The 70,398-nt window shown below is 53.7% G+C and overlaps 1 protein-coding gene, 1 long non-coding RNA gene and 1 pseudogene across 2 annotated transcripts; 2 read left to right on the top strand and 1 right to left on the bottom strand.

Moving 5' to 3' along the window:
• The first annotated feature begins 22,452 nt into the window (after positions 1-22,452).
• Positions 22,453-23,094, top strand: LOC128835678 (transmembrane protein 217-like). Its single transcript, XM_054025266.1, has one exon. It carries the CDS (start codon positions 22,453-22,455, stop codon positions 23,092-23,094), a length of 642 nt encoding a protein of 213 aa, XP_053881241.1.
• A 4,664-nt stretch (positions 23,095-27,758) lies between these two features.
• On the bottom strand, positions 27,759-50,902 carry LOC128835426 (serine/threonine-protein kinase pim-1-like; annotated as a pseudogene).
• Positions 46,781-48,780, top strand: LOC128835427 (uncharacterized). Its single transcript, XR_008444652.1, has 3 exons — positions 46,781-47,141; positions 47,802-47,858; positions 48,694-48,780. It is a non-coding gene; the product is annotated as an uncharacterized LOC128835427 (long non-coding RNA).
• Positions 50,903-70,398: the final 19,496 nt, after the last annotated feature.

The raw sequence follows: 70,398 nt of genomic DNA, 5'->3' as shown, positions 1-70,398 counted from the left end.
GCTTACTGACTCGCTCAGACCTCAGCGAAAAGAATATCCCCATTGTTATTGCTGCTTGCTGTGCGCTCCACAATATCTGTGAGAGTAAGGGGGAGACCTTTATGGCGGGGTGGGAGGTTGAGGCAACTCGCCTGGCCGCTGATTACGCGCAGCCAGACACCAGGGCGGTTAGAGGAGCACAGCAGGGCGCGGTGCGCATCAGAGAAGCTTTGAAAACGAGTTTTGTGACTGGCCAGGCTACTGTGTGAAACTTCTGTTTGTTTCTCCTTGATGAACCCTCCAACCCCCCCCCCCGACCCGGTTCACTCTACTTCCCTGTAAACCAACCACCCCACCCCACCCTCCCCTCCCCTCCCGCTTGCAGAGGCAATAAAGTCATTGTTTTTTCACATTCATGCATTCTTTATTAGTTCCTTACAGAGGTAGGGGGATAATTGCCAAGGTAGCTGGGATGGGTGGGGGAGGAGGGATGGAAAAGGACACACTGCATTTTAAAACTTTAACTCTTATTGAAGGCCAGCCTTCTGATGCTTGGGCGATCATCTGGGGTGGAGTGACTGGGTGGACGGAGGCCCCCCCACCGTGTTCTTGGGCGTCTGGGTGAGGAGGCTATGGAACTTGGGGAGGAGGGCTGTTGGTTACACAGGGGCTGTAGCGGCGGTCTCTGCTCCTGCTGCCTTTCCTGCAACTCAACCATACGCTCGAGCATATCACTTTGATGCTCCAGCAGACGGAGAATTGCCTCTTGCCGTCTGTCTGCAAGCTGACGCCACCTATCGTCTTCAGCCCGCCACCTCTCCTCTCGTTCATGTTGGGCTTTTCTCATCTCCGACATTGACTGCCTCCACGCATTCTGCTGTGCTCTATCAGCCTGGGCGGACATCTGCAGCTCCGTGAACATCTCGTCCCTCGTCTTACGTTTTCTCTTTCTAATGTTCACGAGCCTCTGCGAAGGAGAAACATTTGCAGCTGGTGGAGGAGAAGGGAGAGGTGGTTAAAAAAGACACATTTTAGGGAACAATGGGTACACTCTTTCATTACAAGGTCGCATAGTTCGGCTTGCAGGCAGCCATCGTAGGCCACAGTGTTTTGGCTTTTTTAACCTTCTTAACATGCGGGAAAGGTTGCAAACAGCAGCGCATTTCCCATATCAAGGATGAATTGGGTTGTCCATTTAAAATGGGGTTTCAATGTAAAAGGAGGGGGCTGCGGTTTCCCGGTTAACATGCGGCACAAACACAAGTAAACCACCCCCCCCCCACACACACACACACGATTCTCTGGGATGATCACTTCACCCCTCCCCCCCACCGCGTGGTTAACAGCGGGGAACATTTCTGGTCAGAATAGCAGGAACGGGCGCCTCTGAATGTCCCCCTTAATAAAATCACCCCATTTCAACCAGGAGAGCTTTCTGGAGATGTCCCTGGAGGATTTCCGCTCCATCCCCATACACGTTAACAGACTTGCTTGCTTTTTTTTTGTAATGTTTACAAATATTTACAAAGTTACACTCACCAGAGGTCTCCTGTGTGCCCTGAGGGTCTTGGGTGAGTTCGGGGGTTACTGGTTCCAGGTCCAGTGTCACAAACATATCCTGGCTGTTGGGGAAACCGGTTTCTCCGCTTCCTTGCTGCTGTGAGCTACCTACAGTACCTCCATCGTCATCTTCCTCGTTCCCCGAACCGTCTTCCCTGTGTGTTTCTCCAGTGAGAGAGTCATAGCACACGGTTGGGGTAGTGGTGGCTGCACCCCCTAGGATCGCATGCAGCTCCGCGTAGTAGCGGCAAGTTTGCGGCTCTGCCCCGGACCTTCCGTTTGCTTCTCTGGCTTTGTGGTAGGCTTGCCGTAGCTCCTTAATTTTCACGCGGCACTGCTGTGTGTCCCTGTTATGGCCTCGGTCCTTCATGGCCTTGGAGATCTTTTCTAATACTTTTCCATTTCTTTTACTGCTACGGAGTTCAGCTATCACTGCTTCATCTCCCCATATGGCGAGCAGATCTCGTACCTCCCGTTCGGTCCATGCTGGAGCTCTTTTGCGATCCTGGGAGGACTCCATGACGGTTACCTGTGCTGATGAGCTCTGCGTGGTCACCTGTGCTCTCCACGCTGGGCAAACAGGAAATGCAATTCAAACCTTCGCGGGTCTTTTCCTGTCTACCTGGTCAGTGCATCTGAGTTGAGAGCGCTGTCCAGAGCGGTCACAATGAAGCACTGTGGGATAGCTCCCGGAGGCCAATAACATCGAATTCCGTCCACACTACCCCAATTCCGACCCGCAAAGGCCGGTTTTATCGCTAATCCTCTCGTCGGAGGTGGTGTAAAGAAACCGGTTTAAAGGGCCCTTTAAGTCGAAAGAAAGGGCCTCATTGTGTGGACGTGTCCAGGCTTAATTCGGTTTAATGCTGCTAAAGTCGACCTAAACCCGTAGTGTAGACCAGGCCTAGCAGTCCTGTTAATGGGACATGCTCTAGCTCTGGAGAGGTCCGCTTCCCCCCAGGCATTAGCACTGGCTCCTTCAGGCATCAGCCCAGCCTCAGCTGGGACCACGGAGACAAAGCCTTTGAAGAGGAGAAAGCACTCCTTCCCATCCAGAGACAGGGAGAAAAGGGGTAGGTCACCTCATAAGACCCACTCTCAGGAGCCCTCGTGTCCATTAAGGGTTACCGTAGAGGCTCCGACTGAGTCCGGTATCGAGGTGTCGGTACCATGTACCTGATCCTCCGTGGCACCATGGTCCGCATGGGGCTACCACACATCCCTTGACATCGGCTTCTGACCCCAGCTCTGAAGTGATACAGGACCCTGCATCCGCCTCAGTACTGCAGCAGTCTCCATCTCAAGGTCCACATTTTCACCTCTGGCTGTCAGCGGCTGTCAGTGCCCTCCAGCTCCTTCCAGGTTTCAGTTATCTGAAGATCTCATCATTTCAGATGAGCCTGACGCCATTACTATGGGATCCGTCAGAGCCTCCTCACCGGTACAGCCCAGGCACCTGCAGGCCAAAACCCACCCAAGCCTCCAGCAGTCAGCATCCGCCACATTACCTGAGCCATCACGTAGCCTCTCAGGTCTCGGTACAGGAATCCTTCCTGGTGCCATACCATCCGGCTGCCAAGGGTCCCTGTACCAAGGAGGACCCTAGAGAACCTGCCAGGCCTCACAGACCCAGAGATAACTGTCATTGGAGACACTCTCCCTGTTCCTCCCCCCCATCAATGGGAGTCCTGGGGGCCATTTTGGTGACCAGTTCCACAGGATGCCAAGAAGAGATTACAGGCACCCACTGGTCCCATGCCATCCATGGCAAGCAGCTGTCCCTCTACCGGTACCAAACACGTCTTTGGTACCGGACAATACACAGCAGGAGTCAGAGCCTCCAACTGAGGAGGTCTCACCTCCTTCAGCTGAGTCCTCTTCATCTGTGGCCGAGGCGGTAACGCCACCCCAGCCCTCCTCTGCCGATGAGTTCGAAACATTCCAGGAGCTCATGAAGAGGCTGGCGGACTCTCTCCAAATCCCGCTAGAGGAAGTCCAGGAGTCATAACATTCTTTGGTGAATATCAATCCCCAAGGAAAGATTGCTCCGACCGTTAATGAGGCATTGCTATCCCCAGCACAATTCCACCCACCTGAGAGATCTGATAAAAAGTACTACATCCCACCAAAGGGGAGGGAGCACTTCTTTTCCCACCCTCACACTAATTCCTTAGCAGCCAATGAAAGGAGCCGTCAGACTCGATGTAGACCCTCTCCAATAGACAATGAATCCAAGAGACTGGACGTATGGGGCAGAAAGAGCAACTCACCAGCTGCTCTTCAATTCCGTAGTGGCAATTTCGGGCCTGGGTGGTGAAATGGGACTTTACCACATACTCAGAACGTACCCACTTCATTGAACATCTGCCACAAGACCAAAGAGACAGGTTTCAGTCCAGTGTTGTGGAGGTCCCATCCTTCCTCTTCCTGGGGCCAATCAAGCTGGTTCCAACAGCGTCCATCAGGAAAGGATTCTATTCCAACTACTTCCTAGTTCCCGCGAGAGACGGAGGCAGGAGGTCGATTCTTGACCTCAGAAACTTGAGCAACTAAGTTCTAGCACAACAGTTCAGCATGGTGACACTCGCTCCCATTCTCCCATTGTTGGATCCAGGACACGGGCTCGTCGCCCACGACCTACAGGACGCCCATCACCACAAGTGTTTACTTTGCTTTGTAATTGGACCACGATCAACACCAAGTTCTCCCCTCCGGACTCTCCACGGTGCCGAGGGTGTTTACGAAGTTCCTCTTGGCAGTAGTAGCTGGTCTCTGTCAATGGGGGATCTTGGTATTCCCATATTTGGACACCTGGTTGATCAGGGGTTGATCACTCCAAGAGGTCCAACCAGCCATGGCCAAGGCGTTAACTAGGACTTCGCATCAATCACAAAAAATTGATACTAACTCCAGTGTAAAGGATAAACTGCATAGGAGCCACTCGAGCCCACAACAGCAAGAGCCTATCTATTCTGGGAGACATCTTCCACCCTATCTGGCCTAATCTCGGTGCTACAGTTCAGCCCATAAACAATCATGAGGGCTCATCTTCCACTCTTGGGATATACATCCTCCTGCACGTTCATGACTTCCTATGTGAGACTCCATCTCCGATGTCTCCAGGATGTGGTTTAGAACAGTAAATATCCCAGATAGACACCACCTGTCCAAAGGGGTCACAGTGCCTCAGAAGGTGTTGGATTCCCTTACGTGACAGAAAGACCCACAGAGGGTCGGTGTGGGAACCCCATTCTTGCATCGCACACCATCAAAGATCCTCATGACAGATACGTCCTCTCTGAACCCCAGGGCCTGGCTCCCGAATGGCTCTCTCGACCATGGAGTTAACTCATTTGGCTGCAGTTCAGTCAGTTCGTTTGGCAGATAGCCCAGTACCGGCAAGACTTATCTCCGGAATGGAAACACTTTCACTCTTGATGCTCTCTTTCTTCTTCCCAAGCCCTAGAAGTTTCCCTTTCCAAAATACTTGACCGCCAGCTGGAATTAAAGATACAGGGTCTCTCCGTGAGCTTTGGTAGAGTGCAGGTGACTGCTCTCACAGTTTTCCAGTTACCCATCCAGGGCTTCTCGGTTTTTGCCCACCCTGTCACAGCCAGATTCCTCCAGGCTCTATACAACTGGTTTCCTCCTGTTTGGGACCCAGTGAGACCTCAACCTGCTTCTTAATGCTCCAAGGAAAGTCTCCTTTGAAACAACGACCACCTGCTCTCTCCTCCATATCGCCTTCAAAATTTCATTCCTGGGTGCCATTACTTCAGCAAGACGAATTGGAGAGTGGAGGGCACTCCTGGCTGACACACCATATCCCACCCTTTCATAGGGACAAGGTTCTACTGTGTCCCCAGCCCTATTTTCTTCCTAAGGTCTCCTTGGAAGATCACATTAACCAGGAGATTCGCCTGCCAGTGTTCTACCCACATCCTCAGGCCTCCAGAGAGGTCTCAAGCCTTCATTCGCTGGATGTTCGACGGGCCCTTGCCTTCTCTGTGGACAGGACTAGGTCCTTGAGGGCCTCTCCCAGGCTACTTGTGTTGCTAACAAAATGAATAAAGGGCCAGCCTGTTCCTAGTCCATACAGGGGTTGTCTGTGTGTTGCAGGTTGTATTTTAACCTGTTAAGACAGAACGGGGATGCGTCCCCCCCGCCCCCCACGGTGATAGCAAATTCCACTGGAGCCCAGTCCACATCCAGTACGTTCCCATAGCAGAAATCTGCAGGACTGCGACTGGTCTTCAGCCAGCCCTGTGCCAAGCATGTGCCATGTCCCCTGCTTCCAGAGAGGACGCTGCCTTTGGTGATATCGTTCTCCGAAGAGTCCTTGACTCACTTCTGTGGCATGCCCCTCCTCTCTGAGTTACTGCTCTGGAGTGCCCTGCAGCGGGGCGCCACAGGGACATACGCTCGACGAAGAAGGGACGGTGACTTACCTTACATAACTTGAGTTCTTCGAGATGCTTTGTTCCTATGGGTGCTCCACCTTCCCGGCCTCCTTCCCCTCCGCTGCGGATACGTCGCCCGTTTCACTCCTTCAGAGAACAAGGTGTGACTCTGTGCAGGCCTGCCAGCATGACTGCAGTCTCCGCATGCACATCCTGTGGTGGAGCACCCATTGGGCCAGAACATCTCAAAGAACCCAGGTTTCAGAGGGGTAGTCGTGTTAGTCTGTGTTCATCCCTGTTGATATTCACCCCTTCTTGTCCTCTGTTGGGAATGGGCCACATCCACCCTAATTGAATTGGCCTCTTTAGCACTGACCCCCCCACACACTTGGTAAGGCAACTCCCATCTTTTCATGTGCTGTATATTTATACCTGCCTACTTTCTAGCCCACGAAAGCTTATGCCCAAATAAATGTGTTAGTCTCTAAGGTGCCAAAAGAACCCAGGGTAAGTCACCTCTCCTTCTTCACACTTAGTGATGCTGTCCTGTCTGTGTCTGTCCCCATTCACCTCATCTATCTATCTATCTATCTATCTATCTATCTATCTATCTATCTATCTATCTATCTATCTATCTATCCCGAGACAGATCCTTCTATCATGTATGAATCCATCTGTCCATCTTACACATCCATCCATCCAGTACCTAGAGTGTCTGACTGTCCAGTCATTGGTTCTCTCTCTAATACAAGTGGTGTTTGTGCTGTTTTTATTAATATGATTTGGTGGGAGTGATTATGGCAGGGAGGAGATGAGCCCAGAGGTGCTGAAGAAGAGGATGGAGGGTAGAAGAGGAAGGAGAGGAGACCAGAGGTGCTGAAGAAGAGGATGGAGGGTAGAGGAGGGAGGGGACGAGACCAGAGGTGCTGAAGAAGGGGATGGAGGGTAGAGGAGGGAGGGGACGAGACCAGAGGTGCTGAAGAAGAGGATGGAGGGTAGAGGAGGGAGGGGACGAGACCAGAGGTGCTGAAGAAGGGGATGGAGGGAGAGGAGGGAGTGGATGAGGCCAGAGGTGCTGAAGAAGGGTATGGAGGGGAGGGGAGGGAGGAGACCAGAGGTGCTGAAGAAGAGGATGGAGGCTAGAGGAGGGAGGGGACGAAACCAGAGGTGCTGAAGAAGGGGATGGAGGGTAGAGGAGGGAGGGGACGAGACCAGAGGTGCTGAAGAAGGGGATGGAGGGTAGAGGAGGGAGCGGATGAGGCCAGAGGTGCTGAAGAAGGGGATGGAGGGTAGGGGAGGGAGGAGACCAGAGGTGCTGAAGAAGAGGATGGAGGGTAGAGGAGGGAGGGGACGAGACCAGAGGTGCTGAAGAGGAGGGAGGGGAGGAGACCAGAGGTGCTGAAGAAGGGGATGGAGGGTAGAGGAGGGAGTGGATGAGGCCAGAGGTGCTGAAGAAGGGGATGGAGGGTAGGGGAGGGAGGAGACCAGAGGTGCTGAAGAAGAGGATGGAGGGTAGAGGAGGGAGGGGACGAGACCAGAGGTGCTGAAGAAGGGGATGAAGGGTAGAGGAGGGAGGGGATGAGGCCAGAGGTGCTGAAGAAGGGGATGGAGGGTAGAGGAGGGAGGGAATCAGGCCAGAGGTGCTGAAGAAGGGGATGGGAGGGTAGAGGAGGGAGGGGAGGAGACCAGAGGTGCTGAAGAAGGGGCTGGAGGGTAGAGGAGGGAGGGGAGGAGGCCAGAGGTGCTGAAGAAGGGGATGGGAGGGTAGAGGAGGGAGGGGAGGAGACCAGAGGTGCTGAAGAAGGGGCTGGAGGGTAGAGGAGGGAGGGGAGGAGGCCAGAGGTGCTGAAGAAGGGGATGAAGGGTAGAGGAGGGAGGGGAGGAGACCAGAGGTGCTGAAGAAGGGGATGGAGGGTAGAGGAGGGAGGGGACGAGACCAGAGGTGCTGAAGAAGGGGATGGAGGGTAGAGGAGGGAGCGGATGAGGCCAGAGGTGCTGAAGAAGGGGATGGAGGGTAGGGGAGGGAGGAGACCAGAGGTGCTGAAGAAGAGGATGGAGGGTAGAGGAGGGAGGGGACGAGACCAGAGGTGCTGAAGAGGAGGGAGGGGAGGAGACCAGAGGTGCTGAAGAAGGGGATGGAGGGTAGAGGAGGGAGTGGATGAGGCCAGAGGTGCTGAAGAAGGGGATGGAGGGTAGGGGAGGGAGGAGACCAGAGGTGCTGAAGAAGAGGATGGAGGGTAGAGGAGGGAGGGGACGAGACCAGAGGTGCTGAAGAAGGGGATGAAGGGTAGAGGAGGGAGGGGATGAGGCCAGAGGTGCTGAAGAAGGGGATGGAGGGTAGAGGAGGGAGGGAATCAGGCCAGAGGTGCTGAAGAAGGGGATGGGAGGGTAGAGGAGGGAGGGGAGGAGACCAGAGGTGCTGAAGAAGGGGCTGGAGGGTAGAGGAGGGAGGGGAGGAGGCCAGAGGTGCTGAAGAAGGGGATGGGAGGGTAGAGGAGGGAGGGGAGGAGACCAGAGGTGCTGAAGAAGGGGCTGGAGGGTAGAGGAGGGAGGGGAGGAGGCCAGAGGTGCTGAAGAAGGGGATGAAGGGTAGAGGAGGGAGGGGAGGAGACCAGAGGTGCTGAAGAAGGGGATGGAGGGTAGAGGAGGGAGGGGACGAGACCAGAGGTGCTGAAGAAGGGGATGGAGGGTAGAGGAGGGAGCGGATGAGGCCAGAGGTGCTGAAGAAGGGGATGGAGGGTAGGGGAGGGAGGAGACCAGAGGTGCTGAAGAAGAGGATGGAGGGTAGAGGAGGGAGGGGACGAGACCAGAGGTGCTGAAGAGGAGGGAGGGGAGGAGACCAGAGGTGCTGAAGAAGGGGATGGAGGGTAGAGGAGGGAGTGGATGAGGCCAGAGGTGCTGAAGAAGGGGATGGAGGATAGGGGAGGGAGGAGACCAGAGGTGCTGAAGAAGAGGATGGAGGGTAGAGGAGGGAGGGGACGAGACCAGAGGTGCTGAAGAAGGGGATGAAGGGTAGAGGAGGGAGGGGATGAGGCCAGAGGTGCTGAAGAAGGGGATGGAGGGTAGAGGAGGGAGGGAATCAGGCCAGAGGTGCTGAAGAAGGGGATGGGAGGGTAGAGGAGGGAGGGGAGGAGACCAGAGGTGCTGAAGAAGGGGCTGGAGGGTAGAGGAGGGATGGGAGGAGGCCAGAGGTGCTGAAGAAGGGGATGGAGGGTAGAGGAGGGAGGGGAGGAGACCAGAGGTGCTGAAGAAGGGGATGGAGGGTAAAGGAGGGAGCGGATGAGGCCAGAGGTGCTGAATAAGGGGAGGGAGGGTAGAGGAGGGAGGGGAGGAGACCAGAGGTGCTGAAGAAGGGGATGAAGGGTAGAGGAGGGAGGGGAGGAGGCCAGAGGTGCTGAAGAAGGGGATGGAGGGTAGAGGAGGGAGGGGAGGAGGCCAGAGGTGCTGAAGAAGGGGATGGAGGGTAGAGGAGGGAGGGGAGGAGACCAGAGGTGCTGAAGAAGGGGATGGAGGGTAAAGGAGGGAGCGGATGAGGCCAGAGGTGCTGAAGAAGGGGAGGGAGGGTAGAGGAGGAAGGGGAGGAGACCAGAGGTGCTGAAGAAGGGGATGAAGGGTAGAGGAGGGAGGGGAGGAGGCCAGAGGTGCTGAAGAAGGGGATGGAGGGTAGAGGAGGGAGGGGAGGAGGCCAGAGGTGCTGAAGAAGGGGATTGAGGGTAGAGGAGGGAGGGGAGGAGGCCAGAGGTGCTGAAGAAGGGGATGGAGGGTAGAGGAGGGAGGGGAGGGGAGGAGGTCAGAGGTTCTAAAGAAGAGGATGGAGGGTAGAAGAGGGAGGGGAGAAGGCCAGACGTACTGAAGAAGGGAAGGGAGGGTAGAGGAGGGAGGAGACAAGACCAGAGGTGCTAAAGAAGGGGATGGAGGGTAGAGGAGAGAGGGGAGGAGACCAGAGGTGCTGAAGAAGGGGCTGGAGGGTAGAGGAGGGAGGGGAGGAGACCAGAGGTGCTGAAGAAGGGGCTGGAGGGTAAAGGAGGGAGGGAGGGGAGGATCCCAGAGGTGCTGAAGAAGAGGATGGGGGTAGAGGGGGGTGGGAGGGGAGGATCCCAGAGATGCTGAAGAACAGGATCGGGGGTAGAGGAGGGTGGGAGGGGAGGATCCCAGAGATGCTGAAGAACAGGATCGGGGGTAGAGGAGGGAGCTGTGGTGGACAGAGGGCAGGAGGCAGTTAGGGTCTCGAATGGTGACTGACGCTTGTGAATGGAAGCCCTTGGAGGGGTGGCTGGGTGATGGTCCCTGCGCCAGCCTGACGCTCTTTCCTGTTCCTGACAGGGTGCAGTACGAGGGCGAGCTGCGGGGGGAGAGGATGCTGCCGGCATCCTGCCAGCCACAGCCACACTCTGCCCTGGGTCAGTACCTGCAGCATCGTCGCACCGGGCACTTCCTGGCCTTACTGAGAGGGGTGTCCTGGGGGAGCAGTGTCATGGCCTGGGGAAACTCCCAGCTTGCCAGATGGGCATAGGGTGGGACCCCATGTTTCACCAAGTGGCCTGGAGGATGGACCCTCTTTTGTCAGAGTGTGGGGAGGGAGGCTCCCTTTTATTGGGGGGACCCCATAAGGTGTGGAAGGGAGGGGCCCCATTTTATGTGGGGGTGGGACTCCATTTTTCACCAAGGCAGCCGGTGAGCCCCCTTTTATCGGGGAGCAGGAGCTGTCTCTTCATGGCCCTAAGGATGAACTAAGCAATAGAAAGAGAAGCCAACACTGGAATTCCCTGCAGCAGTGAATGCAGATAACCTCCTTCCCTGGGGGTGCCAGTTCTGGGGCAGGGTCCTTTTCCCAGGGCGCCATGACCCTCAAGGGGAGGGGAAGCAGGAGGCTGAATTTCCTTGGGTGCTGCAGGCCGAGTTCCCCCTCAGCCAGCAGAGACAGGAGGTCGTGGTTCCCAGGAGGGGTCATCCAGGTCTCTGTTTTCCCATCCCCATGTGCAGGCCTCGCCGGGGGCAGGTGCGGCCTGGGTATAAGGCCAAGGGAAGGCCCGTGCTCCACTCTTTCCCTGTGAGCGAGGGGCGCATCCAGTTCCCTCTGCCTCTCTCGGGGGGTCGCCGGGGAGGGGGCTGGCCCAGGGCTGGCTGGGGCATGTGCACAGGATCTCCAAGTGCACCAGAGCTCTGCTTCCCCCGCCCCCGCACTAGTCAGCCCCTTCCCAGCTGGTACCCCCTATGCCTCAGGGCCACAGCAGTGTCCTTCCCGTGGGCTCCCCAAGTGACGCACCCGTTCCCTTCCCCTCAGGCCACAACCGCTCCTTCCGCCTGGAGAAGCGGCAGCGGTGGCTGGACAGGAGGCGGGCAGCCAGTGTCGGCGGATGCCCGGGATTGGAGCTGCAGGTAAATGGCGCTGGGATATCATGTGGCTCATCTGGGGGAGGGGGGGAGGTTAGTCCCCCTCCCACTTTGGGCTGGCCAAGACAACTGTGCACTGGAGGCACCGGGTCCCCCGGGGCCAGCTAGCAGGAGATCCCAGCTTGGCATCTGCCTCGTGCGCTGCGTCCGCCCCAGCCTGGTTGGCCTCTGGGAAGCAGGACGGAGCCTACGCTCATGGCCTATCTGCAGCAGAGACGCGGCCATGGGGCTGGGGGAAGCTGGGGGTGTCCCAGTGTCCAGCCACAAGCCCCCCGAATGGCTCAGGGTCAAGACCCCATCTCCGGCACCCCTGCCCTCTTCCCAATGGCAACTGGAACGGCCCACGGGGCTGGAGCCTCTGCCGGGGCCACTGGTGGCTAGGAGTGGCGATGGGCGTACCAGGGAATGGAGCACTGGGGGGCGGGGGGCGTGCCTTGTTATATCCAGGTAATCACAGCTCCGCTATGTAAGGAGATGAGGCTCTGTAGCCATGCCCCTTCTCTGCCCATTCCCCTGTCCTCTTCCGCCCTGTGCTCCAGAGCAAAGAAGGCCCCTGGGGCTATGGACGGGGGCTGTTGCTAGCCTGGGGGAGTTGGCCATTGACTCTACAGGAGCCAAGTTCAAGTGACTGGGCAGTATCCTGGAGCTCAGAGCTTGGTCCCTGCTCTAGTGCCCAGCCAGGCAGGACTGGCCCTCGGGTTCTGTACCATCGCCAACGATCGCCACCTCTCCTTAAACTAACCGGGGCGCCCGGCTGTTCCCGGAGCCCAGCGGGGAGCAGGGCAGGCGCAGGTAGTGCTGTCCAAGTGCTGAGTCATCGCCCCGGAAGAGGCTGCGCTCTTCCTCCAAAGGGGTGCCACCGGGCGGCTAGCGGACGCCACGGCGGGCGAGAGGGATCTGAGCTGCTCTGCAAGCCTGGGGGATGGCCCCTGGGCGATTCCACGGACCAGCCCCCACCTCGCCCACCTGTCGAGGCTGTTGCAGCACGTTCAGTATTGCTCACCCCCGAGGATGTGACTCTTGGCTCCTTCTCCGCCCAGCTGCGCAGAGAGGAGGCCGCTGCCCAGGAGCGGGGAGCGGACCTGAGCTCCGAGTGCCAGCTGGATGGTGGCAGTGACATGAACGGGGAGGGAGATGCTGCTGCCTCCACCCCAGCCACCACCTTACTCATCCAGGAGGTAGCAGTGGGGCAGCACCCAGCAGGGGGACTGGCTGGGGTGGGACTGGAGAGACTGTTCCTGGGGGAGCGGTGAAAGGAGGAGAGAGGCCACAGCTCCTGGAGTGGGATGGGGTGAGGCCAGGGGGCGGGGGCAGAGGCAGGATGGGACGGGGGGAGTTGCCAGCCCTGAGCCTACGGATCGGAATGGGGTGAAAGCAGAGATCAGTAATGGTGCTGGCACAGCGGTAAGGCAGGCAGAAAGCCAGCTGTGGGATAGACGCAGGAAGGGGGCTGTGGGTTGGGAGTGAGGAGCACCAGCGGAGCTGTGTGTGTGAGGAGCCCAAGGCTGTGATAGCAGGGGCTGTGGGTCGGGATTGAGGGGCACCGGCGGAGCTGGGGGGAGCCCAGGGCTGTGATAGCAGGGGCTGTGGGTCAGGATTGAGGGGCACTGGCGGAGCTGGGGGGAGCCCAGGGCTGGGATAGCAGGGCCTGCGGGTCGGGATTGAGGGGCACCGGTGGAGCTGGGGGGAGCCCAGGGCTGTGATAGCAGGGGCTGTGGGTCAGGATTGAGGGGCACTGGCGGAGCTGGGGGGAGCCCAGGGCTGGGATAGCAGGGCCTGCGGGTCGGGATTGAGGGGCACCAGTGGAGCTGGGGGGAGCCCAGGACTGGGATAGCAGGGGCTGTGTGTCGGGATTGCGGGGCACTGGTGGAGCTGCGGGGAACCCAGGGCTGGGATAGCAGGGGCTGTGGGTCGGGATTGCGGGGCACCGGTGGAGCTGCGGGGATAGCAGGGGCTGTGTGTCGGGATTGAGGCGCACCAGCGAAGCTGCATACAGGGAATTTGCCGAGCGTCTGCTCACACTTTGCTCTAGGCCCGGTTCGCTCCGGAGTGTGAACGTTCCCAGCTCCACGGGTTTGTGCTAAGCTCGGAAGCGCAGGCATCAGCTGCACAGAGCCCAGAGGTCGTTTCTCCACAGCCCGAGCAGCCAGGTTGTGCTGATCCCTTTCTTCTGCTTCAGGCTCTGCTCTCCAGGGGCCTGGGCGCTCTGGCCCACGACCCATCCTTTGTGACGGCCATGCCATGAGAGTCGAGGTGGCTGCCACCTGCCAGCTGGAGATGGTGCTGATGGAAGAGGCTGTGGCCGAGCTGCTGAGGGGAAGGGAAAGCCCAGAGGGAGCAGAGGCCGGTTCCACCCACTGACACACCTTGGCCACATCCCTGCATAGCTCCCCTGGGCCCGGCATGCCTGGCTCCCAGAGGCCATCTCCAACCCCTGCCTGTGAGACGCTGCCGGGGATCCCCCTCGCCAACGGTGCCAGCCGGGAGGTGCTGCCTGTTTGTGGGCTTTGAGAGGGTTACCGTGGAAACACAGCGCCATCTCCTCCCACGCCCAGCCTTGACTGGTTGCTCTCTGCCCCGGGCCAGGCAGATGGGAGCCAGAGAAGGACTCGCCGGGCTGTTTGGGAAGGAGCGGTGAGGGCCTGCACTCCGGGGGCATTTCCTACAGGGGTGTCTGGTGCTGTGTGGGCAAGGTGCACCCCCTGCCCTCTCAAGAGCTGTAACGTGTGTGCCGGACGGGTCATTAAATCCCTGGCACTGCGATCACGCTGCTCCGCTCTGTCCTTCAGTGCTCTGGTCTTCGATCAGAGGGGGGCCAGCGGAGACCCTTGGGGGCCTGCTTTCCAGCAGTGCTGAGCACCCGCAGCTCCAGCCAACGCCAGCGGGACTCGTGGGTGCCCGTCCCTCTGAACACCAGCCCCCCAGGTGTCTCCAGTCAGGCCTGCCGAATGAGCGGCCACTTTTCAACTGTGGGGCTGAACATACATAGCCAGAGCCAGCCCTTGTCATCTAGACAAGGCACCTGCTACAGATGGGTGATGGGGCCCAGCGAGGGGAAGGGGAGATTCTCACTATTTATCTCGCTCCCTGTGACTGCCAGGAGGCCTCGCCTCTCATTGTCACATGAGCCTTTGCAAACCAAGCCGGGGTGACTGGCCAAAGGTCACAGGGGGAGTCTGTGGCCAACGTGGGAACTGACCCCACATCTGAGTCCCGGCCAGAGCCTTAACCACAAGCCCACCCTTCCTCTGACACGGCATCCCTTCCTGTGTCCCAGGAGCCACGGCCTGGGCCTGCCCTTGGCTTGGACCCTGAGCTGGGAGGGGCAGCTTGCCCCGTGGTGATTTATTATTGCTATTACCCTAGTGCCTAGGAGCCCCCGGCGTGATGCTCGGGGCTGTGCCAGCACAGGACAGAAAGAAGGCCCGTGCCCTAAGGGGCCGGCTCACCACGTAAGCCCTGGGTCAATCTCCCGTGTCGCATTGTCTTTGCCCAGGACAGGTGGCATTTCCGGACACTGAGTAAAATCACACGTGTGTTTTGTTCTAATCAGCCCAATAAAGAGGAGATTTGGTGCCTTTTGTGGTAAATTTCCCAGGCTGGGTTCAAAAGTGGGGCTGCCTCGCTCTGTTTCAAAGCAGGAATAAGTGCTCTGGGTGAAATCTAGCTCAGATACAGCGCCCGTTCTTACTGTGTGGGGGTGGAAATTAACAATCAGAACAACTTTCTGAGTGGGGTGGATTCTGCTGCATCTGGATGGCTCCTTCCAAAAACTACAAGGCAGGGGCTTGAGGCAGGAACAACGGGTTGAAATTCTCCAGCCTGGGTTAAACAGAAGGTCAGACGAGCGGAGTGCAGGGGTCCCTGCTGGTGTAAATCAGCATCGTGCCATTGCTGTCAATGGAGCTGGGCCAGCTGAGGATGTGGCTTCTCTGTGATTAGCTGATAATCCAGCCCCGTTCCTTCTCCGGCGACGAACCGGAGCCAAATTCATTCGTACCAGGAAAGGAACCCGATAGGGCTTGAAAGTCGTGGAGGGAGCAGATGTGCTGGGGTCGGGATTTGTAGCGAACGGCTAATCTGCTGAATTCGTCCTCTCCCTCGCTGTGCAAACTTGCCCAAGGAGCCCGATGCTGGGGACTGGGCTCTTGGGAGAATCTGGCCTGCCGTGGCTTCCAGGGGTCCGTGCTGTCCTGCCAGCGTGGCGTGATCTGGGACAAGGCCAGAGACACCCCACCCCAGCCAAGACAGCATTGCCCAGCCAGTGCTGCCAGGACGGCACTTCTGTCATGGTGAGTGGTGGGGGTGGCTGCACGGCACCCCCTGCTGGACAGTGCTTCTCCTCCCCTCTGCCCCCCGGGCTGCATGCTCTGGTTTGAAGCAGTGTGAGCCCATTGCTAGCCCAGTCCCTGGCTCCTCCCCGGCTAATCTAGATTAAAATGCAGAGAAATTATGGGTCCCGTGGGACGCGCTGAATCAATAGAGCCCGTCTGCTCTCAGCCGTGGTGTTTATTTGTTAACTTAATAAACGGGAAGTGGCTGTCGCAGGGACCATCTGCGGCCAAGCCCTGGCGAGTGACAGCAGGGGGTCCCCCTGGGGGGGGGCGGGGGAGGGGAAAGGAGCCAGGCAGTCAGCGGCTCTCTGGGGGTGAAGAGCCGGGGAGTTGGCAGGGAAATTAAGCCTGTGCTCAGACGGAACTCAGGGCTCTTCCCCCAGAAGTCAGGGGGCATCCCTGGGGGTTTAAGGAGTGGCTGCCCCCCCCCCCCCCCCCGTGAAGTGTTTAATCAGACACACGCTGTAGGAACTGAGCATTGTCTAGAGGTTGGAACAGGGGACCGTGGGTCAGGCCTCCTGGAGTCTGTTCCCAGCTCTGGCACACTGTGTGCCCATGGGCAAATCACTCGCCCTGCTCCATGCCTCAGTTTCCCTCTCTGTAATGTGGGGATAATGGTACCCATCTGCCTCGCGGGGGAGTTGTGAAACTTCATTAATCATGATTCAGCCAGAGATCTTAAGGGTGTGTGGCTGAGGTGGGGGGAAACTGAGGCACACCAAAAGGAAGTCACACAAGGGAGTCACACAAGGGAGTCAGTGTCAGAGCTGGGGACAGAATCCATGCCTCCTGGTCCCCAGTTCTGTGCCTGAGCCACACTGCTACTGTCAATAAGGAATGAGATCTATAATAATCCAGTGTATCATTATGCTTATCCTTCCTCTCTCCTCTCTGTAGCTCTGAAGTCCTGGGCAGTGGCGGATTAGCTACTGGGCCAATGGGTCCCATGCCCATGGGCCTTGGCAATTGGGGGGGCCCTGGAAAAATGGGCACCCCCATGACCTGCTCTGCCCACCCAGCATTCCTGCCTGGGGGTGGGGAAAGCCCCCACGCCCTGACCCCATTTCCCTGGCAGGAGCACCAGGAGTGCAGGGGGGATGGGACTAGAGGCAGAAGAGGTGCTCTGACCCAGGGCCCCACAAAATCTTAATCTGCCTCTGGTCCTGGCTGCAGGCTACTGAGAACAGCTTGCATGGGGATGAGGCTCCAGTGGCTTTTTCACTCCTTAGTTTTGGGATGAGCCATTTGGATCAAGGCCACTTGGCTGGATAATTATGACCTCCTGGAGAGAGGCCTTCAGGCCTAGGAATGATTAGCTGGGGGCGCTGGCTCCTGTCTTCATACAAGACGGCCTGGGGACACAGAACAGGGAAGCTAGAGCCCATGTTTTGACCAGTAGGGCAGAGTCCCCCACCGGCAAACACTCCTTGGGGGCTCAGCTGCTCTTTAAATCAGTGAGCGCTTGTCCCAGCTGACACTGTGAGCCTCTTTCTTAGAGAAAGAGGAGGGGAGGGAATATCTTTAGTTGGCCCAACTCCTGCGAGTGAGAGAGAGGAGCATTCGAGCTACACAGAGCTCTTCTACAGGTCCTGGTGTCTCTCACCAACTGAAGTTGGTCCAATCAAAGATATTCCCTCCCGCACCTTGTCTGTCTCATCACCCGGGACCAACACAGCTAGAACAACACTGCAGATTCTTTCCCAGGTGTCCGGCTGCTGGGTCTTGCCCACATGTTCAGGGTCTAACTGGTCACTATATTTGGAGGTCAGGAAGGAATTTCCCCCCAGGTCAGATTGGCAGAGACCCTGGGGGGTTTTTGCCTTCTTCTGCAGCATGGGGCATGGGTCACTTGCAGGTTTAAACTAGTGTCAGTGGTGGATTCTCTGTAACATGGAGTCGTTAAACCCTGATTTGAGGACGTCGGTAACTCAGCCGGAGGTGGTCAGACTAGCTGAATGATGATGGTCCCTTCTGGCCTTAAAGTCCGTGAGTCTGTGTGCTGACCCACGCCCAGGCCAGGGGACCTAGGGAGGCTGGGGCCATTGGAGCGGGGTAGAAAGAGTAACATGAAGGTGGAACAGAGCGAATGGGATTCCTGGGGACCTGAGCAAAATAGGCTTCATCAAACAATGGGGGCCCCTTAATCCGCTTGCGCTGTATGTTTAATGGGGGCGGGGGGGAGGCGCTGGGTTGCCAGCAAACGTGGGAGCTCTGTGCCACAAGAGCCGGCCAGGACTATGACGCTCCCGGCTGGCCAAACTGGGGCCCTCTCCCTGCCGTAAGAGCCCAAACGCTGCAGCTCATCTGGGGCTGGAGCATCGCCTGGTGCCAAGGAAACAAGTGGTTAACCTCAGCCCCGCTTCCCCTCCCCTTGAGCTGGGGCTGGGCTAGGGGGAGGCTGGGATCTGTGGTCGCAGGGCTGGGGAATTGGGGGGTATCTTTGGAGTGTCCTAGCTTAGCTTGCTTTAAACACGCCCTCTGTGGCAAAGGTCTTGCTTTCTGCCCTTGTGCGTTCCCTGTGGCCGGGACGTCCCAGCAGCACAAGGGATAAGGACTCGGGGTACACCTGTTGCAAGTGCTGGGACAGGCAGGTCGACCGCCCTCTGCCAAGGGGAAGCACCAAAAGACTCAGGCCACAGCTGAATTCGGGAAACAACAAAGGCAAAACCCAGCTCCGGGAGCGTGGCTAAAAGGTTGAAGCTCAGGGCTGCGGGTGGGGTGCCCGAGCAGAGAACCCCAGACAGCACCCACTGCCTGCAGAGAGTCGGTGGACACTGCGTGGAGGTGTGACACAACGAGGGATCGGAAACAGTCGCAGAGCAGCCTCCGCCCAGTGTCCTCCTCCTGCTGTGACGGCTGGTTGTCCTGCCCAGCGCCCACAGGAGGTTGACCAGGAGGTCTCACGATTTCCTGGGGCTCCGAATGGGCATGCAAGACTGAGCTAGTGAGGGGCAAAGTGCAGTGAGAGGCCCTGGAGGAGCCGCTGAGAGGCTGCAGCCTGGTGCACTCTACAGTGGTCTCAAGTTGCAGTGGGGAAGGTCTAGGTTGGATATTAGGAAACACTATTTCACTAGGAGGGTGGTGAAGCACTGGAATGGGTTACCTACAGAGCCGGCTCCAGGTTTTCTGCCGCCCCAAGTGGCAAAAAAAAAAAAAAAAAGCCATGGCAGCGCGATCGCGCCACTCCACTCTTCGGCGGCAATTTGGCGGCAGGTCCTTCGGTCCGAGAGGGACTGAGGAACCTGCCGCCGAATTGCCGCTGAAGACCCGGACATGCCGCCCCAATAGCGGACGGAGTGCCGCCCCTTAGTATTGGCCGCCCCAAGCACCTGTTTCTTTAGCTGGTGTCTGGAGCCGGCCGTGGTTACCTAGGGAGGTGGTGGAATCTCCATCCTTAGAGGTTTTTAAGGCCTGGCTTGGCAAAGCCCTGTCTGGGATGATTTAGTTGGTGCTGGTCCTGCTTTGAGCAGGCGGTGGGACTAGATGATCTCCTGAGGTCTCTTCCAACCCTAATCTTCTATGATTCTCTGAGTCTATGATACACAGGTGGTGCCAGGGTTTCCCTCGTGCCGCAGAAGCGGGAGTTGGGTCTATTGGACTGAGCCAGGACGCCTGGGTTCCACTTCAGCCTCATTGCGTGACCTCAGGCCAGCCACTCTCGGCTGACTGCCAGAGCCTTTGTTCTGGGGAGCCCCAGTTGGAGACACTTGAGGCCTGATAGGAAGTGCCAAATGCCCTCTGCTCAAGCTGCAATCAATGGGCATTGCAGGGGCTCAGCACCCCTGGAACGTCCCGCCTGAGGTGCCTCAGGCTGGGCTCCCAAACCGAGGGTGGTCTCATCGAGGCGGGCTGTTAGCTCGTCCAGGCAGGACCTGTGTGACCAGCGTCCAGCCCGGCAGGGCCCCGCTCTCGGCTGGGGTCTCCAGGGGTACGTCAGCAGCGCAATGAAAACCACACGCCACAAATCTCAGAGCCCGGGTCAACTGGCTCAGGCTGGGCCTAATAGCAGGGCAGACGTTCCCGCTTGGGCGGGAGCCCAGGATCTGAGACCCGGCGAGAGGGGAGGGCTCCAGCCCGAGTGGGAACGTCCACACTGCTGTTGTTAACCCCAGAGCATGACCCCACAAGCCTGAGCCCATTGTCCCAGGCTCTGAGACTTACTGTCATGGGGGGAGGGGGGTTCAGTGTAGATGTACCCCTAGGTGAAATACAAATACTAATGGCCTCAATCGCTTTGTGCCTCGGTTTCCTCACCTGACCTACCCATGGGGAGTGAGGTAAACTAGCCCATGTTTGTGGATGGGGCATCTGGGATGTAATTCAGACGTATCCTCATTAAAGGGGGCCGGTTGTCCAACTCCAAGTCTTACCCCTCCCTTTTGCTCAGGAGTTAACTCAGAAATTGGGGAGAGGCAGGTCCCGCGGGGCAGGAAACCGGTTCCGAGAGCTTCAGGCCAGAAGGGACCGCGGTGACCAGCCTGCCTGGCCTCCTGCATCGCCCCGGATGGAGACTGCCCCCCAGTGATTCCTGCATCCAGTCCATGACTCCTGGCAGAGTTGGGGCCTGCTTCTGAGCCTGTCCCAGCTGATCCCCGTGCAAGATTCCAAGTGATGGTGAACGCACCCCGCCCTGGTGCGTTGTTCCACTGGCTAAGGGCCTTTTACCGGTGAAAAAGGGCCTCGTATGTTTAGCCTGAATGTCTCCAGCTTCAGCTTTCAGCCACCGAGTCTCCCCTTGGCTCGCCCCGTAGCACGAGCTTTGCAGGACACCCGCGACCTGCTGATCTCATTCCAGCTGACTCCCAGGAACAGCTCTCTCTGTGCAGCCAGACCCCCTCCTCCCCCCGCCCGACAGGCTGTTCCCACTTCCTGCCCCACAATGGGGCTTTGTCGGGGCCTCCCAGCTCCTCACTGGGCTCATGTGACCAAGGGGATCAACCTCCACCCAGGGGCATCAAAGCGCTGGCTCTGCGCCTAGGTGTCCCGTGCCCTGGGGACTGGCTGCGGTTCAGTGGGGGAGGTGGGCGATGGGTGGCTCAGGGGGTCGCTGGCCTCCAGCCCGGTCTAGTGCGTTCCCCACTGTGCTGGTCAGCAGGGAGGAAAAAGCTTCCCACTCTCTACGTGCCTGGGATCACCTCTTGGTTCAGGCCCAGCTCAAGTCTAAGCCGACACTCACCTATCAGTGCCAACCACCCAGCACTGCTGTGTCCCTCGGGGCAGGGGAGAGACCGAGCTGGACTGTCATGGATACACAGGAGACCCTCCACTGAGGCTGCTGGACACAGCCAGACCCAGTGGTTCTCTCTGGTGTCTCCCTGCGTCCTGGCCTGGATGCCGCAGGGACGGCAGGGAGCTGCTGGCTAAACGACTCCAGCCCTGTCAGGGAGGCAAAGGGGGAGAGCTCTGAGGGGGTCCCAGGAGATTGGGTCATTGTGAGGGGCCTGGGCTGGAAATGGGCCCAGAAATCAAACCCACCCCAAGCCCAGCAGGAGGCGACGGCTGGGGCCGTGTGAAACGTGCTACACAAGCGCAGGTTGGATTCCCCTCCCAGAGACGTGATGGAGAAACTGACTCCCAGCTAACGTTTTCCAGGCAAGGGATCCTGCAAATGAGGCCAAACCATGTCTGCACTGCAGGGGCATTAAAAGCTCTGCTGCATGGGCCCTTGTGCTTTGTAGCATGGCCCCAGCTGGCATGGCAGGAGCTCTCTTGTGCTAACAGAGACACTGCAGACGCTCTGCCCTTGGTTGGCGAGCCTCGATCATCCGGACATCCGCAGCAGCCCGCCAGTGAGGACACCGGCCCGTCGCCGCTGGACAGCGAAGACCATACCTAATTCAGTGAGAACCTGCTCGGCTTTCCCCTTCCCCGTGTGTTCCTTTCTACCCCCCACCGTCTTCCTCCTGCCCTCTCTCTCTCTCTCTCGGCTTTTCGCCTGATGTGAGACCATCAGCACGGCCCAACACCAGCATGACAGGAGAAGACAGTCCCCCCCGGCTCTGCCCTGCCAGCGAAGGAGAGGGACCAGACCAGCCAGATGACACCCCAGCCTGGGGAAGTGAGCTGGGGGGAGGCCGACCAGCCAGCCCAGGTATCAGCCAGTGACTTGTATCCTGAGAAGGTGGTGGAAAGCCGTACTGCCCCACCTTTACTACCCTGTCTCTTCTCCTCCTTCTGCATCGGTCTCTTGGGTCAAAAGCCAGGAAAGTGACCCCCATTCACAGCAATCCGGCTACAGAACGAACCCTTTCCTGTCTGCTAAGAGGGACAGAATAAGCGACTCTAGCCAATGCCCTGTGATACATTGGATCGTTTCTCCTGCAGAACCACTCCACGTCAATCGCAGAAGGCTTTCGGGTTTGGGTTTGAACCTGTTTCTCTTGTGTCCCCTGATCAATAATTCCCAGCCTTTGGTGTGAACTTTCGAGCGCATTTGCCATGGGACTAAGCAGGCCGAGGTCTCTGGACCTCAGACCTGGGGTGGTGACAGGCTCATGTTCACACCTGTGACTGTCTGGGGCCATTCATCCTTTGACATTAACACAACAGCTCCCTGGAAACCCCCACAAACCCGCTCCTTGTCCTGCAAATCCCTCCTTTGCTGTGATGCTGATAACACACTTGACAATGATTCCGACTCTGAGCTCAGCCAGGGTGACCAGATGCACTGCACTTAATCCCTAACACAAGCCCCACCAATGTCTCTCCTAGCTTGCCTTTCTGCCTTTCTACTCTGCGACGCTCCTTCGGTTTCCTTGGCCAGCAACGTTGCCTGTGGAGAAAACATGATGATCATCTTGTGCCCAGTGGGGTTCTGTGGCATGACCCCCAAGGCCGGGGCCACTGTAGCTGCTGTCTACATGATCCTAGTGACCAACATCTACCTGATCTTTGAGGTTGGCCACTTGGAACGAACAATGACGGACATGGCACAAATCAAGCCCTTCAACTTAACCAAAGTGGGGAAGATGCTAACGTATTGCTACTATACAGCCATCACGCTGGCTGTCATGACCTACCCGGTGTGCGTCTTCCTCATCTACTCAGTCCAGAAGCGGCTCTACATGGGCATGTTCGCCTATGTCGCATGGATCACCTTCTATGACCCGGCTAACTGCCTCATCGTGGCCCTGGCTTACCCGGTCTCCAAAGAAGCCTGGTTTTCCCTCAGCCCCCTGGAGTGGTTTGGGCTGGCCACCAGGAGCCCCATGGATTGTTTCTGGCTCTCCTTTGTTGTCACGTATGCCCTGATGGTAATTGAAAGCAAAGGGCAAGAATGGCTGTCGCTCAGGATGAGGCGGAGCTCTAGGATCGTGTCAGAACCGCCCAGGTTTAGGTTGGGCTCCACTGCTAGGAAAGGCGTGAGGGGAGGTATTGGAGCAGTACGTTGGGCCCCATTTTCACGTGTTTTCTACCGATGGAGATGAGAGACCATTACCTGTGTAATCTCCTTCCTCTGTTGTGTAATTCAATGTTTCTCTTGCTGTTGCTGCATTTTCCAGGCTCTGAGTTCAAGTCCTGAATAAATACCCCAAAAGCCAATCATTTATATTTGTGTTTTAGGTTTTTCCCTGGCTTTTATTTTGCATCAGGAAGCCACAGGGCATGGGAGTCAGCAGAACTGGGTCTATTCACCGTTCTGCTACCGAGTCACCAAATGACCTTGAGGAGTCATGTCATCTCCCCCTACCTCAGTTTTCCCATCCGTAAAATGGAGAGAAAGATATTGCTGTATAGTATATATGTAAGGCACTGGAAGCTCGAGGGATGAAAAGCCTGACATAAGGCCAGATTTTGAAAGATATTTAGGCATTGCGGTAATCAGCCTTGAAACACCTAACTGATTTAGGAGCCTAGCTCTCATTTTCAAAAGGGATTTAGGTGCTTGGGACAGCTGTAAGTTATGATCAGGGTATCGTAAGAGCCCTGTAGCAGATGCTGCTGAGAGGATGCATTCAAGTAGACCATGCTGCATATCTTTGGCATCCAGCCTAACTAAATCATTGCATGGTTGGCATGGAAGAGTAAACAAATACAGCACCACGCTACTGACGTAACTACAGCAGCTCCTCTATATAGGACGTAGGCTGCCACAAAGCTATTTACATCACTTCCCAGGAAGCACTCGCTTTTGAGCAGCACCTCCTGTGGGACAGTGTAGGAACTGGAGCTTAGCAGCGCAATTGCACATCATGGGCAATAGCCAGGCAGAGTGAGGTTAGCAAACACAGGTGCAAGCCCAGACTGTGGGTGCACCTTGCTTTGCGGAGTAACCTATCTAATAAAGCACAGGAACCTCCGGTGCTGCCGAAGTGGAGAATAGTGCCAATAGGTTTTGTTGCATCTCTGTTGCCCATCAGGGCTCTTGACACTGTGTTGGGGACGTTCCCCACCTAGATGCCAAGATTTTGGGACAACTGAAGAAGAGACCGGCTTCCAGAAAATCCAGTCCAGTGCATGCTGGGGCAGGACTTTGGAATTTTTACCTGGTGCTGGCAGAGGCTCCAGCTAGCCACCTAAGCGCAAGCCCATTCTACCCCCGGGGTCTAAGATCGTGTGGCTAACGCTAGCCTCCACCGGTACCAAGACATCCACACTGCTATTTTCTAGGGTGCTCCCAGCTGCCGTGTAAACATACCCCTTTAGGTGCCATTGACTTCCCAGGGCTTCAGCACATGTTTAAATGTTTTTCTGAACCAGGATCTTAGATGGATTTAACTCCCAACCTCAGTGAGAGTTATGCCTACCTGACAAATGGCCGTATTAGGCTGTGTGCTCTCCTTGGTACTTTGTGCCATTTGGATGTCATGTCTCCCTGACAGCATTTCCCTCCTACTGAGCTGGCCTGGCCGGGAAATAGACATAAGCTGCAGCAGGAAGCATAGTGACTATCACTGCATCGGTCCCTGTGGGGCTTGACACTCTGATCTTACTTGGCCTTTCTGGGGTGAGGTTTCTAAGACGTGGAGTAGCAGTTGAGCAGTGTTTACGGGAAGGAGGGAGAGCCTGCACTCAGTGGGGAGCAGTTTGCTGTGATACCGTAACTGTGCCCGGCTAAATTTCACTCGCTGCGAGACTCATTTGCTGCTATAAACGTGTGAGATGGACTTTCTCGAAATAAGGAGCTATAAAGTTTGTTTTGGTCTAGCACAAGAGCCTGCGGTTGAACGAAAACCACAGAGCGGAGTAGCCCCCAGCCTTTGAAGACGTGGAGCTGAGCTTTCTTGTTCAGCCCACCTACAAAGGAAAATTAACTCACTAACGCCTTTCCTCAAAGGGACCTGCAAGGGCTGTATAGAGGGGCTCTTTATGGATGGGGAAACTGAGGCATAGAGCAGCAAATGACTTGGCCCAGGGCACACAGCAAGGAAGTTGCAGTGCAGGAATAGAACTCCTATATCCTGCTGCTCATGCTAGTACTCCAGACCCATACCTAGAAGTCTCTAGGCAACTCTAGCGCTCACTTGGTGGCAGGCACCTTGCTGGAGATTAGCGGCAGCAAATAGGTATTGCACCGAGAGGGTAAAATATTTCCCTGGGAGGCTACAACCAACAGGGTTTTAAAAAGAAATGCACTGTGCAAACAATGCTTGCAGTCACTGCTCCATCTCTTAACATTACACAGCCCCACACTTGAACCAACAGCCTAAGTTTTAGACAACGCCATGAATATTACAGCCAGGTGGAGCACGCTGTTCCATTCAACTCGCAGGCAGACACCCTGAAACGTAACAGTTAAAGAATAGATCCTGGCTCCACCAGGGTAAAGCAGAGTTTTAAAGTTTGCCTCTCAGTATGAACAGTAACTTGTGCAGCACTGAATCTAACAGCAGTCGCGTGCAACATGTGGGCGCTTTAGTTTAATGAGGAGAAGCCCAGCATGTTTGTGCTGAAGAGTGTGAAAACGACCGAGTTCTCCTAACCTGGACGCCAACAGCCCCCGTGGCTCTGGGCCAGTCACAGCCTGGCTGCCGATGGTGATAGTACTTAACGAATCAGACATCCCTAATAGGCAACTTTTAACAATCCCTTCACGGATGTGAAGCATTACTGCCTCCAGAGCCCGCCACACAGGATCTGTGTTACTGAAACACACTGTGCCCTGACATTGATGGTCAACATTCAATGTACTACGTGCATGGGTAACATACTGCATCATCAATATAGCGCTGATGTTTACCTGCTTTATTCACACACCACTAGGCATGAATGGAAACAGTATGGAGATACTTCGTGCCTCGGCCATACACCTTTGATCTCACAGTTCAGCGAAGAGGGCTGCCAGAGATGGCCAGAACCAGGACACTGGACATGGACAATGCACAAGTTCAGCTCCAACACTAACAGCTGACGCCTTTAACTGGCTGAACCCAAACGCTGTATGTGAGTGACACGGCTTTGAGGACATGTGAATGCAAGCTTTGTGGTTTGGGCTGCTATCTCTAGCTGTAGTGCAGGCTGTAGCTTACTCACCTCCTGCTCTGAGAATGGCGCGCTTTAGTGGTGCTCTGGGCGTTTGGGTCACGTTGTGAAGGGTCCCGAGTTTCAACAGCACCGCTTCTCTGCCCTGCGAAACTGGCAGTTTTACTCCACCCGAAAGAGAAGAGGTCTCAGGTTAAGTCAAGTGATTCATTTTTATTTAAAACCGCATGTATAAAAAATAGGATTTCTGAATTCCCCTGTACAATATTAATTATTAACAAAAGCAGCAGACTACACACTGATTACATATACAGGCTTGACAGTGATGGAGTCCAGGGTACCTTCCCCGACAGCTCAGAAAAACCAGTGCTATATACACATGCGCACATGACGTTCCCCCAAGCCCGGACAAATACCCGTGGAAATGCCTTTAAAACAACTGAACACGCGTGTGGAAGAGGAACACCGGCAGCTGGAACTATTTACAGACAGCTGGGAAGCGGTCGGCCACTCCACACAGCGGTGAGACATTAACAGAGCATTCTAAGAAGGGAGTGCAGTCGGTGGGGGGGGGACCCCAACTGGAAACCAGATCAGCAGCTATGGAAGCCAGGCACGGGCCCTGAACCCACATGATTCATAAATAAATAAATAAGTTATCCTACAGGTTAGGACATTTTCCTTAAAAAACAAACAAACAAAAAATAACCCAAACCCCTGAAAATAAGTTAAAAACAAAAAAGTGAAAACGTTACCATTATAAACTACAATCCTCTGTACACCAAGCTTCGCTCCTGTATAATTCTGTACACATTTACAGCTCTATTGGGTTGCATTGTTTGTGCATCTGTGAGGACGCTCTGGCTTCTGAGGCTCAAAGCAAAGAGCTGAGGAAGGAAAGTTCCCACTAACAGCATACCTCGGAAACAACTAGCCAGGGTGCATTGGTTTCACCCGTGGCTGCTTCTGACCTGTTCCTTAAAAAGGGGACTATAAAATAAACCCAGGTAAATCTTGGAGAAGCAGAGGTGTAGGAAGATTCAAGTATTTCCCCCAGCACAGCCCAGATCGCAACTGAAGGCACTCAGAACACGGTGACACAGTGAATAAGACAGCTATTCAAATCAGTACCTTCCCTCCCCCTCCACAGCCAGTTTCCCCAAGCAAACCATTCTTGCTAATTCTCTGGTCCTCGCTCAGTTCATATTCCAGGACTCAGCAGGTCAGGGACACTCATGGATGTGCCCATAAGCAGGGCCGGCTCTAGGCACCAGCAAAACAAGCTGGTGCTTGGGGCGGCACATTTTTAGGGGCGGCATAGCCGGCGCCAGAATGCCGCCCCTAAAAATGTGCCCAGGCCGCCCTAGCTCACCTCCTCTGCTGCTGCCACGGCGCACGAAACAGCTGATTCGCGCACCGCTACTCGCCCTCCCTCCCAGGCTCTCAAGCCTGGGAGGGAGGGGGAGCAGCGGCGCGCAAATCAGCTGTTTCGTGTGCCGCGGTGGCTCGGGGTCTCCCCCTCCCTCCCAGGCTCTCAAACCTGGGAGGGAGTGGGAGATCCCAAGTGGCCGTGGTGCGGGGCGCCGCTTCTTCCCCTCCCTCCCTCCCTCCTAGGCTTGAGAGCCTGGGGAGAGGAGGCAGGGCTGGGGATTTGGGGAAGGGGCGGAGTTGAGGCAGGGCCGGGGGTGGGGTAATTAAAGAACCCAGCCGGGGAGGGCGGCCAAAATTGTTTTTGCTTTGGGCGGCAAAAATCCTAGAGCCGGCCCTGCCCAGAAGACATCAAAAAAGTCTACTGGCAAGACATCAAGTAAGGCAGGACCTAATGAGTTCAAGACCAGTCCACCTGGGATGGATGGTAACCTCCAGCCTCTCAGAAGATTCTCCAGTTAGCTGAGCTCTGGAATGAGAGATGAATGTTCCCATGTCACAGGCAGACAGTCACTGGTGAGAGTTTTCTCTTTTACACCCAACGGATGAGAGGAGCTGCTATTTGCCAGACTCCTGAATTAGACTGTGCAGGTGGATCTCTGCTGTTTTCTGTGGCAAGAGGACATCTTGCATCCAAGAATGATTTAGAAGATCTTCAAAGGATGGTCTGTCGGAGGGCCTCAAGGCCAGACACCATTTAATGAGGTGCTGGCACTCTGGGGAGAGAAAACAAGCAATTAATGAGACTGCACTGCTGAGTAATGTCTGTGAAGCCTACAAGCCTCCCTATTTTAGCATCTGCAAGTCTGCTTTGGGATCTGCCTTTCTTGCTTCACAGAACAGATTACCATGGCTGTGGCTAGGTGTGGTTTCCGAGTTACTCCCCTCACCCTAGTACGTGGGTGAACCAGCTCCCATCTTTGGAAGGAGACTCCGAAAATACACAAGGGAGCAAATTTGCAATGCAAGTCCATGAGGAGCCCATCCTCCCCTGCTACTCACACCCAGGCTAATAGCAAAAATCAACTTTCCCTTCCCAGTGAGATGATTAAACCTGAGAGCTACTCGGTTGGTTCAATATATTTTGTCATTTCCACTTTCTGTAAGACTGCTTCAGCAGCCAGCTGCAGTAGCCACATTAAAGACCCCAGCAAGTGGCAGGAGAGTGAAGTGCTGAAGTGAACTACCACAGTGAGCTCTGAAGCAGCTGTCTAAGGCAGAGAAGACAGCGGGGTCCCCAGCACTTTGCTGGGATTCAATAGCATTAAACATCTCATTGAGTTTAAGACAAGAAGGGACCACTGGATCACAGAATCATGCCTTGCACGTCTCACTGGTTGCATGAAATGATGGTAATGCACTTCTATGGCATCATATTATCGCTTTGTCAGTGTGGCATTCAGGCTAAGCAGTTGTTTGCCCAACTCTAACACAACAAAGTAGAGTGGCTCACCTGGAGAGACCCTCTGTCGGAAGTAGACCTGGCCCCTAACAATCTCCTCATCATGTTCAAAGGGGATATCCCCGCAGACCATGTCATACAGCAGGACCCCCAGAGACCAGACTGCTGCTGACCTGCCGTGATACCGGTGATAGCGGATCCATTCCGGGGGGCTGTACACTCTGGTCTCTGTAGAGAAGATTAGAGGATCCTGGTTAGCAGAAATATTTCATATTTTCTTCTAAGCAGAGGAAATCAGAGCAACCAGTTATTCATTATTTTTTTCAGGTGTTATCAAGGTGCTTTTTAAGAGACCGAGTTAGGAACTTCAGCCCAAAATTTAGGTTGCAATATCTTAATATTGTTTAAACTTTCAGCCCAGTTTGATTGGGATTTAATCCCCCAGTGGTTTTACCAATTGCAGTGTTGCGCTAGGGCATAGACTACAAGTGAAACAGAACCAAATGGAGTGCAAATAAACATGGTTTGCAGCTGCAATACAAGCCACAATAAGTAACAGGTTTCTTAAGGCCACTGTTATCCTGACTTTATCGCTGTCAATATTAGGGTTACCATATTTCAGCAAGAAAAAAAGAGGACGGGAGGAGCCCCGCCCTAGCCCCGCCCCTGCCCCTCCCACTTCCCGCCCCCCCAAAACCCCCAACCCTCCCCCCATTCCTTGTCCCCTGACTGCCCCCTCCTGGGACCCCTGCCCCTAACTGCCCCCCAGGACTCCACTCCCTATCTAAGCCTCCCTGCCTCTTGTCCCCTGACTGCCCCAACCCTTATCCACACCCCCACCCCCAGACAGACCCCTGGGACTCCCACGCCCCATCCAACCACTCCCCACCCCCTGACAGCCCCCTCCCCAGAACTCCCAACCCATCTAAACCCCTCTGCTCCCTGTCCCCTGACTGCTCCGATCCATCTCCCCACCCCTGCCACCTGACAGCCCCCCCCAGAACTCCCAAACACTCCCCCCCTGCTCCTTGTCCCCTGACTGCCCCCTCCTGGGACCCCTGCTCCTAACTGCCCTCCAGAACCCCACCCCCTACCTAAGACTCCCTGTTCCTTGTCCCCTAACTGCCCCCTCCTAAGACCCCCCCCAACTGCCCCCCAGGACCCTACCCCCTACCTGCACCCTGAGTGCCCAAAACCTTCTCCACCCCCCCAAAAAGCCCCCCCCGTTTCTTGACTGCCACCTCCAGAACCTTCCTGCCCCCTGACCTCCTTACCCTGCTGCTCAGAACAGAGTGTTGAGCTCTGTGCAGCCGAGCCCCACAGGTGGCTGAGCTCCCCAGCACAACAAAACCCGGTCCCTGGCCCTGCACAACAAAACCCGGTCTGGCCCTGCACAGTGCTGCCGGACTGGGCTGCAAGGGAGCTGCCGGCTCAGAATGCAGGGCGGATCCGGCTCCTCTACAGCTGCTCCTAAGTCCAGCCCGGGACTTCCCTGCAGCCCTCCCAGCTGCTCGCTCTGCTAATCCCGGACATTGTGAGTGCTTTACAAATTCCCCCCGGACGCTATTTTTAGCACAAAAAGGAGGACATGTCCGGGTAAATCCGGACGAATGGTAACCCTAGCAATATAACCATTTCTCACTGAGGTAAAGAGAGAGGCAGCTTGCAGATGCTTCAGTCCATGGTGACCCAGTGCAGACGGAGCATTTGGGGAGGGGCTGAGGCCTTGTCTATTGCACTACAAGGAACCCTGACAACCTTTAGTCCTTTCTACATAAAAGGGTTTCCTTGCTTAACCCAAAGAAGGACAGATACCTTGAAGAGTTTATTCCTTTTTTGGCACTGACGACTGTTGAGTCAGCCAGGTATAAAGCCAGCCTACTCCAAAACTGTGGACAAAGGTTTGTTGTGCAACATCAAGGGAGTTAGTACAATTGGGCGTGTGATAATTATGCTTGGAACTCAGATTCCACCCTGCTTCTGGCCTCCGCAGATGCTTACGCCCTTTGCCTTTGTTGTATTTGATCTCTTCCCTTCTGGCAGGAAGAGGAGACTGAGGTCAGAGCTCAGTCTGGTTCCTAGCCACGTGACTATTGTTTACAAACTTTGGGTTGTAAAAAATAACCTGATGTGCCACCAGGGGGCACCAGTAGCTTGGGAAGTTCCGCAGAAGAGAAGGTGCAAACCTGTCCCTTGTCATCAACTGTTAAATTAAAAACAAAAAATGCAGCCCGGCAGAAGCAAAACAAACCCTCAACAACAAACTGTGATTTTTTTTTTTTGAAACTCAACGGCCCTACCCTGAATATGCCTTCCCGGTCAGAAAGAATGTCTGCCGCCAGCAGCACAAGGCAGCTCTGGTTATTTGTCCCCCACACAGATCCCTGCACCCCTGCTCCAAGGTCAAACACTCCTCCCTGGGTCTGCAGCTCCCCCCTCCCCAAAGATTTGACTCAGGTGCCTTTGGGCAGCAGAGGAAAGGGAGCCAGCTGTAAGCAGATCTCCTGCAGATCCTATTTCACAACATTCATCCCGTGACAAAACACAACTTTCCAATGAAATGAATAATTTAGCGAGATGGCGGAGACAGCAGCTTCTCCTCTTGATCCACTCCCCACACTGGATGTCCATCCAGCCTCACAGAAAGAAACTGTACAAGAGCCCTCTTCTTTATCCTTGGGGCGGCGGGGGCAAAACATCCCCTCCCCCTGCATTCTAGCTGCTAGATTAGGTTAGGATCCAGCATCTAAGCAGCCATGGCTTCAGACAGGTTTAACTCAATCTTTCCCCATCTATGAGGTGAGGCAGATCCTGTTTGCACCACCCCAGGAGGATGGAATACCAGCCAGATCCCTCCTGAAATGCTACAAATACGATGGACCTAGAGAAAACCAAACCATTGGAACCAGAGTCCAACTCTCTCCTCTCATTGCTAACAGGGACTCCAAAGATTGATGCTGGTGAGTTCACACCCAATTTCTGCCCTGTGCCTCCCCCGCCCCCTGCGTGACATGGGCAGCTACCACCAGTGCCTGCGGTTAACACCCAACAAAAGGGCAAACACATTTGTGAAATGCTTTTTGGATACAAGGCAGGGAGGAAAACCCCAACGGTATCAAAGCTGCAGATCATACAACAGTATATTTAGCAAATGACAATGGCAGGGGGAGGAGGGAACAAAACATTCCCTGGCTGGGAAGTTACTGAACGCTTACAGGCAGGAACAACCCATTTCAGAGAGGAATTTCCCTGGCTTCCCTCCCTACGCAGATAAAATAGAAGGGGATGGAAATAGACACTCACCATCAAAATCAGTGTACACTGTGTCCTTGAGTAATGCCCCAGACCCAAAATCTATCAGTTCCCTGCTGTTCAGATCAATCAGGATGTTCTCGTCCTTGATATCCCAGTGCAATACCCCACAGCTATGACAGTGCCGAACCGCCTCCAGGACCTGGCGGAAAAAGCTGCAGGCCAGCTCCTCAGGGAGAGCACCCCACTCCGTGATGATGTCAAACAGGTCCTGCACAGGATCCGGTCACTCCAAAACCAAGACAAAGCTGTCCGGTCTCTCAAACCAGTCCAAGAGCCGAATGACCCCACGGAAGCCTGAGCCCACTTTCTTCAGGAGCAGGATTTCCATGGGCACTCTGCTCCCGCCAGGCTGCACAGAGAGAGAAAGGAGATCTCCATCAGAGGCAGGCAAATCGACCCACAAAGTCAAGAGCTACCTACGACACCGGCTGCAACCTTAACTACAGAGCCATGACCATGCAATGCAGAGCCACAGCAGATATTCCTGCCCTAGACACTTACCAGCTCTCCCCAGTCAGAAATCCAGTCCCGGGCTACGTGCTTGATGGCTACCTAGAACACAAACAGAACCAGACAGACAATCAGAATCAGGTCAGGCAACCCCAGAAAGAGGGGAGGCAAACAAGGGACCAATGGAAGGGATGCAAGATGGTGGTTATGCCAGGGCAAAGCAAAGGAGATGTAACTGGGTAAGGGACGCAAAGGTGGAGATCAATAGAGCAGCGTGCATGGGGAGCGGGCTGCAGGGGTGGGGGTGGGGGTCACTGTCCAGGCTCTACTCACCGGGGCGCCGTCCGACAGGCGGGTGCCTGAGTAGACAGCCACCACTGCCCAGCAGTGGGCCCACCTGGTATAGCTTCTCCAGGGGCTCCTTGTCCTTCCCTGCAGGCAGAGAGGCACAGACACCGGGATCAGAACCAGCTGTGTCCTCAAAAGACCCGGCCAACCCTCCAAACCACAGCAACTCCACATCCCTCCTCAGAACGACCTCCCTCCCCGAACTGAACCAGCCTCACATCCCTCCCCAGACCAAACTGGATCAGACCCCCCAGCCCTCCTCAGACCGAACCCCCCAAACCGGACCAGACCCACATCCCTCCCCCGAACCGGACTCCTCTCTGAACCTACCCCTCTCGAACCAAACCCAATGCCCAGCAGGACGGGGCTCCTCCTGAACCGAACCCGGACCGCTCTGGGGCACCCCACTCCGGAGCCACCCCCTGCTGTCGATCCGAACCCAACCGGGCCTCACCTGGCTGTAGCTTGGCCGGGTGCAGCTCCCCGCCGGACCCAGAGCACAGGTGGGCCAGCGAGCTGATCTTGGAGAGCAGCATCCCCGCCCCATCCCCTTGCTCCAAGGCCGGGGCCGGGACCGGAACCGGCACTGCCCGAACCGAGCTGGGCGCCAGTGGCTCGGCTCTCAGCCCCGCCGGGTCGGAACCAAGGGGGTGGGGTCTGGGCTAGTGCGGGAGGGGCAGAGGCCGGGGGGAAGGGAGGGGACGCGAATGGGAGCAAGAGGGGGGAGGGGGAGGGGGAAGGGGAGACTATGGCGCGGGGCGGGGGGATGGGGCCGAGACTGAGGGGGATGAAAGGGGGGGGAAGAGGGAGTCGAGAGGATTCCTTCAATACTCTCAAAAGTGCTGTGAAGACCTGAGAAGGAAGGTGTTCTAGGTGGGCAAAATACTATTATTTGTGTAAAAATTCAAGAAGAGAATGGGTCTGAGTCTAGATTTCCCTGCATCATGCGTGGTCACTTACACCAGGGCTAAGTGAGCAGAAAGTCAGTATAAACTGCTGGCAGGCTGCTTTGCTTGCATCGTTTGCCCACTGTGCGTGAGTCTGAATGATTTACACAAGGTGTAAGGTGAAGGAGAACGGCCCCCAGTCTTTCTCGTTAACATTCAAGTGAGGTGAGGAAGTGTCTTTTTTAAAGTTAGACAGAGATTCCTAGGACCAGATTTTCTAGGGCTCAGCAGACACGACTGGGTCAGATTTTCAGAAGAGCCAAGTACTGAGCACATGAAAATCTGGCTCTTACTTTCGGTGCCTAAACGGGACATGCTAACACCAGAGGGCAGTACAATTCTACAGCTGATAAGAAGCCAGGCCACCTACACCACCCTGCGTTATACACCTTACAGAGCCTCTCTTTTCTCCTGAACCAGCCACCCCCTAGGTGCCAGCAGGAGCCTCCCAGCTGGAAGTGGGCCAAAGACAAAGGCCAACTTTCGATTCTGAACAAGACTGAAAGTGAAGGGACAAGACTCAGTTCTCCCTCCTGTGCCCAGCCAAGCAGGGGAAGGAACTTAAAGCCAAGTGAAAGTTGAAAGTTAATTTTGTAGCTCCCAGCTGCAGCGAGATCAGCCCCTCCAAGGCAGGGGCAAAGTGGGGGGCACGTGTGCTGTCTCTTGAGTCCTATTAGAACAGAAAGGTTCAGAGTTTCATACTTCCATAGCCTTTAAAGTCAGAGGGGACCATTAGATTACTCAGTCCAGTGGTTCTCAAACTTTTGGACCGGTGACCCCTTTCAGATAGCAAGTCTCTGAATGTGACCCCCCTTATAAATTAAAAACACATTTTATATATATTTAACACCATTCTAAATGCTGGAGGCGAAGCAGGGTTTGGGATGGAGGCTGACAGCTCGCGACCCCCCATGTAATAACCTCGCGACCTCCTGAGGGGTCCCGACCCCCAGTTGAGAACTCCTGACCTAGTCTGACCTCCTCTATATCATGAGTTCACAACTTTTTTCTTTCTGAGGCCCCCACAACATGCTATAAAAACTCCTTGGCCCACCTGTGCCACAGAGGTACAAAAATAAAAAAACAGATTTTTTTTTTCTTTTTTTTTTTTTACTTACTTGGTGTGAAACGCGTTGCTGGTGCTGACCCACAGGCTGGGTGGCCCGCTGAGGTGAGTAAAAGGGCGGAGGTAGCGCTCCCTCCCCCGAGTCCCGCCGCCTGGGGCAGATCCCCTTGAAACCTGCTCACAGCTACCCAGGGGGCTGCAGATCCCTAGTTGGGAATCACTGCCCAGAGAATTGCAGTTACTCTTGTACTGAGTCCAATAACTTGTGTTTGGCTAAAGCATGTCTTCCAGAAGGCACCCAGGCCTGATTGGACAACATCAAGAGATGGAAAATCCACCCCGTCCCTTGGCCGTTGGTGCCAATTGTTACCAGATGTGCCCATGACTTTGGGGTATGCTCATTTATTCGGGTTACTCCTCTGGGGAAGGGGGTTCTGTAATCCTGTCAATGTACTGCTTGTGTCACTTGTGTTTACATATGGAGCTCTACTTCTCCCTTCTGCAAGTCCCCTCCCAATGGAGCTATCTGGCAGGACCTAGGGTCCCTAGGGCTGGGTTACTTCCACTAGGGTTACCATACGTCCGGATTTTCCCGGACATGTCCGGCTTTTGGGGGTTCAAATCCCCGTCCGGGGGGAAATCCCCCAAAGCCGGGCATGTCCGGAAAATCGGGAGGGAGGGAGGGCTCGGCCGGGGCCTCTTTGGCCGGGGCCGGTGCGGGGCCGGGGTCGCGGGGCCGGGGGCATGGTGCTGGGCCGGGCGCGGTGCCGGTCTGGGGTAGCGGGGGGGGGGTGGGCCGGTCCGGGGTAGCGGGGGGGGGGGTGCGCCGGGCCGCGGGCCGGTCCGGGGTAGCGGGGGGGGAGGTGCGCCGGGCCGCGGGCCGGTCTGGGGTAGCAGGGGGGGGTGCGCCGGGCCGCGGAGCCGCGGGCCGGTCCGGGGTAGCGGGGGGGGGGGGGGTGCGCCAGGCCGCGGGCCGGTCCGGGGTAGCGGGGGGGGTGCGCTGGGCCGCGGGGTCGCAAAGCTGGGAGCCGGTCCGGGATAGCTGGGGAGTGCGCTGGGCCGCCGGGGGCCGGCAGTGCTGGGCGGGCCGGGGGTGGTCGGCCGGGGCCGGCACCCCAGGGCCCGAGCCGACCCAGGCTGGAGCCGCCGGGGGGCCAGCCTGGGCCGCGCCTCCTCCCCCCACACTCCCCCTTACCTGCTTCAGGCTTCCCGCGAATTAAATGTTCGCGGGAAGCAGGGGAGGGGGCGGAGACTTTGGGGAGGGGGCGGAGTTGGGGTGGGGCGTGGACGGGGCTGGGGGCGGGGGCGGGCCCCCGTGGAGTGTCCTCCATTTGGAGGCACAAAATATGGTAACCCTACTTCCACCCCAGAACTGGATGAACACCCACACACCCACACTTACATTAACAGAGCAAGTCTGAGTGGACCGGGTCAATCAGCACTGTCAAGCTGACCCCTTATATGTCTCTGGACTCACTGGGCTGGAGGAAGCAGCACTTTCAAGCTCTCTCTCCTTATATGCCCCTGGGCTCCATGGGCTGGGTCAAGCAGCACTTTCAAGCTGTTACCCTTATGCGGCCCAAATTCAGTACGTCCCTATCCCCACTCCCCCAACACAATTGTACTGGCAGTAACCTACTCGATGAGCAAACCCTACAGTATTTTGGGTGCTGCAGGGATCTTTAGAGTAGGTAAAAGAAGCGTTGCTGTAGAGTGAATGGGGGAAGCTAAAAACACAAACGAGTAAAGTTCAGCAAGAGAGAGAGAAGCAACCACCTTAACCATAGAAGTTATTTATTGAATAATAGTGATAACTACACAAGGAGAGCTAAACCAACATAACATACAGGATTAAAGGCTAATACCTAAGGTAGACAGGAAAACAGAGAGAGAGAGAGAGAGAAAGAAGGGGGTCTCACCGCTCCCTGAAGCTTGAACTGGTCGGGGTTCCCAGATGATGGTGGTAGCTGAGGGTCCTGAGGGCAAGAGGCAGGCAGAGTCCCCAGTACCATCAGTGAGGAGATGGAGTTCCAGTGGAACTGATGCATAGTTTGGATCTAAGCATCAGAACCCTGACTAGAGGGTGAGTAGTGATTTTTCTAGAGAAAATACAATGGTTTAAGGGAGAACACTAGATTTGTTTATAGGTAAGCTGATGACTCAAGGGGTTTCTTTAGACTAGACAATAGGAGCTGATCACTCTTCGCTATGGGTGGTGTTTTCTTCCAGGGAGTTCACAATACAACATTCTTAACAGTCACCAGGTTTGGAATTTCTTCCCCTTTGTTCCCAGACAAACGTTTGGAGATTGGGGTAGCTCCCTCCATGGGCAAGTCATTACCCCCAACAGACACAGTCCTAAGAACACTTCCTTCCTGGGTTTTAGCTGGGTCCAGAACCACATCTGGCACAACTGACAAATCCTCAGTCAGCATAAACTCAGAGGTACTTTCTGCCTGCTCCACAGACAGAACACTAAAGCCATTTTCTTCCCCAGCAGTTAAACTGCTTTTCTGACTAGACAAACAGTTTGAACTTCCCTCCCCATTGTCACAGACCACATGGCTTTTTACAGACAAACACTGGGAGATTGGGGTGGCTTTCTTAACAGGCAAATTGCCACTCCCAAGAGACAAACCATGGGAGACAGTTTCTCCCTCATACCCGTTGAGCTGAACCTGCTTAGTGGTGGGTCTCCCTTCGGAGATCCTATTCGCTAGCAATTTGGCTAACATCCCTGGGTTCCCCACTGTAGCCCTCACAGTGGGTCTCCTCAATACGTCGCACTGTCTTTCATGAGTCAGGCTGGATACTGCACCCTGGTTCCCCAAGAACACAGAAGTGTCTGGTATCACAATGGTTAATCACCCGCATTGTAAAAAATGCGTGCCTTATTTCTAACGTCCCTCGTTCCTAATGGGACAGGTCCTGATTCCTGACGGGGCTCACAGGCACTAGCAGCAATCATCATCGTGATGTCTTACATAGAGGTCAGCCTGAGTCACTGCCCCCCGCCTCCAAAACCCCAACATCTGGCAGTCGGCATCTCACTTTCATAAATGGCCCCTCTCTTTATAATGGGCTGGAAAAGACTTAAGATCAAAACTAGGGTTACCATTCGTCCGGATTTACCCGGACATGTCCTCCTTTTTGTGTTAAAAATAGCGTCCGGGGGGGAATTTGTAAATCACTCAAAATGTCTGGGATTTCCCCCCAGGCAGAGCGAGGCGCGGCTGGGAGGGCTGCAGGAAAGTCAGCCTCTCGCATGGGGCTCTGGCAGCCAGAGCCCTTCCTCCGCAGCTTGCCGGGCTGGACTCCGGAGCAGCTGTAGAGCTCCACCTCCCCGCCCCCCGCCCATTCTGAGCCGGCCGGCCTGCCGGGCCGTTTGCATCGGGCCTCGGCAGCTCCTCCTCCCCGGCAGCCCAGCGCCCCGCTCCGGCAGCACTGTGCAGGGGCAGGGACCGGGTTGTGTGTTGCGCTGGGGAGCGCAGCCACGTGTCCGGCTCCGCACAGAGCCCAACACCCTGTTCTGAGCGGCGGGGTAAGGGGGCCAGGGGGCAGGAGAAGGGGCAGGGAGGTTCTGGAGGGGACAGTCAAGAGACGGGGGAGGGGTCGGGAATTCGGGGGGGGGGCTTTTTGGGGGGGTGGAGAAGGTTTTGGGCACTCAGGGTGCAGGTAGGGGGTAGGGTCCTGGGGGGCAGTTGGGGGGGGTCTTAGGAGGGGGCAGTTAGGGGACAAGGAACAGGGAGGCTTAGGTAGGGGGTGGGGTTCTGGAGGGCAGTTAGGAGCAGGGGTTCCAGGAGGGGGCAGTCAGGGGACAAGGAGCGGAGGGGTGGGGGCTTGGGAGTTCTGGGGGGGAGCTGTCAGGGTGCAGGGGTGGGGAGAGGGATCGGAGCAGAGGGGTTTAGATGGGTCGGGAGTTCTGGGGCGCGGCTGTCAGGGGGTGGAGAGTGGTTGGATGGGGCGTGGGAGTTCCAGGGGTCTGTCTGGGGGTGGGGGTGTGGATAAGGGTTGGGGCAGTCAGGGGACAAGAGGCAGGGAGGCTTAGGTAGGGGGTGGAGTCCTAGGGGGCAGTTAGGGGCAGGGGTCCCAGGAGGGGGCAGTCAGGGGACAAGGAACGGGGGGAGGGTTGGGGGTTCTGAGGGGGGCGGGAAGTGGGAGGGGCAGGGGCGGGGCTAGGGCGGGGCTCCTCCCGTCCTCTTTTTTGCTTGCTGAAATATGGTAACCCAAACGCATCCCCCCCTCCAAAGATTAGGTTGATCAAAATCTGCAACCAGCTTTTGCAGCTGGAGCTCAGCTTTCTCTTCCATCTGGTTAGCAAACTCCCAATGCACCGTAACACAAATCATGTCACCGAGAGACAACACAGCTTTGCTCCGGTAGCAGAGGCGCTCATAGCCCTTGGCAAACCACGAATGCACTAAACCTCACAACTTCACAATCAGCAGGAGGTCAGATCAATATCACTAGTCCTGGTTTGCAGAGGGGGAAACTCTGGCACAGCGAGTCCAAAGGTCAATGTTTTCTAAAGCGGCGAACGATTTGGGGCACCTCCAGTTATGGGACACCTTGGTGCCTGATTTTCAGAAGCATGAAGTGCCTATAAGTGCAGCAGAAGCCAATGGGGGCTGTGAATGCTCAGCATTTCTGCAAATCAGGCCTACTTACTGTGGCCCGGGGAACTGAGCCACCCTGAATCTGTGGACATGCTTGAAAATCTGGTCTAAGTGCTCAGGGTCTGCCCCAACTCCCACTGAAGTCTGTGGAAAGATTCCTTTCCATGTCAGCGGTCACTGGATTGGGTCCTTCGCAATCCATCTGTTCCATCCAGGCCTCAGGATAAGGAGATAGAGAAAATTCCCTCTCCCTGGGAATTTTACCTCTGGCTTCTTCACAGATTGGCCCCACAGGCTTTGTTCCTTGGGGAAGCTGTTTGGGAATAAGCAACAGAGGGTCCTGTGGCAGAAGTACTGGTAGCATAAGCTTTCGTGGGTAAGAACCTCACTTCTTCAGATGCAAGTGAGGTTCTTACCCACGAAAGCTTATGCTCCCAGTACTTCTGTTAGTCTCAAAGGTGCCACAGGACCCTCTGTTGCTTTTTACAGATTCAGACTAACACGGCTACCCCTCTGATGTTTGGGAATGACTCAGATGAAATCAGCCCTAGTTACAAGACATTCCCCTCCTCCCTGATGGGCTAAGCCAGCATCCCAATTACTGCTCCCCAAAGGAAGGTGGTGCCCAGGTTTTAACCCCCTACTTGCCATCTCGCAGTGGGGGGGAGAGGAAAAGTTTGACTTTAAGGTTTTATTCTGCCCAAATCCTGGTTTTCCCATGAAAGGTGAAACGCACCCCAGGGCAGAGGGCCCACATAGGGCTAGACCAGCAAATGAACGCAGGGACAGATAGTCAAGGACTCAGCACCTGCAACTGGGACATGGTTTTCCAAAAAGCTCATTCAGGCACCCAAGTAAGGGTCAGATTTCAGCAGTGCCCAGTCCCCAGTCCCGAGTGAGCAAACATGTCGGAAAGTCCTGCCCTTAAGGCCTGTTTTGAGGACTTAAGTAGTGCCAAGGCCTCGGGCGAATGGCACTCTAAAATGATAGCTATGGAGTCCCGCTAGCATGTGCCAATGACGCACATAGAGAAAGGCATGAGCCTAGCAGGACAAATATAGGGCAATACACAGACTGAGGGAGGGGATGAACTTGCTGCCTGAGGGGACTGAGTATTCACTCAATAAATAGTCAGCAAGCTGAGGAAAGGCACCAATCAGCAAAGGGAGCCAGGATCCAGCTGTCGGAGGCCAGCTCCCTGTTCCTGTGTGACATGAGTTTGGTGGGACTCAGCCCAACTCCCAGAAGCCAGGTATTCACCTCACACAAGCATCACAATCAGCAGCGACTCAAGCTGCCTGATCAGCAGCCTCAGCGGAGAAGGCAAGGCCCTATTGAGACTAAATCCCCCCATCAGGCCCTCCACAGCTGAGTCTCATTGACAGAGTAGGATGGGAGGAAGCTGGCCACAGGCCGAAGCAGAGCAGGAGGGACGGGAGGAAGCCCCCATTAAAAGAACCAGAAGTCCTAGAGATGACTCCAGCTCTCAGCTCGAAAGCCTCACAGAACCCTGAGGGCGTTCGTCTCCAGCCCAGGTCTGTCACTAGTAAGCACAGAGCAGGGAGGGAATACTACAAAGTTTATGGTAATACTGGTTCTGGGGGTAACCATGGTAGGGAGTGATGGGATGGAATAAAAAGCGTGCGAGCGGTTAGGGAGCTCCCACTGGGGTCAGGTATTTACGGCTGGGGGTGGGGTTTGTAAGGGCCAACGGAGGAGTATTTAGGGGAACTGGTGCTGTTCACCCAGTGTGGCACGGACAGGTATGCTAGGCCCGATTGTGCTTTCAGTGCCACCGGTATTAACCTCCAAGTGAAGAGGAGCTCTGGCCTACATACTATGTAAGGAGAGAAGGCTCCGGCACAGCGCGATGCCAGCGAAGTGAAGAGTTACTCCGGGTTCACGCTGGCCCAGGGTTTGCATTGAGAAGGATTCTGAGACGAAGCTGACGAGACATGGTCCGGGAGCTAAGGGAGCGCAGGTGCGAGTGAGCGCACGTCCGCTCATGATTATTAGTTATTATTGGTACTGTGGGCGGGGGCGCACCCAGGGAGCAGGGCCCCCCTGTGCTAGGCGCTGTACAAACACAGTTCCAAAGACTGTTTACTGCTGAGGGCTCCAGCATAAAATGAGAGAGAGCCAAGACCGTGTAACACTCAGGCTTTATTCACCCCTCTACCCCGACATGTACTGGCCTCTCTCATCAAGCACTTCCTGCCAGTAGAGTTCCCAGATATGAACCTCTCCACACTGTCATGCTCTGATGCCTCCGACTGGGAAGCTGTCTAGCGCAACACTCTCAGATGCACTGGTACTTATGTGCCCATGAACGCCTCAGGAAGCCGTTGACTGGGCTGGAACAAAGCGTTATGAGGCCGTCTTATGTTGGATCAGTGCCGGAGTGGTGTGGGTGCTTCAAGCAGCTCATCTCTCCTGTGATAGTAGGGTTACCACCCGCCCGGGTTTCCCCGGACATGTCCGTCTTTCTTAGCTTTACATGGCCGTCCGGGGGGATTTCTAATAAGGTAGAAATGTCCGGAATTTCCCCCTTCCCCTCATGCAGAGTGCGGCGCGGCTGATTGGACAGCTGTGCCTGATTGAAAGCCGCTCGCAGCCACTGGGGCCTCTAGCAGCCAGAGTCCCTCCCTCTCCCCCGCTCCCTCCCCCCCGCACAGCAGCGCCTTATCTGTTTGTCTGCACATGGAGCCCGCGGCTCCCCCTCGGCCTGGTGCGGGGGCAGGCAGGGGACAGGGAACGGGGGGGTTAGATCGGTCGGGGGTTCTGGGGGGGCTGTCAGGAGAAGGGGTGTAGAGAGCGGTTGGGGCAGGCAGGGGACAGGGAACGGGGGGAGTTAGATCGGTCAGGGGTTCTGGGGGGGCTGTCAGGAGAAGGGGGTGTAGAGAGCGGTTGGGGCAGGCAGTGGACAGGGAACGGGGGGGTTAGATCGGACGGGGGTTCTGGGGGGGCTGTCAGGAGAAGGGGGTGTAGAGAGCGGTTGGGGCAGGCAGGGGACAGGGAACGGGGGGTTAGATCGGTCGGGGGTTCTGGGGGGGCTGTCAGGAGAAGGGGGTGTAGAGAGCGGTTGGGGCAGGCAGGGGACAGGGAACGGGGGGGTTAGATCGGTCGGGGGTTCTGGGGGGGCTGTCAGGAGAAGGGGGTGTAGAGAGCGGTTGGGGCAGGCAGGGGACAGGGAACGGGGGGGTTAGATCGGTCGGGGGTTCTGGGGGGGCTGTCAGGAGAAGGGGGTGTAGAGAGCGGTTGGGGCAGGCAGGGGACAGGGAACGGGGGGGGTTAGATCGGTCGGGGGTTCTGGGGGGCTGTCAGGAGAAGGGGGTGTAGAGAGCGGTTGGGGCAGGCAGGGGACAGGGAACGGGGGGGGTTAGATCGGTCGGGGGTTCTGGGGGGGCTGTCAGGAGAAGGGGGTGTAGAGAGCGGTTGGGGCAGGCAGGGGACAGGGAACGGGGGGGTTAGATCGGTCGGGGGTTCTGGGGGGGCTGTCAGGAGAAGGGGGTGTAGAGAGCGGTTGGGGCAGGCAGGGGACAGGGAACGGGGGGGGTTAGATCGGTCGGGGGTTCTGGGGGGGCTGTCAGGAGAAGGGGTGTAGAGAGCGGTTGGGGCAGGCAGGGGACAGGGAACGGGGGGGGTTAGATCGGTCGGGGGTTCTGGGGGGGCTGTCAGGAGAAGGGTGTGTAGAGAGCGGTTGGGGCAGGCTGGGGACAGGGAACGGGGGGGGTTAGATCGGTCGGGGGTTCTGGGGGGGCTGTCAGGAGAAGGGGTGTAGAGAGCGGTTGGGGCAGGCAGGGGACAGGGAACGGGGGGGGTTAGATCGGTCGGGGGTTCTGGGGGGGCTGTCAGGAGAAGGGGTGTAGAGAGCGGTTGGGGCAGGCAGGGGACAGGGAACGGGGGGGTTAGATCGGTCGGGGGTTCTGGGGGGGCTGTCAGGAGAAGGGGTGTAGAGAGCGGTTGGGGCAGGCAGGGGACAGGGAACGGGGGGGTTAGATCGGTCGGGGGTTCTGGGGGGGCTGTCAGGAGAAGGGGTGTAGAGAGCGGTTGGGGCAGGCAGGGGACAGGGAACGGGGGGGTTAGATCGGTCGGGGGTTCTGGGGGGGCTGTCAGGAGAAGGGGGTGTAGAGAGCGGTTGGGGCAGGCAGGGGACAGGGAACGGGGGGGGTTAGATCGGTCGGGGGTTCTGGGGGGGCTGTCAGGAGAAGGGGGTGTAGAGAGCGGTTGGGGCAGGCAGGGGACAGGGAACGGGGGGGGTTAGATCGGTCGGGGGTTCTGGGGGGGCTGTCAGGAGAAGGGGGTGTAGAGAGCGGTTGGGGCAGGCAGGGGACAGGGAACGGGGGGGTTAGATCGGTCGGGGGTTCTGGGGGGGCTGTCAGGAGAAGGGGTGTAGAGAGCGGTTGGGGCAGGCAGGGGACAGGGAACGGGGGGGGTTAGATCGGTCGGGGGTTCTGGGGGGGCTGTCAGGAGAAGGGGTGTAGAGAGCGGTTGGGGCAGGCAGGGGACAGGGAACGGGGGGGGTTAGATCGGTCGGGGGTTCTGGGGGGGCTGTCAGGAGAAGGGGTGTAGAGAGCGGTTGGGGCAGGCAGGGGACAGGGAACGGGGGGGTTAGATCGGTCGGGGGTTCTGGGGGGGCTGTCAGGAGAAGGGGTGTAGAGAGCGGTTGGGGCAGGCAGGGGACAGGGAACGGGGGGGTTAGATCGGTCGGGGGTTCTGGGGGGGCTGTCAGGAGAAGGGGTGTAGAGAGCGGTTGGGGCAGGCAGGGGACAGGGAACGGGGGGGTTAGATCGGTCGGGGGTTCTGGGGGGGCTGTCAGGAGAAGGGGGTGTAGAGAGCGGTTGGGGCAGGCAGGGGACAGGGAACGGGGGGGTTAGATCGGTCGGGGGTTCTGGGGGGGCTGTCAGGAGAAGGGTGTGTAGAGAGCGGTTGGGGCAGGCAGGGGACAGGGAACGGGGGGGTTAGATCGGACGGGGGTTCTGGGGGGGCTGTCAGGAGAAGGGGGTGTAGAGAGCGGTTGGGGCAGGCAAGGGACAGGGAACGGGGGGGGTTAGATCGGTCGGGGGTTCTGGGGGGGCTGTCAGGAGAAGGGGGTGTAGAGAGCGGTTGGGGCAGGCAGGGGACAGGGAACGGGGGGGTTAGATCGGTCGGGGGTTCTGGGGGGGCTGTCAGGAGAAGGGGGTGTAGAGAGCGGTTGGGGCAGGCAGGGGACAGGGAACGGGGGGGTTAGATCGGTCGGGGGTTCTGGGGGGGCTGTCAGGAGAAGGGGTGTAGAGAGCGGTTGGGGCAGGCAGGGGACGGGGAACGGGGGGGTTAGATCGGTCGGGGGTTCTGGGGGGGCTGTCAGGAGAAGGGGGTGTAGAGAGCGGTTGGGGCAGGCAGGGGACAGGGAACGGGGGGGTTAGATCGGTCGGGGGTTCTGGGGGGGCTGTCAGGAGAAGGGGGTGTAGAGAGCGGTTGGGGCAGGCAGGGGACAGGGAACGGGGGGGTTAGATCGGTCGGGGGTTCTGGGGGGGCTGTCAGGAGAAGGGGGTGTAGAGAGCGGTTGGGGCAGGCAGGGGACAGGGAACGGGGGGGTTAGATCGGTCGGGGGTTCTGGGGGGGCTGTCAGGAGAAGGGGTGTAGAGAGCGGTTGGGGCAGGCAGGGGACGGGGAACGGGGGGGTTAGATCGGTCGGGGGTTCTGGGGGGGCTGTCAGGAGAAGGGGGTGTAGAGAGCGGTTGGGGCAGGCAGGGGACAGGGAACGGGGGGGTTAGATCGGTCGGGGGTTCTGGGGGGGCTGTCAGGAGAAGGGGTGTAGAGAGCGGTTGGGGCAGGCAGTGGACAGGGAACGGGGGGGTTAGATCGGTCGGGGGTTCGGGGGGGCTGTCAGGAGAAGGGGTGTAGAGAGCGGTTGGGGCAGGCAGGGGACAGGGAACGGGGGGGTTAGATCGGTCGGGGGTTCTGGGGGGGCTGTCAGGAGAAGGGGTGTAGAGAGCGGTTGGGGCAGGCAGGGGACGGGGAACGGGGGGGTTAGATCGGTCGGGGGTTCTGGGGGGGCTGTCAGGAGAAGGGGGTGTAGAGAGCGGTTGGGGCAGGCAGGGGACGGGGAACGGGGGGGTTAGATCGGTCGGGGGTTCTGGGTGGGCTGTCAGGAGAAGGGGTGTAGAGAGCGGTTGGGGCAGGCAGGGAACGGGGGGGTTAGATTGTTCGGGGGTCCTGGGGGGACTATCAGGAGAAGGGTGTGTAGAGAGCGGTTGGGGCAGGCAGGGGACAGGGAACGGGGGGGTTAGATTGGTCGAGGGTCCTGTGGGGGCTGTCAGGAGAAGGGGGTGTAGAGAGCGTTTGGGGCAGGCAAGGGACAGGGAACGGGGGGGTTAGATTGGTCGGGAGTTCTGGGTGGGCTGTCAGGAGAAGGGGGTGTAGAGAGCAGTTGGGGCAGGCAGGGGACAGGGAACGGGGGGGTTAGATTGGTCGGGAGTTCTGGGTGGGCTGTCAGGAGAAGGGGGTGTAGAGAGCGGTTGGGGCAGGCAGGGAACAGGGGGGTTAGATTGGTCGGGGGTCCTGTGGGGGCTGTCAGGACAACGGGGTGTAGAGAGCGGTTGGGGCAGGCAAGGGACAGGGAACGGGGGGGTTAGATTGGTCGGGAGTCCTGGCGGGGCTGTCAGGAGAAGGGGGTGTAGAGAGCGGTTGGGGCAGGCAAGGGACAGGGAACGGGGGGTTTAGATTGGTCTGGGGTCCTGGAGGGGCTGTCAGGACAAGGGGGTGTAGAGAGCGGTTGGGGCAGGCAAGGGACAGGGAACGGGGGGGTTAGATTGGTCGGGGGTTCTGGGGGGTGCATAACTTGAGCAGGTGCATAACTTTTGGATTCTTTTAAGGGAGGAAGCCAAACAGAGTCACGCCCCATCCTAAAGTGTAGGATCTAGGGCTGGCAGTAATGCGTCCCTGCCCGATGTGGGGTCGGAAATCTCTTTATTGCCCGAACAGGCCAAGGAAGCACTACTGATTTCTTGGCCATGGAAACAAGTCCTCTCCCAGGCCCTTGTCCTAGGTGCTGGTCTCCAGCATGGGGAAGCAGTCACCTTTTGCTTGCTCTAGGCAGGTGGATAGTTTGGTTTCTGCCAATATCGGGGCCAGGTGCCTTCTGTTTGGCCATAGTTTCTAACTGTTAGATTAGCCCACTGCTACCTTCTGGTTTTTGTTTGTTTGTTTGCATCTTCCTCTGAAGCATCTGGCACTGGCCGCTGTTGGAGAAAGGCTCCTGGACTAGATGGAGCTTGGTTTTGATTGCATCTGGCAATTCCTATGTTCCCTTTGTTTATAGGTTCCTGGTGAGCTGAGGAGTTATTCCTTTAGCAAAGCAGGGTCCCAAGGGGAAGAGCACACGGTCTCTCAGCCATTAGGTCAGTGGCATTGTAGCTAGGCATTACTTCCAGACGGTGCAAAGATATCGCAGCCGATCCATCCACCAGGTCTCCTCCCTTTTCTCTCTCGGAAGGAGGTAAGTTAGCCCTGACCTGCTCACTGAGTCTAACCTTTGAGAGGCTGGAAATGCCTCCTGTTGGTGGACATGAAAGATGGAGATGAAATATAAAGGGCTACTTCCAGATGTCCCCATTCAAACAAACTTCTCTTGACACTGATGGGAGTTTGCTTGACTAAAACTCCAGGCTTTGGCCCTTTGAGTTCAGAGGAATTGCTGGCATTCATAGCCTAGAAATCTGGCCAGAGCACCACAATGGGAGCTGCTGAGCATTAAGCTAACTTGGTCAACCTGGTCCAGATTGCAGGCCCTGTTGGGCTCTTGTGAATCTGGCCCTGAGCTCTTTGGAAAACGTGGTCTGTGGATTTCCAGGAGAGCTGTGGGCGCTCAGCCCCCCTGAGGAGTCAGCCTGCAGGCTTGGCATTGCACCTTTTCTTCTAATTTATTTTATTTTGCAATGTTTTTTTTAAAAACAAAGTTCTGTGTCAGTACAGAGCTGGCTCAAGGGGCCTGCAATCTAGAGCTGAGTGGTTACATTGCAGCAAATAATTGATTCAACATATATTTGGTGATTTTAATGAAATAATAATAATAAAGACCTCACTCTAATCTAGCACTTTTCATCTGTAGTTCTCCAAGTGCTTGACAAAGCACAGTATCATTATCCCCATTTTACAGGTGGGGAAACTGAGGCACTGAGAGGGACGACGTGACTTGCCCAAGATCACCCAGCAGGTCAGTGGTAGAGGTGGGAATAGAACCCAAATCTCCTAAGTGCTCTATCCACCAGGTCGCACTGAGGACGCCAACAGCTGTGAGACTGCTAGACTCTGTGTTATTGAGATTAAAATAATAAGGAGGCTGATCCAAGGGTTTAGGCACCCTAATGTCATTAATTATTCGGTAAACACAATTAAATTTAATCTCACCACCATTAAAATCAGTTCCACGGGAACTCGAGCAATCAACCACCTGTCCCCTTCACTGTTTCTAAAAGGGGACTAGGGTGGCCCCCCCTTTAAAGCTGGCAGGTCTCTCAATTCAGGAGCTCTGGAGCATGGCCTGTCATTGATTAAGGGGGCTGGGAGCCCTTCTCTGCACTCGAGTGTTGGGGGAGGTGGACCGTGGTGAAGAGCACATAGGATCATGGGGGACAGAACCAAGTTTTGGTTTAGCAGGAATCTTGGTGAGATAGGGTTACAGAGTGTGTGTGTGTGAGAGAGAGAGAAAGCGAAAGGGTACAGTGTGTGTGTGTGTGTGTGTGTGTGTGTGTGTGTGAGATGGGGTTACTGTGGGTGTGCACGTGTGTGCGTGAGTGCGAGATGGGGTTAGTGTGTGTGTGCCTGTGTGAGAGAGAGAGAGATGGGGTTACAGTGTGTGCGCATGTGTGTGTGAGTGTGAGATGGGGGTTACAGTGTGTGTATCTGTGTGTGTGTCTGAGAGAGAGATGGGGTTACAGAGTGTGTGTGTGTGCACACTGATCAACTCTCCTCTTTAGACGTTCCACATGATGACCCTCCCCTCCCACCCCCGCCCCACGATGTTTTAACCTGATCCTTTTCTTTTCCAGCACAGGCTTGAGTTCACTGCACTTAATCCCTAACACAAGCCCCGCCAACGTCTCTCCTAGCTTGCCTTTCTGCCTTTCTACTCTGCGACGCTCCTTCGGTTTCCTTGGCCAGCGACGTTGCCTGTGGAGAAAACACGATGACCCGGTGGGGTTCTGTGGCATGACCCTCAAGGCCGGGGCCACTGTAGCTGCTGTCTACATGATCCTAGTGACCAACATCTACCTGATCTTTGAGGTTGGCCACTTGGAACGAGCAATGACGGACATGGCACAAATCAAGCCCTTCAACTTAACCAAAGTGGGGAAGATGCTAACGTATTGCTACTATACAGCCATCACGCTGGCTGTCATGACCTACCCGGTGTGTGTCTTCCTCATCTACTCAGCCCAGAAGCGGCTCTACATGGGCATGTTCGCCTATGTCGCATGGATCATCTTCTATGACCTGGCTAACTGCCTAATCGTGGCCCTGGCTTACCAGGTCTCCAAAGAAGCCTGGTTTTCCCTCAGCCCCCTGGAGTGGTTTGGGCTGGCCATCAGGATCCCCATGGATTGTTTCTGGCTCTCCTTCATTGTCAAATATGCCCTACTGGTTATTGAAAGCAAAGGGCAAGGAGGGCTGAACGCGTCAGAACTGCCCAGGTTTAGGTTGGGCTCCACTGCTAGGAAAGGCGTGTGAGGGGAGGTATTGGAGCAGTACGTTGGGCCCCATTTTCACGTGTTTCCTACTGATGGAGATGAGAGACCATTACCTGTGTAATCTCCTTCCTCTGTTGTGTAATTCAGTGTTTCTCTTGCTGTTGCTGCATTTTCCAGGCTCTAAGTTCAAGTCCTGAATAAATACCCCAAAAGCCAATCATTTATATTTGTGTTTTAGGTTTTTCCCCTGGCTTTTATTATGCATCAGGAAGCCACAGGGCATGGGAGTCAGCAGAACTGGGTCTATCTACAGTTCTGCTACCGAGTCACCAAATGACCTTGAGCGAGTCATGTCATCTCCCCCTACCTCAGTTTTCTCATCCGTAAAATGGAGAGAAAGATCTTGTTGTATAGTATATATGTAAGGCACTGGAAGCTCGAGGGATGAAAAGCCTGACATAAGGCCAGATTTTGAAAGACATTTAGGCATTGCGATGCTCAGTGTTGAAACACCTAACTGATTTAGGAGCCTAGCACTCATTTTCAAAAGGGATTTAGGTGCTTGGGACAGCTGTAAGTTATGATCAGGGTATCGTAAGAACCCTGTAGCAGATGCTGCTGAGAGGATGCATTCAAGTAGACCATGCTGCATATCTTTGGCATCCAGCCTAACTAAATCATTGCATGGTTGCCATGTAAGAGTAAACAAATACCTGCCCTAGACACTTACCAGCTCTCCCCAGTCGGAAATCCGGTCCCGGGCCACGTGCTTGATGGCTACCTAGAACATAAACAGAACCAGACAGACAATCAGAATCAGGTCAGGCAACCCCAGAAAGAGGGGAGGCAAACAAGGGACCAATGGAAGGGATGCAAGATGGTGGTTATGCCAGGGCACAGCAAAGGAGATGTAACTGAGTAAGGGACGCAAAGGTGGAGATCAATAGAGCAGCATGCATGGGGAGCGGGCTGCAGGGGTAAGGGTGGGGGTCACTGTCCAGGCTCTACTCACCGGGGCACCGTCCGACAGGCGGGTGCCCGAGTAGACACAACCAAAGCCACCACTGCCCAACAGTGGGCACACCTGGTACAGCTTCTCCAGGGGCTCCTTGTCCTTCCCTGCAGGCAGAGAGGCACAGACACTGGGATCAGAACCAGCCGTGTCCTCAAAAGACCCGTCCAACCCACCAAACCACAGCAACCCCACATCCCTCCTCAGAACGACCTCCCTCCCCGAACTGAACCAGCCTCACATCCCTCTCAGACCAAACTGGATCAGACCCCCCAGCCCTCCTCAGACCGAACCCCCCAAACCAGACCAGACCCACATCCCTCCCCCGAACCGGACTCCTCTCTGAACCTACCCCTCTCGAACCAAACCCAATGCCCAGCAGGACGGGGCTCCTCCTGAACCGAACCCGGACCGCTCTGGGGCACCCCACTCCGGAGCCACCCCCTGCTGTCGATCCGAACCCAACCGGGCCTCACCTGGCTGTAGCTTGGCCGGGTGCAGCTCCCCGCCGGACCCAGAGCACAGGTGGGCCAGCGAGTTGATCTTGGAGAGCAGCATCCCCGCCCCATCCCCTTGCTCCATGGCCGGGACCGGAACCGGAACCGGCACCGCCCGAACCGAACCGGGCGCCAGTGGCTCGGCTCGCAGCCCCGCCGGGTCGGAACCAAGGGGGTGGGGTCCGGGCTAGTACAGGGGGGTGGAGGCCGGGGGGAAGGGAGGGGACGCGAATGGGAGCAAGAGGGGGAAGGGGTCGGGGGAAGGGGAGAATAAAGGCGCGGGCCAGGGGGATGGGGCAGAGACTGAGGGGGATGAAAAGGGGGGGAAGAGGGAGTCGAGAGGATTCCTTCAATACTCTCAAAAGTGCTGTGAAGACCTGAGAAGGAAGGTGTTCTAGGTGAGCAAAATACTATTATTTGTGTAAAAATTCAAGAAGAGAATGGGTCTGAGTCTAGATTTCCCTGCATCATGCGTGGTCACTTACACCAGGGCTAAGTGAGCAGAAAGTCAGTATAAACTGCTGGCAGGCTGCTTTGCTTGCATCGTTTGCCCACTGTGCGTGAGTCTGAATGATTTACACAAGGTGTAAGGTGAAGGAGAATGGCCTCCAGTCTTTCTCGTTAACATTCAAGTGAGGTGAGGAAGTGTCTTTTTTAAAGTTAGACAGAGATTCCTAGGACCAGATTTTCTAGGGCTCAGCAGACACGACTGGGTCAGATTTTCAGAAGAGCCAAGCACTGAGCACATGAAAATCTGGCTCTTACTTTCGGTGCCTAAACGGGACATGCTAACACCAGAGGGCAGTACAATTCTACAGCTGATAAGAAGCCAGGCCACCTACACCACCCTGCGTTATACACCTTACAGAGCCTCTCTTTTCTCAATGTGTGACTGCCCAGCCATGGGCTGCCCCAGCCCAGACTAGTTCTGGCCTGGCCGGGGCTTTAGAGCCTCTCCTTCCCCACCGGGGTCATGGGAGGGACCTTCCGCTCCCCACAGTCACAGACTTTAGGCCGGAAGGGACCGCTCGGGTCATCTAGTCCCAGCTACTGCAGACCCCAGGCCAGAGCCCCTCCCCGCGTCCATACAGCTGGAGTCGGGGGCGGGGGGGGGGGGGGGGTCTCCAGATCCCCGAGTGGGAGAATCAGTTCCATCCCGGTTCCTCCTCCTTGTGACAGCGCAGAACAGGGGTTCCCGAACGCTCCCCTCCCCCAGCTCCCAGCCCACGCGGGCGGCTCTTTGTCCTTGAGGCAAATTCAGCAGAAAACTGCAGTGTCATCCTTCAAAGCACAGCTCAGTATAAGATGGAGCTAAGGAACAGTTTTTTTTTCCCTTTACCTATTATTAATGTAAGTACTTCTTCCAAAAGTGTGTTGTTCTCTGATTAGTTGAGATACTAGCACTCACTATAAGAGTATCACAGGAAAGATATCATGGGATATGTGTGTGTATTGTGTAATTGACTGAAAACATACAGGTAACAAGATGCTATGTCTCAGCAATAGGAAGATGCTGCAATGCAAGGCCCAGTTACCAAGTGTACAAAAAAGTGCAATTGTTCTTGATGACGGTTGCTTAGGAAAAGACTCGGGGAATTGACTGTCATTGAAGACTTGGAGACAACACTGATTGTCATAAGTGAAGGTTTAAGAATTTGGTGTTTACAGATCTGTTGCACGGTAGTTCTTGTATTGCTATAAAAGACAATCATTATTTGATTTTTTTACAGCACAGTGAATACCAGCACCACTGATCAAATATAAAGAAGCAACCAATCCTAACCCAAACAGAAATACAAACAAGGCATGCAGTTTTACAGGCAATCAAAATGATGTCAAGCAGCATATGATTACAAGAGCACCATCTGCCTGTTATTAATTCTGACAAATGTTTGTCTTGGAATATTTGCCCTAGAATTTCTCCCATTGTTAAGCACCTGTATTTTAAGATGGAAGTTTTAAAAATTAGGTGTGGACTGAACATGCCCAGTCAAAACCCCACACTGTGTTAAACCAGCACATTTTTCACTTAAAAAACCCACAAACAGACCTGTCACAGAAACCCTGAGCGCTGCAAGTTTCAGCACTGTGTAGACAGTGCATCAGCGCTGGTAGCTGCGCCCCTCATGGAGGTGGTTTTTTTAAGAGTGCTGGGAGAGCTCTCTCCCGGCGCTCTGCCGTGACAGCCACGGCAGAGCTTTAGCATTGCCAGTGTACACTAGCCCTAAAGAACTCACTCTCTTTAGTTTATCCTAGAGACAGGGCCGGCTCTAGGATTTTTGCTGCCCCAAGCAAAAACAATTTTGACCCCCCCCCCCCCCCCCGTTTTTTTCTTACCCCACCCCCGGCCCCGCCTCAATTCCGCCCCTTCCCCAAATCCCCAGCCCTGCCTCCTCCCCCCAGGCTCTCAAGCCTAGGAGGGAGGGAGGGAGAGGGAGAAGCAGCGCGTGCGCCGCGGCCACTCGGAGTCTCCCCCTCCCTCCCAGGCTCTCAAACCCGGGAGGGTTTCGCGTGCTGCGGCCGCTCGGGATCTCCCCCTCCCTCCTGGGTTTGAGAGCCTGGGAGGGAGGGCGCGCAGTGGTGCGGGAGCGGCAGCAGCGGAGGTGAGTTAGAGCGGCCGGGGCACATTTTTAAGGGCGGCATGGCCCGCGCCAGAATGCCGCCCCTAAAAATGTGCCGCCCCAAACACCAGCTTGTTTTGCTGGTGCCTAGAGCCGGCCCTGCCTAGAGAAAATTAAGGCCTTGTCTACACTACGAGAGTAGTTCGATTTTACTTGCATCGAATTTTTGGAATCGATATTGCAAAGTCAAACGTGTGTGTCCACACTAAGGACAGTAATTCGACTTTGTGAGTCCACACTAACGTTGAAAGTGTCGACATTCGAAGCGGTGCACTGTGGTCAGCTATCCCACAGTTCCCGCAGTCCCCTCTGCCCATTGGAATTCTGGGTGTAGCCGCAAAAGCCTTTTGGTTAACAAAATGTGTCCAGGGTGCTTTTGGGTAACTGTCGTCATCCGTCCATCACTCCTGCCCTCCCTCCCTGAAAGCGCCAGCGGGAAATCAGTTCGCGCACTTTTCCAGTCATTGACAACGCGGACGCCACAGCACTGCAAGCATGGAGCACGCTGCGACCATCGCTGCAGTTGTGGCCGCTCTCAATGCCTCGCAGCTTATCATACAGCTTTCCCTGAGGCAGATGCAGAAAAGTCAGGCGAGGAGGCTACGGCACCGCGGTGATGGCCTGAAGTCTGAGAGTAGCACAGACCTCTCAGAAAGCACGGGACCCAGCGCCGAGGACATCACGGTGGCAATGGGTCATGTTGATGCCGTGGAACGGCGATTCTGGGCACGGGAAACAAGCACTGAGTGGTGGGACCGCATAGTGCTGCAGGTCTGGGATGAATCCCAGTGGCTGCAAAACTTTCGCATGCGGAAGGGAACTTTCCTGGAACTTTGTGAGTTGCTGTCCCCTGCCCTGAAGTGCAATGACACCCGGTTGCGAGCTGCACTGACTGTCCAGAAGCGAGTGGTCATAGCCCTCTGGAAGCTTGCAACGCCAGACAGCTACCAGTCAGTCTCGAACCAGTTTGGGGTGGGCAAACCTACCGTGGGGGTTGTTGTGATGCAAGTAGCGAAGGCAATCGTTGATGTACTGCTGCCAAAGGTAGTGACCCTGGGAAACGTGGAGGCGATCATAGATGGCTTCGCAGCGATGGGATTCCCAAACTGCAGTGGGGCCATAGATGGAACTCACATCCCTATCCTGGCACTGGACCACCAGGCCACCCAGTACATTAACCGAAAGGGCTACTTTTCCATGGTGCTGCAAGCACTGGTGGACCACAGGGGACGTTTTACCAACATCTACGTGGGATGGCCGCGCAAGGTTCATGACGCTCGTGTTTTCAGGAACTCTGGTCTGTTTAGACGGCTGCAGCAAGGTATTTACTTCCCGGACCACAAAATAACTCTTGGGGATGTGGAGATGCCTATAGTCATCCTCGGGGACCCAGCCTACCCGCTAATGCCCTGGCTCACGAAGCCCTATACTGGCGCCCTGGACACTGAAAAAGAACTCTTCAACTACCGGCTGAGCAAGTGCAGAATGGTGGTGGAGTGTGCTTTTGGCCGTCTCAAGGGGAGATGGAGAAGCTTACTGACTCGCTGTGATCTCAGCGAAACCAATATCCCCATTGTTATAGCAGCTTGCTGTGTGCTCCACAATCTCTGTGAGATCAAGGGGGAGACCTTTCTGGCGGGGTGGGAGGTTGAGGAAAATAGCCTGGCTGCTGATTACGCACAGCCAGACAGCCGGGCGATTAGAAGAGACCAGCGGGAAGCGCTGTGCATCCGGGAGGCTTTGAAAGCAAAGTTCCTGAGTGAGCAGGGTAACCTGTGACTTTAAAGTTTGTGTACAGAGAAGCTGAACCTGCCCCCGTTTCTTTACCCAGTTAATGTTGACTGTCCTATCCAGTTACATACCCCCTTCACTCCCTTCCAACACACGTTTTGAAATAAAAATAGTTCTACTTTGTTAATGCACACCGTTTTCTTTAATACTGTTTTCACGGGAATTTTTTAAAACTGGGACGCAGACTGTGGTGCGGAGCGGGTGTAGTGTAGTGACGCGAATGCAGCTTCTAAACTCAAGGATTGACAAGCTCCGCTGCGGTGGCATGGTTGTTTCAACGGAGCCTGTCACCCCTCCTGATCGGGACTGTGTGTATGGGGGGGGCTATGTGACTTTGTGGCAGGGGGAGGACGGTTACAGATCCCCTGCTGAGTGGCTCTGTGATCCTGCATAAGGACCGCCGCTTAAGATCTGTAACTGCCCTCCCCCGCCACAAAGTCACAGAGCAACCCACCCCCCACCACATAACATGAAAACCACCTCCCAGACTAACCAGGGTAACTAGTCACTGCATCACTGCACTGTGTATGTGCCCTGCTGCTGTACCTGCCCCCGCCTATGTACCCTGCCAAAGGTGACTGTCCTGTCCAATTACCAACCCCCTTTCCCCTCCTCCTCCAAAAGAACATGATTGAAACAGTAGTTAACAGAAACATATTTTTTATTATCAACTACACATGGAACTGGGAGGTGAAACTTGGACGGGGGCTTGTGTCAGGTGGGAAGGAAAGAACTTTTCAAATTTTGGGGAATGAGAGCCTTCTGTTACTAGAGCTCTCTGCAGGGGTGGAGTGAGAGTTAGCACGGACTCTGCCGCCTCTCCTTCTTTGCACTTTGGGTGAGGTGGGTATGGGACTTGGTGGCGGGGGAGGGCGGTTAGAGATGGACTGCAGCGGGGCTCTGTCCTCCTGCCTCCGTTCCTGCAGAACATCCACAAGGCGCCGGAGCGTGTCTGTTTGCTCGCTCAGTAGTCCAAGCAGCGTTTGAGTCGCCTGCTGGTCTTCCTGCCGCCACCTCTCCTCCGGATCCATGTTTGCTTGGTGCATTTGGGTCAAGTTCTCCCGCCACTGGGTCTGCTGTGCTGCCTGGGCTTGGGAACAGGCCATAAGCTCCGAGAACATGTCCTCCCGTGTCCTCTTCTTCCTACGCCTAATCTGCGCTAGCCTCTGGGAGTGTGATGCCAGGCTAGGTTGTGAGACAGTCGCAGATGGGGCTGTGGAAATGGGAAAAAGGGAGTGAATTCCTCAGAAAGATAAATGTAGTTGTGAACAAAGAACATAGTCTTTCTCTGTGAACAAGACCATGCACAGCACCTATCACATGCGCACTCAGCACAAGGTCGAATTCTCGGCCTTCGCATTTGGTGCCTGGGGTCTTGCACAGCACATTTGAGAAGCGGGGCAGCACAACGGAATTTCTGTTGCAGGCAGACATGGTAAGCCGTAGACTTGTGGCAGTTTAAAACTTTTAAATTACCACTGGCCTCATTTCACATTTAAAGCAATGTCAGTCCCTGCTGCCAGCAATCCGGCAAGCGGGAACTCTGCTCCTGTCCCACCCCCTCGCGGCTGTCCCCGGGAACGATCCCTTTCGGCTGCCCCTCTCCCGCCTCCACAGCGTGGCTGCAAACCAGCGGTTATAGTTCTGTAACGGGCAAGCAGTCCCAACACTAACATTCCCCTACCTAATTCAAAGCAGGTCACCATGAGCGACATCACCCTGATGAGGATCTCTGAGAGCGAGAGAGAGAGAATGCTCCGGGAAAGCCTCCAAAGACCAGGGCCGTATGCCACCCTGCTGTGCAGAGCAATGATTCCCGAGTACTTGATAGTCTCGTGGCGCGGCAACGTGTCGTACTTCGGAGGACCCAATAAGGCCGCTCTCCCCAGGAACCTCATGCAACGGCTTTCCAATTACCTCCAGGAGAGCTTCATCGAGATGTCCCAGGAGGATTACTGCTCTATCCCCGGACATATAGACCGCATTTTACTGTAGCTGCAGTAGCAGGGACTAAACAGTAGAGCGGCTTGTGCAGGACAATCACGGAAAACCGGACATTGCTAGATTTTTTTTCAAAACTTGCACTGCCCATGACTAAACCGTTAAGCGCCTAGGGCACAGTAATCATGAACAACCCATTCTTTTAATTGTTAATATTCCTGTTCTGTTAAAAATAAATGTTTAGATGTTTACAACACTTACTGGCTGATCCTTCCCCAGATTCTGTGTCTGGGGTAACGGCTGGGGACGCTTGGTAGGGGATCTCTGTAAGGGTGATGAAGAGATCCTGGCTGTCGGGGAAATCAGCGTTGTGAGCGCTGCCGACTGCCTCGCCCTCCTCATCTCCTTTCTCATCTTCCCCGTCCTCTAACATGTCCGAGGAACCGGCCGTGGACACTATCCCATCCTCAGAGTCCACGGTCAGTGGTGGGGTAGTGGTGGCGGCCGCACCGAGGATGGAATGCAGTGCCTCGTAGAAACGGGATGTCTGGGGATGGGATCCGGAGCGTCCGTTTGCCTCTTTGGTCTTCTGGTAGCCTTGTCTCAGCTCCTTGATTTTCACGCGGCACTGCGTTGCATCCCGGCTGTATCCTCTCTCTGACATGTCTTTAGAGATCTTCTCATAGATCTTTGCATTCCGTTTCTTGGAGCGCAGCTCAGAAAGCACGGACTCATCGCCCCACACAGCGATGAGATCCAAGACTTCCCGATCAGTCCATGCTGGGGCCCTCTTTCTATTCACAGACTGCACGGCCATCACTGCTGGAGAGCTCTGCATCGTTGCCAGTGCTGCTGTGATCGCCACGATGTCCAGACAGGAAATGAGATGCAAACTGGCCAGACAGGAAAAGGAATTCAAATTCAAATTTTCCCGGGGTTTTTCCTGTGTGGCTGGTCAGAGCATCCGAGCTCGTACTGCTGTCCAGAGCGTCAACAGAGTGGTGCACTGTGGGATAGCTCCCGGAGCTATTAGCGTCAATTTCCATCCACACCTAGCCTAATTCGACATGGCCATGTCGAATTTAGCGCTACTCCCCTCGTCGGGGAGGAGTACAGAAGTCGAATTAAAGAGACCTCTATGTCGAACTAAATAGCATCGCAGTGTGGACGGGTGCAGGGTTAATTCGATGTAACGGCGCTAACTTCGACATAAACGCCTAGTGTAGACCAGGCCTAAGAGGTGATTTGATCATAGGCTAAGTACCTACACTGGAAGAAGATTTCCGATGGTAAAGAACTCTTTAATCTAGCAGACTAAAGCATAACAAGATCCAATGGCTTGAAAATGAAACAAACAAACAAACAAAATGTATGCCTAGTTTTTAACATGAATTCAACAGAGTACATAATTACAATTGTAACAACTTAACTAGAGATGTGATGGATTCTCGATCAATTGATATTTTAAAAATTAAAACTGAAAGTCTCTCTAAAAGGTACGCTCTTGCTCAACCAGAAGTTATTGGCTTGATTCAGAAATTGCTAAAATTCTATGGCTTGAGTTATTCTGGTCAGACAAGGCGATCATAGGGCAGAAAGGACTATTATAAATCCTAGCAGAGTGCCAGCGATCTCCCTGTGACATTGTGCAGTTTATATGGTTTTATAAAAACATGATAATAAGTGAATATAATGTAACTGGGATAGCTTTAGAAAAATATGATAAAAATATGGTAAAAAGTGAATATAATGTAACTGATATGCTTCATGCAAAAGGTCTCTTGTAAGGTATCATTACAAAGCTTATAATCTACTGAGTGTGATCATCCGATTTGTATAAATGTACCACTCTTGTATCTAAAACTAGAAATATAAAATATAACTCTGAGGGCCTATTGTAATGATGTAAAGTGTGGGCCATTAATGATGGTTTGGAATCTTGATGACTCCCATTGTCTGCAGATGGCTGTCTTTACCTGTGAGTCTTCCTGTATATGTGTGTGCTGGCAAGTGGGTCATGAAGTCTTGCAGTGACATGTGATCATGTCACCTGAACTGGAATCCATCTTTAACCTGGTGCTTTTCCAGTGAGGGGGGGTGGAAACCCAGAGGGACAAAGGGTTCCCACCTTATGCAAAAGATATATAAAGGGGTGGAAGAGAACACAAAGGAGAGAGGAGCCATCATGAAGAATCCCCTAGCTATCACCTGAGCTGCAACAAGAGCTGTACCAGGGGAAAGAATTGTGCCCAGGCCTGGAAGGTGTCCAGTCTGAGAAAAACTTACTGAAACATCTCTGAGGGTGAGATTATCTGTATTTAGTTTGATTAGACCTAGATTTGCGCATTTTATTTTATTTTGCTTGGTGACTTACTTTGTTCTGTCTGTTACTACTTGGAACCACTTAAATCCTATTTTCTGTATTTAATAAAATCACTTTTTATTTAGTAATTTACTCAGAGTATATATTAATACCTGGGGGAGCAAACAACTGGGCATATCTCTCTATCAGTGTTATAGAGGGCGAACAATTTCTGGGTTTGCTCTGCATAAGCTTTATGTAGGGTAAAACGGATTTATCTGGGTTTAGACCCCATTGGGAGTTGGGCATCTGAGTGCTAAGGACAAGCACACTACTGTGAGCTGTTTTCAGGTAAACTTGCAGCTTTGGGACAAGTGATCCAGACCCTGGATCTGTGTCTGGAGCCAGACGGGAGTGTTTGGCTCAGCAAGACAGGGTGCTGGAGTCCTGAGCTGGCAGGGAAAACAGAAGCAGGGGTAGTCTTTGCACATCAGGTGGCAGCTCCCAAGGGGGTTTCTGTGATCCAATCCGTCGCACTCCCTATAAAAAATTCTTTCCCAAGTAATGCAGAAAGTGTCACTGGTGGTGAATGTGCATATGCAGATTGGTTTAAGTCTATTCAGGCTCCCTTTCCTCCCATTCTAACTAATGCCTTACCCCTATTAGTGGCATTTTACCTGTCAAAGGCCAGGACATTAACAGATCAGAGAAAAGCCATGTATATTAAAGAATCACTTCTCCACAAAATCTTCCCCCCTCCCTGCCATGACTCCTTTCTGCATGAGCTCCCAAAGTGAGAAGAAGGAAACAGCCTCTTGGTGTTCTGGTGCAAATCACAGTGAGCTCCCTGAATTTCATAGCTCAGAATGATTGATGGGGAACATGTATCTACAGCATCCCCACTAAACTCTCATTAGGTGAGAGGTTTACCAACAAAACAAATCAAAACCAAACAAACCACATAAGAACAGCCATGTTAGGTCAGACAAATCGTTCATCTAGCCCAGTATTCGGTCTTCTGACAATGGGCAATGCCGGGTGCTTCAGAGGGAATGAACAGAACAGGTAATCATCAAGTGATCCATTCTGTGTGTCACTGTGACGTTATTGATATAATCTGGGACCATATAGATCATTGTTGCAACCAAGGTCCTGTGGTGGCACCCAAATCTGGTATAAAGGGGGTCAAATGGGGTGTCTAGGACAAGGTTATGGTTTACTGGTTATGATTATGCTGTCTATATGTGTGTATCAGTTTTGTAGTTGAAGTTATGAATATTGGCTCTATACTGTCTGTATGGCAAACTTATGCTATGCTTCTGGGTGACATCCCAGACAAGCTGAGATTAGCTCTGCATAGCCTGCTTAATGGCCCATTAAGGACCATCAGCTATACAATGGACCCATTGAGAGAAGGCAGATACGCCTTGTAACTCAGCAAAGTATGCAGGGACTGGCCCATGTGACTCCAGACTCCATCTTGCTGTAATTTTCCACAGTAAGAACAAAGGTGTTCTTACACCTGGAAAAGACTATATAAGGCTGATGCCTCATCTCCATCTGGTCTTCAATCCTGCTTCATACCTCTGGAGGAACTTTGCTACAAGCTGAAGCTTTGAACAAAGGACTGAGGACCCATCCCAGCGGGGGATGTATTCCAGAGACTTGATTTGAACCTGCAGTTTATTCCATCGCTGCTGCAAGCCTGAACCAAGAACTTTGCCATTACTGTATGTAATTGATTCCATTTAACCAATCCTAACTCTCATCTCTACCTTTTTCCTTTTACGAATAAACCTTTAGATTTTAGATTCTAAAGGATTGGCAACAGCGTGATTTGTGGATAAGATCTGATTTGTATATTGACCTGGGTCTGGGGCTTGGTCCTTTGGGATCGGGAGAACCTTTTTCTTTTACTGGGGTATTGGTATTCATAACCATTTGTCCCCATAACGAGTGGCACTGGTGGTAATACTGGGAAACTGGGGTGTCTAAGGAGATTGCTTGTGAGACTTGCGGTTAGCCAGGGGGTGAGACCGAAGTCCTCCTAGTCTGGCTGGTTTGGTTTGCCTTAGAGGTGGAAAAAACCCCAGCCTTGGGCTGTAACTGCCCTGTTTGAGCAATTTGTCCTGAGTTGGCACTCTCAGTTGGGTTCCACCAGAACCGCATTGTCACAGTGGCGTAGTCGTGCTTGGATCCACAGAACCAGGTCAATTAAGCTTTGGGTCAGAACCCCACGCTGTCCAAATTTGAGTTTTGGGATTGAGAGTTTTGTTGGTTAAAGAACTGCTGCAATGGCTGAGCAAAGAGCATATGAGGGACTTGGCAAAAAAGCCCTGGAAAATTTGTGTTCAGAAAAGAGGATAAGCTTTAGAAAGAAAGCTACAAATCAAGAACTGAGAAACCTGTTAATAGCCAGTGATCAGGGGGCAAGAGCACAGCCCTTACCTGAGGCTGCAGAAGAGGCAGAAAAAATTAGAATGCAAAGGGTGACAAGTAAACTGCAATTTGAGCATGAACAGAAGCTAGCAGATCTTCGATTGCTGGAGAAGCAAAAAATAGCAGAATTAGAAAGAGAGAGAGAGAAGGAGGCTGATGAGAGAGAAGAGAGAGCTCGTAAGGGACGTCTAGAGCTGCTCGCTTCTGAACAGGAGACGGCCAGACTTCAGCTCCAAGTACTGGAAGAGCGGAGAAAGTCATCCCCACCTGGTACTCCACCTCCCCCCCGCCATGAGAAAAACTGGGAAAGGATGTGTCCCATTTACAATGATACTGAGGATATAGAGGAGTTTTTGTCTACCTTTGAACGCCTCTGCAATCTGTACCAGATCCCCGAGGGTCAGCGAATGCCTGTCCTGCTGACCAGACTGACTGGAAAAGCCAGGGAGGTATTCAATGACTTGGGGGAACAAGAAGCCTTGGATTATGGGCAGTTTAAAGATTCTGTGTTAAGGCGATTCAAGGTTACTCCTGAATCTTACAGAGTTAAGTTTAGAGAGTTTAAAATGCCTAAGGATTGTACTTTTGTAGAATGTGCTCATAAGCTGATGGGTTTTGTTAAAAAGTGGGTTGTGGGGGCCAAGGCGCATGGGAGTTTTGAAAAACTGCTGGATTTAATAACTTTGGAACAGTTCTTAGACATTGTGCCTGACAATGTGAGAGCAGCTGTGTGTGACAGGGACCCTGAGTCAGTCCTACGGGCAGCAGAGATTGCGGATGCCCATACCCAAAACAGGGCTCGAGAAGGGTGTAAAACCCCGGGGAAAAGTAATCACCATTCTCCCCAGTTCAAGAGGAGGGAAGGATTTAAAAATAAACCTGACTCTTCTAAAGGAGTTCAAGGGGGCCTGGAGGGTAGGAACTCACATCCCAGGACGGAACAGGTTACATGCTATCACTGTGGTATCCTGGGCCACATGAGACCAGACTGCCCGACACTGAAGGGCAGCCCAGAACCAGCAACCCCAAATGCCACGGCCAATGCTAACTCTGTTGTGGTAAACTCACAGGCAAGCCACACAGAGCCCAGCATTGGTGCCCTGTGTGCAAATGCTGTTTCTGTGGTCTCTGAAGAATTTGACCTTAAAACTCACATTAAAGCTAAATATGGGGGAAATAACGCAGAGTTTATTAGCAGTGCAGAAGTGAATGGAGTAAGGTGTATGGCATGGAGGGACACCGCAGCAGATATTACTCTGGTTAAAGCAAGTCTTGTCAGGAAGGAAGATTATTTGCCAGGTGAAGATGTAACTGTTGTAGCCTTATCTAAGTATTTTGTCAGGGTGCCTTTGGCTAAAATCCACCTGAAATGGAAGGGTTTGGAGGGCACCATGGTTGTGGGAGTAAAAGACATAATCCCTAAGGATATCATGATTGGAAATGATATTAAAGCTATGGTCAGTCAAGTTAATACAAACCAAGCACAAGAGAGGATTGATCCCAAGGTTGTGCCTATGGAGGGTTTCTCCAAAAACTTGTCCTTGGAAAGTAGCTGTTTGGCTGTGAATGAAGTTTCTGAATGTCCATCTAATGTCTCAGAAATAAATCTGGAATTAGATCAAGCGAAGGGAGAGGAGAACAAGGAGATTTTGGATGAGTCTAGGCAGTCTTGTGAACTGATGGCTTTATCTAGTCAGCAGTTTGGGGAGGCAAGGAGAGTGGAAGATGAGTGTCCCTATACCTTATCTGTTTCCTGTGCGAAGAATAGCGACAGTGAAGGAAATGTGCCTGTGTCTGTCGGGGTATTAACTTGCCTATGGAGGAAGCTACCCCAGTCTCCAAGCAGTTGTCTGTGAACAGCCCGGTTTGCTGGGACAAGGGAAATGAAATCCCAAACCGTATGTCTAGTAAAGAAAAATGCGTCTCCAACTCTTTTTTGTCTGTGGAGCAGACAGAAGGTGCCTTTCGGCCTGTGATGGTTGAGAGTAATTTAGTTGTCTCAGAGTTGGTTCTGGATTCAACTAAAGCCCAGGAAGGGAATGGTCCTAAGTTTGCATCTGCTGGGGAGAATGGCACCATAACTAGGTTGCATCCAGTTAGTGTCTTAGCAAAATCCCAGAGACCAGAAAATTCTGGTGCTTGTATTTTGCCTGTTGCTCATGTGTGGGTGGAGAAGGGTGTAACAACTCTGTCTGATCAGGGTGATACCCTAGCCAGGGCACAAGGAGAGCGAAAAGGTAGTTTGGTTGTGGTACCTACGGACAGTTTAACGACTTGTAGCAAAAAGGAAAAAATTCCTAAGCTTGTGTGTGGCAAAGAGAAGGGAAGTATTTCTAACCTTTTATCTAGGAAGTCTATGGGTTTGCCTGAAAGGGGATTGTGTAGAGATCTGCCTGATGGGCCAAAGGTGATCCTGAATGCAAGTAAAACCCAGACAGAGCCTGTTGTTGCTCAGGAAAGTGTTCCTTTAGAGCAAGCCCTAGGTGAAGAGGGTAAGGGCAGAATTTCTGTGAGGGGTGATTTGCTGCTTAAAAAAGCTCCTGGAGAAAGGAATCCTCATGGTACTCGGTGCAAGCAGTTCCCTGCAACTGAAGGGTGTGAGAGTGATTTAATCAAGGAAGTTTCAGTTCCTAGCAGCCAGAAATTGTCTGTTGTGAATGGATCCACTGACTGTCCTTTTAAAAGATCCAGTGTGGGTAGCTTTGAGAAGGTCTCAGAGGAAGTAAAAGTTGTTAAGGAATTGAGGCAGCCCTATAACCAAGTGGCTGTGTGGGGCCAACTTGTTGGGGAGACAATGGTGTTGGAACAGAAATGTCTCCTTTCTGATTCTTTAAATGAGCAGTTTGTGCTTCAGGGTTTGAGGACAGATTTGGTTACTGATGTGTCAGAGCAGAGCAGTTTTATGGCTGAATGCTTGAGGATGCGGGGGAGAGCAAGCAAACTCTCACCCGCAGACTCTTTGGATTTGTGTGGTATCTCTTTAAGGCAGAGTCCAGCCTTGGAAATTATAGCAGTTAAGGATATGAAAACTGGTGGACTGGCTCTGGTCTGGGGTAGTGCAAATTACTTGCCTGGCTGGGAAAGGGAGGACTTGCTAATAGCTGTTAGCACAGAGGGCCCACCCCATCAGCCAGTGAATTCTGTTAAGCAAGAGAAATCAGGGTTTGATTCTGCAGGACAAGGAGGACAGAGAAAACTAAATTTTGCAAAGGGAAGCCACAGGTTAACCCTAAAATGCCCAAACTCCAATGGTATTAAGCCAAAGGGGTGGCATGACAACCATGATTGCAGATGGACACTTGCAATGAACTTGTTGTTATTGCTTAAGTTTGTAATGAATGTGTTGCTATTGCCACAGACTGTAAAAATGTACAATGTGTCTAATCTTTGGGAGAATCCCTTGAACATGTTAAAAGGAATACATGAGAACACACATTATGTTAAAAGGCCTTGTTACACTGGGGTTTCACAGGTAATGCCTGTAAACAATATTGGAACTTTTCACAGGGGAAAAGACATTCCAGACCTAATGTGCGGTATGAAAAGGAAGACTGAGGCACACTACCATATTGCTTTCATAGCTAAATGCCAAGATTCCTGTACTATGAAGAACATTAATATCTGCATTTATTCGATGTTAATGGGGTTCCAAACATTTGCCCGAGCTTGTATAAATAAAGTAGCTGTTTTCTTTAGCTCTTGGCAAGATCACATGACGCATACAGGAACCATGCTGCCAGAGCAGATCCAATCCACTATTGTTCTAACTAAGTGTTACCTTGAGTTTGTAAAGAGGTTCAATCATGTGGTTGAACATGATTTTGATAAACCATTTCTGTTATACACTGGTACGGCTTCTAACCCAATATTAGCTGTAGTGAGACAGAACCCAGGATGGGGAGCTCTTGGGATGCAGTCAGTGATGTTTGTGTCATCCCTTCCTGCATCAATTTTGCGTTGGGGGTGTGACGTTATTGATATAATCTGGGACCATATAGATCATTGTTGCAACCAAGGTCCTGTGGTGGCACCCAAATCTGGTATAAAGGGGGTCAAATGGGGTGTCTAGGACAAGGTTATGGTTTACTGGTTATGATTATGCTGTCTATATGTGTGTATCAGTTTTGTAGTTGAAGTTATGAATATTGGCTCTATACTGTCTGTATGGCAAACTTATGCTATGCTTCTGGGTGACATCCCAGACAAGCTGAGATTAGCTCTGCATAGCCTGCTTAATGGCCCATTAAGGACCATCAGCTATACAATGGACCCATTGAGAGAAGGCAGATACGCCTTGTAACTCAGCAAAGTATGCAGGGACTGGCCCATGTGACTCCAGACTCCATCTTGCTGTAATTATCCACAGTAAGAACAAAGGTGTTCTTACACCTGGAAAAGACTATATAAGGCTGATGCCTCATCTCCATCTGGTCTTCAATCCTGCTTCATACCTCTGGAGGAACTTTGCTACAAGCTGAAGCTTTGAACAAAGGACTGAGGACCCATCCCAGCGGGGGATGTATTCCAGAGACTTGATTTGAACCTGCAGTTTATTCCATCGCTGCTGCAAGCCTGAACCAAGAACTTTGCCATTACTGTATGTAATTGATTCCATTTAACCAATCCTAACTCTCATCTCTACCTTTTTCCTTTTACGAATAAACCTTTAGATTTTAGATTCTAAAGGATTGGCAACAGCGTGATTTGTGGATAAGATCTGATTTGTATATTGACCTGGGTCTGGGGCTTGATCCTTTGGGATCGGGAGAACCTTTTTCTTTTACTGGGGTATTGGTATTCATAACCATTTGTCCCCATAACGAGTGGCACTGGTGGTAATACTGGGAAACTGGGGTGTCTAAGGAGATTGCTTGTGAGACTTGCGGTTAGCCAGGGGGTGAGACCGAAGTCCTCCTAGTCTGGCTGGTTTGGTTTGCCTTAGAGGTGGAAAAAACCCCAGCCTTGGGCTGTAACTGCCCTGTTTGAGCAATTTGTCCTGAGTTGGCACTCTCAGTTGGGTTCCACCAGAACCGCATTGTCACAGTCACCCATTCACAGTTTCTGACAAACAGAAGCTAAGGACACCATCCCTGCCCCTTCCTCTCCCTTTCTCCTCTCCCCCTCTCCCCCCCCCCCCGCCCCCGCCATTGATGGACCTACCCTCCATGAACTTATCTAGTTCCCTTTTGAAACTTGTTCGTGTCTTCGCCTTAACAACATCCTCTGGCAAGGAGTTCTGCAGGGTATGTATATATAAAAACAGGGTATGTATAATATAGGGAAGTGATGGTCAACTTTAAACAGGAGACACTACTTGCTTTGCCTGTAATAAATTTGACCCTTCCCCTTCATTTTATGCAAGACGATGTCAGACAATTTGAGATGAAACCTGAAACTGACCTGGTTTTTCAACTGTACATGGAATACCATGTTCACATCTGGAATAGAAGTCCAGAGACTGGGCAACGAAAGTGATTAATGGGAAGCCTTTCATGCAACAATAGACTGAAATGATCAGGACTGTGTAGATCTCTCATTCCTTCTCTAAAGTAAAGAATGGTATAGACAGAGGTGTTGGGGCACTTCTATTCACCCTCAATACAAGAACAAGGCGACATTCAATTAAACTCACAGCAACATATTTAAAACTGATCAAACCTGTACAACACGTTCAAAAGCCAAGCCTGGGAGCTTAAACTCGTAACTTTGCTAGACACTAAAAATCACAGTCATAATAAAGACACTGGATTTACTGAAAGCTTGTCTCTCACCAACTGAAGTTGGTCCAATAAAAGATATTACCTCACCCACCTTGTGTCTCATGCATAATGAAAACATTTTCAATTATATTACATGGGGCATAGCCCTTCTATATTTTTGTCCTAAGTATGAGAGCCTAGGGAGGAGTAGGAAGAAGCTGATCATATGAGCAGGTTAGTTCATTTTGGAGTATCTGGCATCTTCCTCTGAAGTATCAAGTTGCTGTCAAAGGATCCTAGACTTGTTTGATTTGCGATGTCAATTCTTGCATGTTTTAGCATCAGCAAGTGACCTGAACTAGACCTTTAAGGCCAGTCTATACTCAGAAATGGAAGTGTTATGGTTGGTTGTCAGCAAGGGGTGCTGAGAATTGTTTCACTACTGTTGTGTGCACACAGGAGAGAGTTTGGGGGGCAGATGGGGAGAGGGAATGACACTTTCAGCATCACTGAGAAATATTCTTGTCATTTGCCAAGTCTAAAGAACACCTTCCGCAATAATAATGAAAACAGCTGTCCCCTCCTCACTAGCAGGAAAGCCCTTTTCAGCACTGATGCAGGGGGATCTGTCACTGATAGCTGGTGTCCACTAGGGGTCCATTTGCAAACATAGAGGAGCATTTATACAGTTTAAATGAATGTGTTTGAGATCAATTAAAGCAACATGTGTGGGAAATGCAGAGATTAAGAAGAAAACTAAGGTCTCAACATGGAGCAGCCTTGTATTCCTCATTAAGCCACACTGAAAAAGTGTGGAGATTTTTTCCCTTAACTACATTAAAGTATGGCACGTCCATTTTAAAGGCCCATCCTAAGATAGAGGGAATTGATTTTACAGATCTATTTAGAGACTTTGTAGTACCAGGAAGTCAAGTTTCTAGTGACAAAATGTTACCTTACGTGAAGGACAATCAGATTCCTTTCCTCATGCTACACGCTGGTGTATGAGACTAGAGTCTTTCACAACCTGTTAGTCTTTAACATTTCATACACGATCTATAAATAGTTAGCATTTATTTGTTTCTCTGCACTTTACAATGGGGGGTATTTGAGACTACTATACAAACGGATCACAAGTTCACTCTTAGTGCATAAGATGCACAAGTTATCACCTTGGTTTTTGTAGCCACATATAGCTGCACATTCTTCCTATTATGTAAAGATATTCTCCCTTCAGATGAATGCTTAAATGAGGCCTTTCATAGGAAATAACTTGACTGTGTGCAATTCCAAAAGTGGTCTGTGCCAGCCAAAGCTTCAGCTAGTGCCTCCGAGTTTAATCATGGCACCATGGGGCGGGTTGGGCAAATATTCCTTGTAAATCTGATTTTTGGATTAGCTGAGTCACAAAGCAAGAAAGTTTTAAAATCCCAGCAGAATTGAGGTTGTTCAGTAACATTACTGACCTAAACCACGTCAGTTAAAGTGACAACATCTATGTTATGTCTAAGAGACAATCTGGCAGCAGAGGTGAAAGTCTTGCAACCAGCTGCCACCTGTGTGACTGTCAAATGAGAGAGAAGCACACTCCGTTGGCTGGTGGCATCAGATCCCAGGATAGATGTAAATTCATTGGAATGGAACACTGCCTCACAAGAAAGATCTCCTGCTTTGAAAATATCCAGCTGCTTCCCCTTGTGTATGAATAACTCCATTTACTCAGCAGCTAGATAGCCATATCCTATGAAAAGGCTGAGTTTTGCTATCCTCCCCTAAACACTAGAACACAAGGAATATGGTAACATTCACAAGACTCTCCCTCACCCCATATATTCAGAGTTACGCCACATTAAGGACAAATTATTCAGTTTGAGGGTCTAGCACTTGGAAAAAAGCCTCATCTAAAAAGAAACCTGTCATCTAAAATTGTAAACTTTACTTCTCTTGCACTAATGATCTGTGATGGTTTTACACACTCAAGTTTTAAGCAACACACTTGTGAGTGAGCTTGTCATTTCACAAGGCAAGTTCAGGGGTGAAAATTTCACCATCCCCCTTCACTAGGAGCAAGCTTCCTCCCTCTCTCAATTGAGATGAGAGAAGTCTAGAATATAACGGTTGTCATAATGGCCATTGGTCCATTCAGTCCAGGAGCAGTCAATACCAGGTGAACCTCTCCCTTCCAAACTGATAATGGACAGGGCCAACTGAGAAAAGCTGTATGCAGAGCAAATTTCTTTCCTGACTCTGCCTTCCCATCCCATCAGCAAGCAGCAGTTGCCTATGTAGAGTGGCACATGCACCTGCACAAAAGCTATTTTCCTGCTGCCAGAAGAAATGGACTATGTTGCCTGATTTTGGATACCAGTCACATTCCTCACAAGTCTGGCTGTTAATGCTCATGAACTCTGGAGCACTCATTTTCTGCTCCAGCTGCTGGCGTTGGACTTAAGAGAAGCAGCACAGACAGGAGAGAAGAGAAACAGGAATGCTCCAAGTTATTTTTGGATAGTTTGTTATCCAAAGTTGTGCAGTAACTTGCAACACCATTAGAAATAGACTCCCAGACCTGTTTAGGGCCCCCACAAGACTGCATTTTACAATTCCGTTAAGCCAAGGGTGCAGTAAGAGGAATTTTGTTTTTAGCGATCTAACACAATTACACCAATATAATTTGTTGAAAAAGTTTGCATCTGAATTATGCAAACACAATTTTTAAAGTTTAGCCCAACGTGTTAAAATCCATAAAAATCTAAGTCGCAGA

This window comes from Malaclemys terrapin, chromosome 4 (genome assembly GCF_027887155.1).
Source record: "Malaclemys terrapin pileata isolate rMalTer1 chromosome 4, rMalTer1.hap1, whole genome shotgun sequence".
Lineage (NCBI taxonomy): Eukaryota > Metazoa > Chordata > Testudines > Emydidae > Malaclemys > Malaclemys terrapin.
The sequence above is the reverse complement of the archived record's forward strand: the minus strand, read 5'-3'. Positions and strand labels throughout refer to the sequence as shown.

What these genes read in the sequence shown, in the direction of transcription:
- LOC128835678 (XM_054025266.1), top strand. Translation starts at nt 22,453, where the DNA reads ATGATGATCATCTTGTGCCCAGTGGGGTTCTGTGGCATGACCCCCAAG.